This window comes from Pelophylax lessonae (genome assembly GCF_965119305.1).
Source record: "Pelophylax lessonae genome assembly, chromosome: 2".
In the NCBI taxonomy this organism is placed as follows: Eukaryota; Metazoa; Chordata; class Amphibia; order Anura; family Ranidae; genus Pelophylax; species Pelophylax lessonae.
The window spans coordinates 45,251,871-45,323,959 of record NC_138769.1 but is presented as its reverse complement, the minus strand read 5'-3'; the positions used below and the strand labels follow the sequence as shown (position 1 = coordinate 45,323,959).

General features: G+C 41.0%; 1 protein-coding gene across 1 annotated transcript; it reads right to left on the bottom strand.

The window, feature by feature from the left end:
• Positions 1–12,243: 12,243 nt before the first annotated feature.
• Positions 12,244–50,631, bottom strand: LOC309547407 (uncharacterized protein). The gene is made up of 5 exons (XM_082247249.1): positions 50,599–50,631; positions 18,664–18,741; positions 16,210–16,359; positions 14,656–14,739; positions 12,244–12,393 (listed from the first exon to the last, which is right to left on the bottom strand). Exons 1-5 carry the CDS (start codon positions 50,620–50,622, stop codon positions 12,286–12,288), a joined length of 444 nt encoding a protein of 147 aa, XP_082103375.1. The 5' UTR covers positions 50,623–50,631; the 3' UTR covers positions 12,244–12,285.
• Positions 50,632–72,089: the final 21,458 nt, after the last annotated feature.

Genomic DNA, 72,089 nt, shown 5'->3' with positions numbered 1-72,089 from the left:
TTTCCACAAGGCGAGAACATTTCGGTAGCTGACTCTTGCTGCCTGTCGGTGTGTTACTGCATAACAATGTAACAGTTGTAGACAGTGGCGGCTGGTGCTCAAAATTTTTGGGGGGGCGCAAAAAGAAAAATGTAATAGGTATTGCTTCGCGTCAAAAAACGCAGTAAAAAATTGCGTGACTTTGAAGTCATGGTACAGGCAAGGCACATGTGATGGTATAGGCATGGCATAGGTGATGGTACAGGCATGGCACAGGTGATGGTACAGGTGATGGTATAGGCATGGCACAGATATGGTATAGGCATGTCACAGGTCATGGTACAGGAGATGGTATATGCCCCCTTTCAATGCAGAGACCAGCGTGCGTGCCCCCTTCAATGCAGAGTTCAGCGTGCGTGCCCCCTTCAATGCAATGAACATTGACCTGTGCCCCCTTCAATGCAATGAACACAGTGCTATGCCCCCTTCAATGCAATAAACACTGTGCTGTGCCCCCACAATGCAGAGTTCAGCGTGCATGCCCCCTTCAATGCAACTGTGCTGTGCCCCCTTCAATGCAATGAACAATGTGCTGTGCCCCCTTCAATGCAATAAACACTGTGCTGTGCCCCCTTCAATGCAATGAACACTGTGCTGTGCCCCCACAATGCAGAGTTCAGCGTGGGTGCCCCCTTCAATGCATCTGTGCTGTGCCCCCTTCAATGCAATAAACACTGTGCTGTGCCCCCTTCAATGCAATAAACACTGTTCTGTGCCCCCTTCAATGCAATGAACACTGTGCTGTGCCCCCTTCAATGCAATAAACAATGTTCTGTGCCCCCTTCAATGCAATGAACACTGTGCTGTGCCCCAACAATGCAGAGTTCAGCGTGCATGCCCCCTTCAATGCAATAAACACTGTGCTGTGCCCCCTTCAATGCAATAAACACTGTGCTGTGCCCCCTTCAATGCAATAAACACTGTGCTGTGCCCCCTTCAATGCAATAAACACTGTTCTGTGCCCCCTTCAATGCAATGAACACTGTGCTGTGCCCCCTTCAATGCAATGAACACTGTGCTATGCCCCCTTCAATGCAATAAACACTGTGCTGTGCCCCCTTCAATGCAATAAACACTGTGCTGTACCCCCTTCAATGCAATGAACACTGTGCTATGCCCCCTTCAATGCAATAAACACTGTGCTGTGCCCCCTTCAATGCAATAAACACTGTGCTGTGCCCCCTTCAATGCAATGAACACTGTGCTGTGCCCCCCACAATGCAATGAACACTGTGCTATGCCCCCTTCAATGCAATAAACACTGTGCTGTGCCCCCTTCAATGCAATGAACACTGTGCTGTGCCCCAACAATGCAGAGTTCAGCGTGCATGCCCCCTTCAATGCAACTGTGCTGTGCCCCCTACAATGCAATGAACACTGTGCTGTGCCCCCACAATGCTGAGTTCAGCGTGCATGCCCCCTTCAATGCAACTGTGCTGTGCCCCCTTCAATGCAATAAACACTGTGCTGTGCCCCCTTCAATGCAATAAACACTGTGCTGTGCCCCCTTCAATGCAATGAACACTGTGCTGTGCCCCCACAATGCAGAGTTCAGCGTGCATGCCCCCTTCAATGCAACTGTGCTGTGCCCCCTTCAATGCAATGAACAATGTGCTGTGCCCCCTTCAATGCAATAAACTCTGTGCTGTGCCCCCTTCAATGCAATGAACACTGTGCTGTGCCCCCACAATGCAATGAACACTGTGCTATGCCCCCTTCAATGCAATAAACACTGTGCTGTGCCCCCTTCAATGCAATAAACACTGTGCTGTGCCCCCTTCAATGCAATAAACACTGTGCTGTGCCCCCTTCAATGCAATGAACACTGTGCTGTGCCCCAACAATGCAGAGTTCAGCGTGCATGCCCCCTTCAATGCAACTGTGCTGTGCCCCCTTCAATGCAATGAACACTGTGCGGTGCCCCCACAATGCAGAGTTCAGCGTGCGTGCCCCCTTCAATGCAACTGTGCTGTGCCTCCTTCAATGCAATAAACACTGTGCTGTGCCCCCTTCAATGCAATAAACACTGTGCTGTGCCCCCTTCAATGCAATAAACACTGTGCTGTGCCCCCTTCAATGCAACTGTGCTGTGCCCCCTTCAATGCAATAAACACTGTGATGTGCCCCCTTCAATGCAATAAACACTGTGCTGTGCCCCCTTCAATGCAATGAACACTGTGCTGTGCCCCCACAATGCAGAGTTCAGCGTGCATGCCCCCTTCAATGTAACTGTGCTGTGCCCCCTTCAATGCAATAAAAACTGTTCTGTGCCCCCACAATGCAGAGTTCAGCGTGCATGCCCCCTTCAATGCAACTGTTCCGTGCCCCCATCAATGCAGAGTTCAGCGTGCGAGCCCCTTTCAATGCAGAGCGCCACAGCATTGTCCCCAATCACTGCAGAGCGCCACAGCATTGTCCCCAATCACTGCAGAGCGCCACAGCATTGTCCCCAATGATTGCAGAGTGCGCCACAGCATTGTACCCCAATGATTGCAGAGTGCCACAGCATTGTACCCCAATGATTGCAGAGCGCCACAGCATTGTACCCCAATGATTGCAGAGCGCCACAGCATTGTCCCCCAATTATTGCAGAGTGCCACAGCATTGTCCCCCAATGATTGCAGAGCGCCACAGCATTGTCCCCCAATTATTGCAGAGCGCCACAGCATTGTACCAATTATTGCAGAGTGCCAGCATTGTCCCCCAATTATTGCAGAGTGCCACAGCATTGTTCCCCAATTATTGCAGAGCGCCACAGCATTGTCCCCCAATGATTGCAGAGTGCCACAGCATTGTCCCTCAATGATTGCAGAGCGCCACAGCATTGTACCCCAATGATTGCAGAGTGCCCACGGCATTGTCCCCCAATGATTTCAGAGTGCCCACAGCATTGTCCCCCAATTATTGCAGAGTGCCAGCATTGTCCCCCAATGATTGCAGAGCGCCACAGCTTTGTCCCCCAATTATTGCACAGCGCCACAGCATTGTCCCCCAATGATTGCAGAGTGCCACAGCATTGTCCCCCAATGATTGCAGAGCGCCACAGCATTGTCCCCCAATGATTGCAGAGCGCCACAGCATTGTCCCCCAATTATTGCAGAGTGCCAGCATTGTCCCCCAATTATTGCAGAGTGCCAGCATTGTCCCCCAATGATTGCAGAGCGCCACAGCTTTGTCCCCCAATTATTGCAGAGTGCCAGCATTGTCCCCCAATGATTGCAGAGCGCCACAGCTTTGTCCCCCAATTATTGCAGAGTGCCAGCATTGTACCCCAATGATTGCAGAGTGCCAGCATTGTCCTCCAATTATTGCAGAGCGCCACAGCTTTGTCCCCCAATTATTGCAGAGTGCCAGCATTGTACCCCAATGATTGCAGAGTGCCAACATTGTCCCCCAATTATTGCAGAGCGCCACAGCTTTGTCCCCCAATGATTGCAGAGTGCCAGCATTGTACCCCAATGATTGCAGAGCGCCACAGCTTTGTCCCCAAATTATTGCGACGTCAGCGATATCCTGGATGATGATTGGTCCAGGCTGGAGACTGGACCAATCACAGCCAGGATATCACGAAGGTGGGGGTGGCCAAGCGCTCTTTCCTGCACCCAGGTTACGCCCCCAGAAGGCAGCCAATCGGCGCCTCTTCTGGGTCGTAAACCCCACCCCCCCTTTAGCCACCACATTGGCCGGCGAACCGATTTTTTTTTTCGAACTTTATTGTTCTTTTTGTCTTTTTTTTTTTTTTCTTTTTTTTTAGGGGGGGGGGCGGCGCCCTGGCGCCCCCTATGCACGGGCCGCCACTGGTTGTAGATTTAACACTTATGGATTCGCATTTAGTAGAAATTGTATGTAAAGTCAATTGAAGAATGTTAACAAATTGTGAAATGCTCAAAACAGAAATTTGCAGGTTTATGGGACTTCCAATTAAAATTACACCTTTACCATATCAAGTCCTAGAATTTAAAGTGACCCTGTCTCTATACAACATTTTTTAAACTAAGCCCTACTTGTATATAAAAACATAATCACATTTCCTGCTGCTCGCACAATTTCTGTTCGCAGCAGTATGCAGGTATGTGTGGATACTTGCGTAAAGTGGCACATTCATACAGATGTAAATCTTTGAATGCAGTCTATCTTCATTGATAGACTTGCATCTGTACATATGGGCTTCTTTATGTATGGGCTTCTTTATGTAAGTAGCAGCACATACTTGTATACAGCTGCCTACAACCAATGTGTATGCTGTAATGAGAAATAAATCTTATAGATAAATCTGAGATTCATACTTCTTTCATAACTCCTGACCAACAGATCATTGTCTTAGTTTAGGTGACATTACTAACAAGTGGTTGTTGTTACCAAATACAGTATTAATAAATAGCTGTTAATCAATCACATTGCTTAAGCAGTTTATTACAGACATTGATATACAAAGAGAGCAGAAATTGTGTCTGCTCACATGCCTGTTCAGATGTAAAATGAACTGGGCATGCTCCAACTGCTGACACACCCCCAATAACCATTGGCTACTATTCTTCACTATACCTCTGATCAGCTGTTCTGGGTGGAGATTTTCCCTCTCCTATATAATGGACTGGAGCCCGTAGACAGAAGCTTCACATTTGTGGAGCTCTGAAGACTGTGAACACGGGAATACTGAACTAAACTCTACAGAAGAATCTACTGATAATTTTTAGGAGCGAGAAAACATTTCCTGTTCAGGACTGAAGTGACTCATTACTGCATCAAAGAACTCTGCGTTTGAAGGAGACACACCGAGTTCTGAAAGGAGATTGTATGCCACATTCAACTTACTACTCCTAGTGGGAGCCTCAGAGATCTTTGATTTTCTTCTCTGGATGTTTCATGTGTTTAGAATATGTTTAATGGTAATTATCCCTTATTATAGTACAAGAAGTACAGATATCTGCATTTATTATCAGCATTGTAAAAAATATAATCAGCAGTAGGGGTGTGTTTTTTATTAATATGATTGTATTTCGACTGATTTGATTATGTGATTGCATGGTGGAAACAGAGATATGATTGATAACTTGCAACAATATCGTCTAGCTATTGACTGAAATCCACTTCACCTTGGGTGTCTCATTGCATGAATATATTGTCAGCTATAGATTGATTTAATCCTATCAAGAGAAATGAATCAGAAAAGACTCAATCATTTATAAAGTGTGTATGGCCACCATTACATTGGATACAAACTGCCAGTTTTATCTTCTAAAGCAGGGTTTCTCAACCGGGGTTCCTTCTGAGGTTGCTAGGGGTTCCTTGAGCAATGGGCAATTTCTGCCTTTCAGATAAGTTTCCAATGACACCATTGTTCCTTTTAGCTATCTGTAAGGGGGTAATTCTTCCCAATGATGACAAGAGTAAGGAGCATTCTTCCCACTGACTGTCACACTAATGTGTCATGATGAGTTGTAATTTAATGTAATGAGATTTTTAATTTTTAGCAGGGGTTCCAGGGGACCAGAAATGTATTTCAAGGGTTCCTCTGTGTTGAAAGGTTGAGAAAGACTGTTCTAAAGAGTCAAATGTTTTCTACAAAGAAAATTGATCAGAAATATCCTTAAATGTATATTTATATGAAAAATCAACAATGGATAATGTTAGACACGGAAGTGTGTTTACAGAGGATGGATCACCGAATGTGTGCATTATGATGTATAATGTTAATATTAAAAAAAAGACATTAAACTACATTCAATTTAAAGGATTTTAAAACAGATCAAAAAGTGGCTTGGTCTTCTACAGAGACAAAGCTAAAGATGATTCCATTTGAAATTAATAATCATAGGACATTAAATGATTATCAGTAATACAATATATTTTGGTTTAAAATTATATACTTTGCTGAAAGAAGTTATTTGTTAAAAAAAAAAAAAAATATTGACTTGGATAAGTATCATGTGCTGGTCAAAAATAGAAAAAAAGTCACATACTTTTTAAAAAATGATGTACTTGAATAAAAACATGTACTTGTGAGGAATAAAGTCATGTACTTGGTTAACAATAATATGTTTCTTAGAAAATCCCAAATTTTAAAAAAAGAATCGCATACTCAGTTCAAAATGTTCTGTTCTTGGTAATGTGCAATTTTACAGGACAATGAGTAGCAAAATCATCCAAAGAGCTGGGTTAATTAATTTTCTAACATTTTTCATTTTGGACCAGGGCACATAAGAATCAGCTTGCTCAATTTTCTGATGGCTCTCCAGCCTCCCCATTGCTCTATGTTGTGTGCCTAAAGGTACACTCGGTAATGGTATAAATGGATTGGTTTTAGAGTTATAGTTGTTATGGCCTTAAAACAATTAAAATTCATATAATGTAAAAAATATATAAATAGTTTATAGGTGTTTATTATAATTTCTGTCTCATCAGTTCCCATATAAAACATGTACATTAACATGTTTTAAAAAATACATTCTTTTTTTTAAGCCCTTAAAATGTCAGCAAGACCATTTTGAGAGTTTTGCTCTGCTGGGTTCCATGAACATTTCCCAAGATGATAGCAAGCGCACAGAATGGAAACATCTCTAAAGCCAGGATCATTAACTCCTATGGACCATCTATGGTTCACAAATCTGGCCCTGTTCAACATTTTTCCTTTTCTTTATCCATTTTTAAATTGACACAAGTTGGGAGTCCCATGGGAAAGTACTAAAACAAGTAGTTTCAAAGTGATTTCAATATCATGTGCTCTGTTTAAAATCCCTCACTTGAATTAAAAAACAACTTGATCAAGTAATGTATTCAGAAACAAATTTTTACTTAATTAACACAAAGTAACTTAGTAATATGGACGTATACGGTGCGCAAAATGTCCTGCTCAACTTTTGAATGGTTCCCTAATTTATTCATCCATTTCAAGCACTGGGTTTACTTTTTTAAAGCTGTAAAAAAAGATGAATAGCAACAGAGTTATTACAAATACAATAAAAAGAAAAATGTCAGCGCCTAATCCACAAAAAATAGCACCTTGCAAAACAGTGTGAACATACAAACACCAGTGAAATAAATAGATAAAAGGTTGCAGCGCTAAACAATGTTATGAAATGTGTCTGAAAAATCAAGTCCATCAATGGAACATAAGTCCAAACAACTCATAAATCCAAGTGCAAGACGATATTCTGTGTCAATGTAAATTCAATACCGACATCAGCTAGTGTTTCTCCACCAAAGTAAAAAGTGAACACTCACCAGACCCATATGCTGTCTTATCAGGACAGCTGAAAGCGTGTGAGATGAAGCCAGAGGAATAAAGTGGGGAATGATCTTCTTATCCCTTCACCGGACATGCTTTCCTCAGATGTTAAATCCAGAATGGCAAATTAACAGGCAGGAGAGAAAAGAGATCTCCTCATGGTGTAGTATTTATTAAAACTTCCACAATGATTAAAAACAATGTACAAAACACAAATGGAGATCTATAAAGTGCAACAACATATATGGCACTTACATATAAAGCCACCAGACTAAAACGACTGGTGGCTTATGGACCTCTGGCATTTAACCCTGCTCGCAGCACTGATGGGGAGGGCACTGGCGGGCTCCCTGAGCCCTGATTGCCATCCCTGGTGGCCATAGTGGGCATCCCTGGGGTCATGGGTGGGCATCCCTGGTGGTTCTAGGGGCACCCCCCCCCCGAGGGTCTGCACTGGTAATCAATGATCTGATTACCAGTGCAGACCCCCCTGTCAGGAGAGCCGCATCAACATCCCCTCAAGTTATTGACTTTACTTCACTTTTAAGCGCTGCATTTATTTTTTTATTGTTGATACTGTTTTCTCCAGGAAACTGTGCTAGCTGCTTTCTTACTTTATTTGTTTTCCCATTTTATTGTTTATAACGAGCGCAGGTATTTCTGAGATTTATAATGTATCATTTGTAGTACACAGAATTTGGAAATTGTTTCAGGCCTAAAAGTTATATGGTGTAAAGCACTTCTGTTTTTTTCCAAGATGGCTGCCTCTTTTTTTACCCTTAATTTAAAAAGAGAAAAGGATTCTGGGAGAAAACACAGATTCTTTTTAAAACACAGAGGACACTTCTAGTATGCTGAAAACAAAATTGTCAACTCAAGCACAAAGCAGAAAAAATGTTAGTTTTCCTTAACAAGTGTCATGTTTTGTACAGTGAAACAAGAAATCGATTGTCAGTTCTTGGGCTGAAACAACAACTTATTTTGTGAAAACACCCATCTATTTTTTTTTCCAAATAAGCAAAGCATTTAGTTGGCTTTGATAATTATTTATCAGCTCCGAGGACAAAAGTAGAGCATGTGTTTGTGATCAGCCATTTTCCTACCTAATACACCCCACCATCTCACACCCTCTCTGTTCCTATATTACACATGGAATGTACTTGTAGGGTGGTGACTGGTGGGAGTGTTCATATTCTTCTCCCCTGCTGCAGGAGGTGTTGCTCGAGGTTATGTGAAGGCCCACTAATCTCAGAACAAACACACATGAACTTCCAAAAGGTTTCACATTGCAGCATTACTAGTTGAGGCTTGGAAAGGGAAATAATATTTTGACAAGCTGGAAAACCTTGACCAGTGTCTACTTTTTTTCTTGTGCTTCCTGCCCTCTGCATTAGACATATAGACACACTAAGGCACCCTGGCATTCATATCTAAGCATTCCAGGAAAGCAGGCTGCCTGTGTTACTGGAAATGCGTGAAAAATGCACCAAAACATGCATCGTGACGTTATTTTATTTAATTTTTTTCAAATTCTTTATGTAATGAACAAAGTGTCCCATAGACCGCATATAAACATGGCCAATAACGAGATTAAATTACAGAAGGCAATCAAGTAGAAAAGAGATACAATACTATACTCTGCAGCAAAATATTCTTTTAGATGCCAAATAAATACAAATCATCTAAAGAGAGAGAGGTGTCGGGAAGCCTGCGTCAAAAGGAACCCTTCCATGTGGGCAGAGGGCCATGAAATAAAACATTTCTCCCTCAAGACAAGCCAATGGTAACAAGGAACTTCTGGAGAGAGACCTGCAGGAATCCATGAATGTAATAGGGATGTTTTCCATCCTCTCCCCCTTGCACAGTTGAGACTGCAGCGTGGTCAGGACACAACATTTTTACTTTATACAGAGAGCAAGAGGGGGTCGGGGATAGTAAGTGAGAGTAAGAAGAGTAGGGAGGAAGGGAGGGGAGGGAGACAAAAAAAAGGGGGTGGGAAAAGGGGGAAGTTGCTGGGCCAGTAAGAGTAGAGCCAGTTAAAGGCCAATAGGAGGTCAGTCTCCAGAACAGTTACACATTAGAGCCCTGCCTTCATCAGAGAACACAAACATGTTCCAATGGAGCCATGTGTTGGAGTACCATTCTAGTTTATTCTGGGCAGTCAGCATCAGGTCCTCCATCCTTTTGACGTCCTCCACTCTATTGAGCCATAACGAGATGGAGGGAGGGTTTGGGTCCCTCCATCGCTGTGCAATTCAGGCTTTGGCAGCATTGAGTAGATGACGAAGGATAGACTTCTTATAAACTTTGACAGGGATATCCAAACAGTGGAGAAGAAAGAAGGCAGGGTCGTTTTGAACCAGATAGTCCGTAAACATTTTGGCAAATCTTTCCAGAGATTGTCCAATTTTTGAACAAGGCCAGAAAGTTAGAAGAATCGTCCCCCATATGCCATTATTATTATTATTTTTTTATGGCACACTAAATATGGGAAGCAGTCTGCAGATTTGTCACATGCTTGTTGTGCAACAAAATGTGCAATGCAAAACGCGCTTGGCTTGGTGTAATAAAAAAAGAAAACAAGCTACTTTGGTGCATTTGCCAAATGTAGGGCAGCCCATTCAAGTGAAGGTGTTGCTCTTTGCTGTTGTAACTAATGCGGCAATAAAACGTAGCATGATGCTTAGGTGTGAAAGCAGCATGAAAGGCTCAGTAATGCCGAGCCTGTACTTTTAACCAGTGTTACTGGGTTGCACTGAGGATGGAGTTCTCCATGGACATTCCGGCCACAGTGCTGCTCCCTACAGCAGCTTGAGGTATTCCTACACTGGCAAAGCAATGTGTTCTACAAATGTGCTCTGCCAACATCGGAATCCAGAGCACAGTAAAAATAAATAAGGACCTTAAAAAAAAAAATAGAAGAAATAAGGAGTAGAGCTACACACACCATGGCCCAATTTTTACCAAGAAAAATTACCAAACTGTAATTGGAGCTCCCAAACCCAACGGGTCCAATTTAACATGGTGTAGAAAGATGATCCGCACACCAATAGTTGCAACTACCGGTGTGCGGATCACCTTTCTACATATGTACTCAGTTAAACGGCTGTGGATCGGGCAACCGGGAGCTCGTTTATTAGTGAGCTGTATGGGTAGTAGCACTGCTCCTTCTGTTTGCATCTTGCACTTTAATATGGTACAGTTTATTATTAGATTACTATATTTTAGTTTCATAGGTTAATTTATTTCTTTTTTTTTTCATTTTGTAGATATAGAAAAGTACATAGATACAACTATGTTACAAAACATCTCAAAATGTTTGAGTAGCCACATTAGATTACTATATGTTATATTTCTTCACATTTCACAAAAAAATAATTCTGTGCAATAAAATGGCAAGCAATGGGTGGAGAAATACATTTTACTGCTTTATTCAAAAAAAGTTCAAGTAAAAAAAGACATCCATCTTAAAGTGCTATGTCTACAGATACAGTGTAACAATTAATTAGATTGGATGTTAGAGCATAGACAGAGGCAAGTAGGTAATTTCAAAACAGTAGACTGGATATATATATACATATATATATATATTTACAGTATTTATTTTTTATATTTTTCCCCTATTTTTTTTTTTTTTTTAAAGCCCGTAGCGTGTGCAACACACTCAAAAGACTCCACCCGGTGCATAAAAAAGTGCACACACACAAAGTGAGTAACACAAAAAAGCACAGGGTGTGCGACAACGTATGGTCTTCCCTCCGAAGAGGTAGGACCCAAAACCTCAATCCCCCGGGGCGCAAGGCTCCTGACAGGGACATAAGGTACTCATGGTCTGTCTGGCCAAAACCAGACAGACCCCGTTCTTCAGGGGGACTGCCGAAACAGCCCCCACCGAGTACTAAGTAGGGCTCCCCCGAAGGGAGACCCCATGGGAGAGGGCGAACTAAGCCAAAAGGCCATATCCACCCCCTCCCAAGACTTAAGGCAGGGCCCGAGGACCCACACACTCCAGTCTGTGCAAATAAAGAAAACAAAGGTGATAGTGCAGGTGACGGACTCCAAAGAAAAAGACAAACAAAACATAAAGGTGGGGAAGGGGAAGTGGGGAAAGTGCTATGGTGCCATGTGAGGAACCAAGGCAGGCCTTCCAGCCGGAATAAAAAATTCCTCTGGTGCAAGCCAAAAGGCCTGTCCCAAGAGGCAGGTGTGAAAAAGGTGTGCATAGTGCAGTGACCAAGGTGCCAAAAGAACTCACAGCGAGCTGCCCCTCACCATTGAGAAATTAAGGCACCCCTGGGCTGCCACCCCAGGGGCACTTACACTACGGGCTTTTTCTATCTCAGCCCCCGGCCAGACCGAGCGTAGCCTATCCCCACCAGCAGACCTCAGAACCTGGACAGCTTAGAGAGAGCTTACCTACAACTGGGGACAGGCCCACAAGCAAGCCAGATCAAAACCCAGGAGAGAAAGCCCTCCCCTCGCCATCCTGTTCCTCAGCCCATTACATCCAGGAGCAGTTCCACCGGGCTCACCCTCCAGACCGGCTTTCCTGCTCCCTTCAAACTGGTTAGGACAGTTCAACCCATTCGAATCAGAAGGCGGCGGGCCCCACATGCTTTCCCAGATGACCTACTTCCCATACCTCAATTTTTTCCCCTATTCCCCCAATCCATTTTAATATTTTTCTTACATTTGCCATATCAACCCTGTTTCCCAATTATACCACTGGCACATTGTCCACTGACAAGTGAATTATTGCAATTTAGTGGTTACGATCCACACAACCAGTAAATATTTTATGCTAAACATTTAACATAATTTTAATGAGACGATAGCAGCATGAATGAAAAATGTCGTATCTTCTGTACTAATAGGAACCTTTGGCAAATCTGTAAAAAAAAAAAGTGCCATTTGCTCATGGAATTGAAATAGTTCAAAGTAGAAGTAGGTCTAAAAACCGGTGAAAAGACATACAATTATTTTAAAAGGTAAATGCGTAAAATTCTTCTGTTTCCTGATCAGATGGTGCTTGTGTTTGCCCGTATACATGAGTTCAGAACTGAAATCAAATCAAGAATTTCCTGCATCCCAACTGTACTCTTCCATTTGGTGCACTCAGTATAATTCTACAAAAGAAGCAGAGAATGAGATTACCTGAGATAAGAAAGAAAATACTAACAGAGATATGTGTCACTGACCTAAGATATAACTGACCCCAGGGAGAACTCTATAAAGGTAAAAATGTAATCAAAGAAAGTGAATAAAAAAAGCAAATGCTGAACCCTCAAGGTTATCCTACAGCCTTGCTATTTTGAAGCATTGATGTTGATATTATTAACCTGGTTCTTGGTCTGGCGGCTTCTACACCCCAGAGGATCTCCATGTCACCTTGCAATATAATGTAATAAAAATGAAATGGAAGCACTACACCACTGCTAAAAGGTCCAGATATAATTTTACTACAATGAAAGTCAGGAGAACCATCCAAAGGGTACCCAATGCATATCAGGGTTTAATTGAAAACAATGTATATGGACTAGGAGTAATCTGAACCTTGACTGTTATTTCTTCTATTGTGATTCCAAGCACTGGCCTTGTCAGCAGTTGGTTTGGCAGCCAAGCCCTGATGAAAGGGGCAATTTTGAACCTCCAAAACATGATCTGTGGATTGTCCCCCTGACCCTATTGGAATAAAGTTGTATCTAAACCTCTTAGCAGTGATGTAGTGCTTCAGCTTCCATTTAGGTAAAAATGTGAGGGAACTTTTGAAAGGCAGGAAAAACACCCCCATGGATATAGGCTTGTAGGGTTCTTAATTGGTGTCTATTTCACAATGCTCGAAAATAATGATGGTGCAGTAAGTAGCTGGGAACAAACTCACAGAAGTCAAATAGCATACTTTCTACCCAATACCCAGGGCCAGATTAACGTAGGGGAAATTGGAGCTGCAGCTCCAGGCCCCCACCTTAATATAGGCCCAGTAGGGGCAGATTGACTATTCGGCTCAGAGCCAGTAGGGGGCCACATGAGAGGCACCTGGCACCTCTGGGGGTTTATTGGTATGGTGGTGGGGGTAATTACAAGCACCATTCTCCCTCTTTGCCTCTACATGAAGCACCTAAAAGCTGCTTCTCCTTCTCTCCCTCCCGCGGGTTTCAGCTGCTTCCTTTGTGAGCCAGAGGGAGATCAATATTTATAATTGCCCCCCCCCCCGCACTGTTCACCCCAGACTGTTCATCAGATTCCCCCTACTCTCTGGGTACTGATCCTTTCCAATTACTGTCTGTGTTCATTCATACCTGAAGCCCTGAACCATCAAAATCCTCATCACCAGGCCCATGATGTTCTTAATCCAGCCCTGCCAATACCAGAGCCTCTTCTCAAGAGTCTGATACTGCCAAGACTATATTCAAATAGCTGAATTGTGACTAAATTCTGTTACATTGAAGTAAGGATGGGTTGGGGATTGAACATTCATGTATTTGACTGTAAGCAAAGGCTGTTGGACAAGACTAAACTTTATATATGTAGCACTTTTAGTTTTAGTGAGTCTTTTTTAGGACCCATTTTAAAAAAAAGTCCTGCATGCTGCAACTTTAATGTACTTTCATCAATACGCATGTTCTATAGAGTTCAATATTATTGCATCTAAAATGTTCGAATATGCGCCAAAATGAAATGCCCAAAATTGCACCGCACAGACGTAAACCGGTCCTATAGGTCAGCATTCTTTATGATGTTCAAAGTAGTTGAGCACAGATTTTTAAACAGGAAAAAAGTCACACAACTGATCAAAATCTATTGTAGGACCCGGCATTCCCGGGGAAGAGGGAAACAGGAAGGAATAAAGAGGGAAAGGAGAGGTTTAGGAAATGTGGGCTGGAGAGGGGACTAGGAGGGGGTATTGATTTAGTTTTGTCTTTGTTAAGATTTATGTTCCCAGGCTGGGAAACATTGAAGGTAAGTATAGGAAGAAAGTAAGAAGTATGAGTTTTTGTGGGGACCTATGGTCCATACAAATCTAAAGACAGGAGCGAACTGGAACTGAAAGGAAGGGGAAATAAAAATGCTGGAGGGAAACGATTGGTAGGTGGGTGAGGAAAAAAAGGAGTGGGTGGGGAGAAACTTGGTAGAAGGGTTTCTAGGTTCACATGATTAATTCCTCAAGCTATCAAGTTCTCTGTAGAGAGCGTTGAATGGCGATATTTAACCCATGGGTCTCATACCTTAAGAAATTTGACATGTGTATTTGTGAGGATACTAGTCAGCGTTTCATTGACAAAGAAGACATTGATGTAATTTCCAACTTCATAAAAAATTGTGAATTGTTTTTCCCAGGCCCAAGCTTTTGTCAATTCACAACTCACTGTTACACATATGGAAATTACCTCTTTGCCCACCATGGTCTCCAACTTTTTGAAGTGATCTGCGATGGGTTTTCGAAGGGGGTGGTTGTAACTCTCTGCTGGTACCTAACAACACAAAATTAAAAAAGAATAAATGACCAGCTTGATAAGCAAATAAATAAATAAATAAATAAATAAATAAATAAATAACTTAAAAAAGAAGGCTCACAAACAATGGGATAAATTTATGGAATTGTTGGGGGTTTTTTTCACTAGCAATGGCGGCAATCAGCGATTTTTACCGGGATTGCAACATTGCGGCAGACAAATCTTACACTAAGTGACACTTTTTGGGGACCAGTGACACCAAAACAGTGATCAGTGCAAAAAAAAAATGAATTGTCACTATACTAATGACACTGGCAAGGACGTGGTTAACATCAGGGATAATCAAAGGGTTAAATGTGCTCTAAGGAAGTGCTTTCTAACTGTGGGGGGGGGGGTGCTTTGGCTGTGAGAAAACAAAGATCCGTGTTCCTGCTTAGCAGAAACACAGGATCTCTGTCTCCCCTAGTAGAAGAACAGCGATTTCCCTTGTTTACATGGGCAGACCACCATTCTGCCTTTCTTTGGAACGATCAGTGGGTCCCAGCAGACATCGGGTCCATTGGACCTGGTGAAAGGCTCCCGCTGTGTCCAATCACAGCGGAAGCCAGTTACTGGCAGTGCGCATGCGTGCTGCAGACCCGGAAGAGTGAAATCACGTACTTGTACATAATTGTGTGCAGGAGAGCTGCCGCCCCGCAGTATATATATGTGGGGTGGTTGGCAAGTGGTTATTATGCATTCACTTTTTATTTATTTATTTAATTTATTTTTTCATATTTTCAGCATATTGACCTCTTATTACACATCTCATACTCGCTCATCTAGATCAACATTGAAAGCATAGAAACGATCTGCTTATTAGGCACTTGGTTCTTTAAAACCTTTAGATCATTTGTTTCAACCAACTAGATATATTTGTATTCATCAACCTGACTAGACGTGCCTTCATTTTATATAAATACCCCTATATGTATAGGCACCTGTGCTGATTAGAGATGAGGGATAAAAAAAAAAATCTCTTCTTGGTATTTCGGGGGGGGGGGCGAACCCCATAATTTACCCCACCGGGCAAAATTCAACTTACTTAATAGTTCACTATGTACAAGGTGTTCAGTGCCCTGTCTACCTCAAAAAGCAAGCCCTGCTCATTGAGAATGACCTTTCTCCTAATGTTGAAGGGGTTGTAGGAGGAGAATTTCCACCACTTGTGATGTGTCTAATAGGAAAGTACTACATGTATTCATTAGGTGTTATCCTAACACCAGTGGGCAGCAATAGTACAAAAGGGACGGTCTGACTGATGGGCCCACCAAGCATTCTGTAGCTACTAGAAGGGAACCATTAAGTAGTCCTTTGGACCTAATTAAGTAAATCAGATTCTCCAGATGAGCCATTCACCATTTCCTTAGAGAACCTAAACTTAGGCCAAACCAATAAGAAGGACTACAGTTTAAATTCAGTTAAGAAGTGCAATGTTGGTAGACTTACACATCCAGCCATTATGTTGGTGTAGTCATCTAAAATTCCCACCATTCTCCTCCATTTCTCCTCTTCATAGCCGAGTCCTCGGTGATGTAAAAGAATAAACTTCATCATTTGATAACCGGCTTCTTCAATAACGATAGCTGCATCCTCCACCTGAAATCAGAGGACACAGCAATATGAATGGATTACATTTTTGCTACGTGAGATGGAGAAATATGTCTCCTGTTTACTAAAAGAAAACCTAAGGGGAATATTTATATCTGTTTCCGACGTGTCAGAATCTTGTTGGGGTTGATTAACTATACAAAAAAGTTCACTTTGCAATGTGAATCTTCGCTTAGTGAATAAGGTATCTCAGTGCCCACTTTGAATACCCAATCATGTGCACAGGAATTTGAAGGGTAACTCCACTTCGTAGGATAAAAAAATTGCAAATAAAATAAAAAATAATACAGCGTATACAATAGTGACACAAGTCATATTGTAATTGAATGTTATTAAAAATGACCTTTCCTTTTCAATCTGCACTGCTGTAAAAATGCAATGCAATATGGCCGCCTGGAGCTGTTCTGTACACAGAATGTATACTGACCACACCCCCAGAAACATTTCCTGCTGACTGATAATTATGAAACCACTCCCATTAGATGCACTTTCCACATGGACACAGACAAACACACATATTTCTTCAGAATAACAAAAGGTAGGAATCTGCAACAATGTTTGTTAAAATCCTTGCAATGTACAAAGATCACCCAGTGGGGAATGTTTTTTTCTCAACAAAAGTGGAGTTACTATTTAAATACATAAGATTTTTACTTGCACGTTATTAGACAGTTGAAGTGAACGCAGCATTTCATTTCAAAACACAAGCAAGACACTGTGTTGCTCCAGGACAAAAAGCCTCCGTTCAAAGTTCAGCCTCAGAAATTAAATTCAGGTGCACACCCTGGTTGCAACAGAAGCATATGGAAGAAATGGACTATATGGCAAAAAAATGAGTCCTTTATTGAAGAAAACAAATGCAGAAATACATGAAGGATGATCATACCACAGCGGAGATGATGACACTGGCAGCTATGAAACGCGTTATCTGCCAGTGTCATCATCTCCGCTGTGGTATGATCATCCTTTATGTATTTCTGCATTTTTGTTTTCTTCAATAAAGGACTCATTTTTTGGAGTGCTGCCATCCAGTCCATTTCTTCCACAGCTTTTCATTTATTCACATATTATTTATTAATTAATTCGACCCCAACGTCTTATTTCATAAAGAGATGTGTACCGTTGCCCTATAGTAGCTTTCAGACAAAGAAGTAGAGCATGTTGACTTTCAAAATGATTTTTGCGCTTAGCAGGAGACTTTTCACTTAGTGGATGCGGTGAATATTCACTTTGCAAAGAAATACCCAATCACAAGGACGGGGATTCAAGGAAAAACAGACCCCATAGCAACACCTGAAAAATCCTTCTCCTCAAAGCTCCCAACACCAAGTGCTTTGAGTCCCCCAGGGAAAAAATCTCTACAGAAATATTAATAATAATAATAATTATTATTAAGAAAATTGAAGAAATAGGGTTTTGCTTGCACATGATTGGATAAATAAAGTCTGCAGAGCTTCACCTCATTTAGGCTAAGTTCACACTATATTCTCTGAAAAGTGATCTGCAGTGGAATGCTTTTCAGAATGCGGCTAAGCAGCCACTGTCAGGCATTCAGGGAGTGATCCTGCTGCATCTTGATTGCTTGTTTATTTATTTATTTTTTCTGAATGGCAATTTTTTTCAATGTAGGTCTAGTATGTATCTCTAGAGGAAATCCCACACCCTTTTCCTTTTTTTTTTTTGAATGGGGTCCCCCTTTATCATTTGTACCAGACCCTCATTTTGGATAAGCGTCTGGTACAGATGAAGGAATCACTGGCTGCTTTGTTTACAAAAAAAGAAAAAACTAAATAAAAAAACGAAGTAGCCATAAGCTGCCATATAAATGCAATTTATACAACAATTTTTCCTCTTTGCAAATGTCAGTGTTGCTTTAGTGGGTTGTATACGTTGTACAGATGCACCACTTCACAGGCGGGTTAAAGGCATCCCCAAGACGTGTTATTTAATGGAGTAACATGCCTCACCTCCCTTTCTATTCCCCTTGTAAGTGTTTGCCTAGGCCTAGGGTGAGTGCTGGGAATCAGAGTCAGGACCTACAAAGCAAAGCAGCTTTCTCCTTACTAGTTGGGTGTCAGGCAGCTGTGCACCAGGGGGCGCCCTTTCTGTTATCGCAGCTCATGCTACAGCGTACTTAAGGACATGGGACATACTACTACATGTACTTTATCTTTTGGGAATACAGTAAAAAAAAAAAAGATAATTTTTCTTTAGTGAACTAAGCCCAGTGCAGACTATAAGACACTCTATATTGTAGTTTATAAATATAACTCTTAATGAAACAGAACTCACTGGGATATTGTACATTGCATCATCTAGGAATTCTGGGATGCCACAGCTGTCAATTGGTGGATTTCTGTCATAAGGACTCTAAAAATAAATGAAAGCAAAATTACTGTTTAATGCTAACCATTCACTCAATGATAGACACGTGCAGGAGAACAAATAAAATAAAGCACAATTCCTGGGAAAGAACACGCTTGTGAAAACTTCAGAGATCAATAAAAACTTTTTTAGAAGAAAGATAAACCTATAGCATATACAGAACAGATGGAAAGACTAAGCTGCCTGCAGCATTGAGAGCAACCAATCTCATGAAAATATACACGCTACATGTACGCTGTTTAATCTTTATCTATTATGTTGTATGACTTTTGAAAATAATTACATTTTATTCTGAAAAAATGTATAAAAAGAGTGTTTTTTTTTTCATAAACTAACATATAGGAGAAATTTAGAATCCTTGTCAACTAATTTTTGCTGTCTATGTCTCTGTTGAAGATTTTCCCTCCCTTCCTATTTGATGAAATTGTTGTCACCCAGATAATCTACTCTAGACACTCTAATGGAGTAGTGAAAAGCAGTAAAAACCCTGACAGAGGTTCCAACTTCCAACTTTAAACTCTATGTCCAGCCATTTGTTTTTAGTTATGGATAGAGTCAGGAAGAGTTCCAACTCTTCCCGACTCTATCCATAACTAAAAACAAATGGCTGGACATAGAGTTTAAAGTTTCACATATTCAGTAGAAATGTAATTTATACCAAAAAAAAGCAAGAAATTTCTACATATGGCAATACATTCTGAAACCTGTGCATGATAAAATAAATGTTACAGCAATTTTTTAAACAAAGTGTTAATCTGTGATTGATGATATTGGATTATCCTGATTACCTATGTTATTTTTACACTTCAATACTTTCATACCTTTCATCAAATACATTTGTGTCGGAATATAATCTATAACCTTGAAAAAAAATAAACAAAATTATTATATTATTCTTTTTTTTTTTTTTTTGTTAAGTCGGCTTCTCCTTTATCCCATTTTTCCCAAAACTGGATGGGGAGACAGGTTATATGGCCACCATTGGAGTTTGGTGTGACACTATTAGCAAGCAATTGTTACCAAACACAAATAATTATAAACTGGTGTCAGTGCATGATGATGATTTTTGGTTATCCTGATTACCTATGTAATTTTTACACTTTAAAATTGTACTAATTTTCATATCTTTCATCAAATACATTTGTATAAGAATATAATCCATAGCCTTGAAAAAACTAAGCCAAATCATTAAATTATTAATTTTTTTTGTTCTTAAGTCGGTTTTTCCATCATCACATTTTGCCCAAAACCGGATAAAGCGACAAGTTGTATGGCCACCATTGGAGTTTGGTGTGACACTATTAACAAGCAAAACCGATGTCAGTGCATTTCATACCACAAGCAATTTCTTACACTCAGACATAGAGAGAGCTGTGTAAATGTCTGCTCACATGCCTCTACCAATGTGAAATGAACTGGGCATGCTCCACAAATTGTGTGGTTTGCTTCTTACTAGAGCTGACTAATCTGCCCTCTACATTCTACATAAAAGACGGAGCCCGTAGACTGAAGCTTCACACTTGTGGAGCTCTGAAGGCTGTGAGCACGAGCAGCTGAACTAAACTCCACAGAAGAAAGAACTCTGCTGGAACGTGAGAAAATATTTTAACTGCAGATGAAGTGACTCATTACTGCAGAAAAGAACGCTGTGCTTGAAGGAGAATATAGAACACAACTTACTACCCGTACTGGGAGCCTCGGAGATCTCTGACATCTCCTCACTGGATGACTCATTGTTCAGAATTTGTTCGATAGTAAAAAAAAAACTTTAAAATACATTGGAAAGAAACTGATTTCTAAACAGTCAAAAAATATCTACAACTGAAAATATGAAATATCTTGCATTAATTCTTCCTGTGTAAATCCCGCAAGGATCAGTATTACCAGAGATATATGATTACACAGGATACAAAACCTAAAGAAGCATAATGATCACTTGCTCATTATAAGAATGGGAAAGTATGATGGCCATCTGCTCAATAAAATGAGAAGAAGAAGCAAGAGAGATGCTCACTCGAGAAGACTGAAGTGGCATAATGGCCTTCTACCTAAACAAAGGGGTCTGAGGCAATGTGATGATCACTTGCACAAAGAAAGAAACCTGAAGTTAAAAGATGCAAGAAATCGATGTACATGACTGTGGTCTTGAATTAACGACTAACATACTCACCCGACGTACACAACTGATATACAAGCCAGAATGTACGGGGTTGATGTATGTGACCATCATACGAAAGAAAGAGGTCGGAAGCGGTGTGATGATAACTTGCACTGCACAAACATGAAGCCTGAAGTGTTGTTAGAAGTTGCAAAAAAAAACAACGTCACCAAGGTCCTGACCAACATACACAACCCACGTACAAGTCCAATGTAAACAACTGAAGAAGCATAATGATCATCTGCTCAATGAAATGAATGAAGCAGCATGATGGACACTCGCTCAAAAAGGAGACAGAAGTGGCATAATGGCCATGTGCTCAGACAGCAGTCTGAAGTGGTGTGCCAGTTACTTGCACAAAGAAAGAAGCCTGAAGTGGTGTAAAAAGTACAGTTGCAACTGTCATACCCAACCAACGTACAAGACCAATGTATGGGACTGACATACACCACTGAAAAAGAGTAATAGCCACTTGCTCAATGAAAAACTGGTGAAGAATGATGGCAATCTGCTCAATTAAATGACACGAAGTAGCATGATAATTGCTTTCTCGTCAAAAGGAGACAGAAGTGGCATGACATCCATGTGCTCAAAGAAAGGAGTCAAGTGGTGTGACGATCACTTGCACAAAGAAAGAAGCCTGAAGTGGTGTAAAAATCTGCAAGAAACCGACTAACACAACCACGGTCGAAGCTGACATACACAACCGAAGAAGCATAATGAGCACTTGCTCAATGAAAGACTGGGAAAGCAGGATGGCCATCTGCCCAATAAAGTTAGACGAAGCAGTGTGGTGGCCACTTACTCAACAAATGGAGCCACTAGTGGCATAACTGCCATGTGCTGGAATAAGGTAGTCCGAATCGGTGTGACAATCACTTGCACAAAGAAAGAAGCCTGAAGCAGTGTGAAAAGCTGCAAGAAGCCACAATGGAACTTACCATATTTTCAAAAGTGTTGAGGACCTCCTTGAAGTCAGGCAAGGGTAATACGCGTTTTTTGGTTTCCAAGCAGCTTGGTAGGCTCATCAAGAGCGTAGGGATCACAAGTTGGGCTATGTTTACATGCATAAAGTATATGTTCTGCTCACTCTTCTCCTGAGTTCTCTAGATCTTGAATGAATGTTTTCATTTATATATTTGTGTCTTAAGCTCCACTCATAGTAGCCCAGTTTGAAGACATAAGCCTGAAGTGGTGTAAGCTGCAAGAAACCAACAAACGTGATTGCGGTCCCGACTGAAATTTGCAACCTCCGAACTCACCCAATGTACACAACTGACGTACAAGATGGATGAACAAGACTGATACAAGCGACCAACTGGAGAAGAACGATGGCCATCTGCTCAATAAAATGAGATGAAGCAACAGGAGAGCCATCTGCTCAATGAAGTGAGACAAAGCAGCGTGATGGCCGCTCAATCAACAAAAGGAGCCAGTGGTGGCATAACAGCCATGTGCCGGAAGAAGGAAATCCAAAGCGGTGTGAAAATCCCATGCAAAAAGAAAGAAGCCTGAAGTGGTGTGAAAAGTTGCAAGAAACCACAATAGAACTTACCATATTTTCAAAAGTGTTGAGGGCCTCTTTCAAAACAGGCAACGATAATGCAAATTTTTTGGTTTCCAAGCAGCTTGGTAGGTTCATCAAAACCGTAAGGATCACAAGTTGGGCCATGTTTGCGTGCATAACGTATATGTTCTGGTCACCCTTCTCTTGAGTTCTCTAGATCTTGAACCAATGTTTTCATCTATATATACAGTACATTTCTTAAGCTCCACCCATAGAAGCCCAGTTTTACATAGCCCAGTTTGAAGAAATAAGCCTGAAGTGGTGTAAGCTGCAAGAAACCAACAAACTCGCTTGTGGCCTGGACTCATATACACAACTACTGTATAAGATGGATGTACAAGACTGATGCAAGCGACCAACTGGAGAAGAATAATGGCCATCTGCTCAATGAAATGAGAGGAAGCAGCATGACGGCCGCTTGCTCGACAAAAGTAGACGCAAAGAAAGAAGCCTGAAGTGGTGTAAAAATCTCAAAAAAACTAACGCAACCACAGTCGCAACTGATGTACAGGACAAATGTAAGCAGACCAACGTACACAACCGAAGAGGCATAATGACTCCTTGCTCAATTAAAGACTGGGGAAGCAGGATGGCCATCTGCAGAATGAAGTGAGATGAAACAGCGTGATGGCCGGCGCCGCACACTTGACAAAAGGAGCCAGTTGTGGCATAAGGGCCATGTGCTGGAAGAAAGGAGTCCGAAGAGGTGAGATGATCATTTGCACAAAGAAAGAAACTTGAAGTGATGTAAAAATCTCCAAAAAACTGACTAACACAACCACAGTCACAACTGACGTTCAAGACAAATGTAAGTGGACCGACATATACAACCAAAGAGGCATAATGACCACTTGCTCTATGAAAAACTGGGGAACTAGGATGACCATCTGCAGAATGGAGTGAGACAAAACAGCGTGATGCCCGCTCAGTTGACAAAAGGAGCCAGTTGTGGCATAAGGGCCATGTGCTGGAAGAAAGGAGTCCGAAGCGATGTGGCGATCACTTGCACAAAGAAAGAAGCCTGAAGTGGTATAAAAATCTCCAAAAAACTGACTAACGCAACCACAGTCGCAACTGACGTTCAGGACCGACATACACAACCGAAGAGGCATAATGACCACTTGCTCCATGAAAAACTGGGGAAGAAGGATGGCCATCTGCAGAATGAAGTGAGTCGAAACAGCGTGATGGCTGCACACTTGACAAAAGGACCAGTTGTGGCATAAGGGCCATGTGCTGCAAGAAAGGAGTTCAAAGCGGTGTGACAATCACTTGCACAAAGAAAGAAGCCTGAAGTGGTGTAAAAAGTACAGTTGCAACTGTCATACCCAACCAACGTACAAGACCAATGTATGGGACTGACATACACCACTGAAAAAGAGTAATAGCCACTTGCTCAATGAAAAACTGTTGAAGAATGATGGCAATCTGCTCAATTAAATGACACGAAGTAGCATGATAATTGCTTGCTCGTCAAAAGGAGACAGAAGTGGCATGACAGCCATGTGCTCAAAGAAAGGAGTCAAGTGGTGTGACGATCATTTGCACAAAGAAAGAAGCCTGAAGTGGGGTAAAAATCTGCAAGAAACTGACTAACACAACCACGGTCGAAGCTGACATACACAACCGAAGAAGCATAATGAGCACTTGCTCAATGAAAGACTGGGGAAGCAGGATGGCCATCTGCTCAATAAAGTTAGACGAAGCAGTGTGGTGGCCACTCACTCAACAAATGGAGCCACTAGTGGCATAACTGCCATGTGCTGGAATAAGGTAGTCCGAATCGGTGTGACAATCACTTGCACAAAGAAAGAAGCCTGAAGCGGTGTGAAAAGCTGCAAGAAGCCACAATGGAACTTACCATATTTTCAAAAGTGTTGAGGACCTCCTTGAAGTCAGGCAAGGGTAATACGCGTTTTTTGGTTTCCAAGCAGCTTGGTAGGCTCATCAAGAGCGTAGGGATCACAAGTTGGGCTATGTTTACATGCATAAAATATATGTTCTGCTCACTCTTCTCCTGAGTTCTCTAGATCTTGAACGAATGTTTTCATTTATATATTTGTGTCTTAAGCTCCACTCATAGTAGCCCAGTTTGAAGACATAAGCCTGAAGTGGTGTAAGCTGCAAGAAACCAACAAACGTGATTGCGGTCCCGACTGAAATTTGCAACCTCCGAACTCACCCAATATACACAACTGACGTACAAGATGGATGAACAAGACTGATACAAGCGACCAACTGGAGAAGAACGATGGCTATCTGCTCAATAAAATGAGATGAAGCAACAGGAGAGCCATCTGCTCAATGAAGTGAGACAAAGCAGCGTGATGGCCGCTCAATCAACAAAAGGAGCCAGTGGTGGCATAACAGCCATGTGCCGGAAGAAGGAAATAAAAAGCGGTGTGACAATCCCATGCAAAAAGAAAGAAGCCTGAAGTGGTGTGAAATGTTGCAAGAAACCACAATAGAACTTACCATATTTTCAAAAGTGTTGAGGGCCTCTTTCAAAACAGGCAATGATAATGCAAATTTTTTGGTTTCCAAGCAGCTTGGTAGGCTCATCAAAACCGTAAGGATCACAAGTTGGGCCATGTTTGCGTGCATAACGTATATTACATCTATATATACAGTACATTTCTTAAGCTCCACCCATAGAAGCCCAGTTTTACATAGCCCAGTTTGAAGAAATAAGCCTGAAGTGGTGTAAGCTGCAAGAAACCAACAAACTCACTTGTGGCCTGGACTCATATACACAACTACTGTATAAGATGGATGTACAAGACTGATGCAAGCGACCAACTGGAGAAGAATAATGGCCATCTGCTCAATGAAATGAGAGGAAGCAGCATGACGGCCGCTTGCTCGACAAAAGTAGACGCAAAGAAAGAAGCCTGAAGTGGTGTAAAAATCTCAAAAAAACTAACGCAACCACAGTCGCAAAATGACGTACAGGACAAATGTAAGCAGACCGACGTACACAACCGAAGAGGCATAATGACTCCTTGCTCAATTAAAGACTGGGGAAGCAGGATGGCCATCTGCAGAACAAAGTGAGATGAAACAGCGTGATGGCCGCACACTTGACAAAAGGAGCCAGTTGTGGCATAAGGGCCATGTGCTGAAAGAAAGGAGTCCGAAGAGGTGAGATGATCATTTGCACAAAGAAAGAAACTTTAAGTGGTGTAAAAATCTCCAAAAAACTGACTAACACAACCACAGTCACAACTGACGTTCAAGACAAATGTAAGTGGACCGACATATACAACCAAAGAGGCATAATGACCACTTGCTCTATGAAAAACTGGGGAACTAGGATGACCATCTGCAGAATGGAGTGAGACAAAACAGCGTGATGCCCGCTCAGTTGACAAAAGGAGCCAGTTGTGGCATAAGGGCCATGTGCTGGAAGAAAGGAGTCTGAAGCAATGTGGCGATCACTTGCACAAAGAAAGAAGCCTGAAGTGGTGTAAAAATCTCAAAAAAACTGACTAACGCAACCACAGTCGCAACTGACGTTCAGGACAAATGTAAGTGGACCGACATACACAACCGAAGAGGCATAATGACCACTTGCTCCATGAAAAACTGGGGAAGAAGGATGGCCATCTGCAGAATGAAGTGAGTCGAAACAGCGTGATGGCTGCACACTTGACAAAAGGACCAGTTGTGGCATAAGGGCCATGTCCTGCAAGAAAGGAGTTCACGGAGAATTGCGGTGTGACAATCACTTGCACAAAGAAAGAAGCCTGAAGTGGTGTAAAAATCTCACAAAACTGACTAACGCAACCACAGTCGCAACTGACGTTCAAGAAAAATGTGAGTGGAACGATATACACAACCAAAAGGGGCATAATGACCTGAGACGAAACAGCGTGATGGCCGCTCAGTTGACTAAAGGAGCCAGTTGTGGCATGAGGACCATGTACTGGAAGAAAGGAGTCCAAAGCGGTGTGATGATCACTTGCACAAGGAAAGACGCCTGAAGTAGTGTAAAAATCTCAAAAAAACTGACTAACGCAACCACACTAACGCAACTGATGTTCAAGACAAATGTAAGTGGACCGACATACACAACCGAAGAGGTATAATGACCCATTGCTCAATGAAAATCTGGGGAAGAAGGATGGCCATCTGCAGAATTAAATCAGACAAAACAGCGTGATGGCCGCTCACTTGACAAATTGAGCCAGTTTTGGCATAAGGGCCATGTGCTAGAAGAAAGGAGTCTGAAGTGGTTTGACGATCACTTGTACAAAGAAAAAGCCTGAAGTGGTGTAAAAATCTCCAAAAAACTGACTAACGCAACCACAGTCACAACTGACGTTCAAGACAGATGTAAGTGGAACGACATACACAACCGAAGAGGCATAATGACCACTTGCTCGATGAAAAACTGGGGAAGAAGGATGGCCATCTGCAGAATGAAGTGAGACACAAAAACAGTGTGATGGCGCTCACTTGACAAAAGGAGCCAGTTGTGGCATAAGGACCATGTGCTGGAAGAAAGGAGTCCGATGCGGTGTGACGATCACTTGCACAAAGAAAGAAGACAAAAGTGGTGTACTTACAGAAAGAGTCATCCACCTACACATTAGTACAGTGCACAGCTCCTCCACCTTGTAAACACTGACATTTTTGTGTTGTGTTGTGTTGTGTTGACTTTCTTTCCACTCAGTGAGAACACTTCTGTATCTGACTCTTTCTGGTTGCCGAAGTGTGACGGTATACCAGTGTGAGCTGCACCATGGTGGAACTGTGACATTACATTATTATTATGCAGAATTTATATAGCAGCAACAGTTTGCGCAGCGCTTTGAGAACATTTCTGTATCTGATTCTTTCTGACCACAGGAGTGTGGTGGTATAACTGTGACATTAAAGGCACTATATAAAATAACGTTTATTTTTAAAGTTATTACTAGTGTTGAGCGAACACGGACTGTATTATTCGTGTTCGTACCGAATAATTGGATTTTTTGTACCCGAACACGGACACGGACACTTTACTGTATGTTCGGGTAAAAATCCGTGTTCGGTCGTTTTATTTCCGGGTTTTGCATGCTTTGGCGCTCTTTTCATGGCGGGCTTTCAACAGCCAATCAACAATCGTTTAACTGGTGTGCCTTAAGCCATCCCAGCCATGCCTGCAAATGTCTCAGTAGCTGTGATTGGCCATCTGAAGCATGTGACCAAGTCTTTATAAGTTCGAGGCAGCCGCAGCGGCGTCATTATGCTGCTTAGATTCAGGGACAGAGCACACATCAACGTGCTGGCTGCTGATTAGGGAAAGATAGGCAGGAAAAAACCATTTGTGTCCGGATAGAATTGAGGGACAGGTCGGAGTGTTTAGGCAGGGCGAGTTGTAGGCATTTTAGGGATAGAGTCTGCTGAATTATATAGGGTCAGTGTCTTCTACAAACTACAATCGATATTGCTGTGTGGGGGGTGGGGTCTGCACTCAATCCTGATCTACGATCTCTTCTCAATCCTGTTAGGGACAGAGTCTGCTGAATTTTAGGGAAACTGTGTTCTACAAACTACAATCGATATTGCTGTGTGGTGTGGGATTGGAGATAGGCAGGTGTCAGTGATCCACATCCATTTTTCTGTGTGTGAGCTGCAGTGAACACAATCTTTTTGGGCTGCAGTGAACACAATCTTTTTGGGCTGCAGTGAACACAATCTTTTTGGGCTGCAGTGAACACAATCTTTTTGGGCTGCAGTGAACACAATCTTTTTGGGCTGCAGTGAACACAATCTTTTTGGGGTGCAGTGAACAAAATCTTTTTGGGGTGCAGTGAACACAATCCTTTTTGGTGTGCAGTGAACACAATCTTTGTGGGGTGCAGTGAACAAAATCCTTTGTGGGGTGCAGTGAACACAATCTTTTTGGGGTGCAGTGAACAAAATCCTTTTTGGGGTGCAGTGAACAACATCCTTTTTGGGGTGCAGTGAACACAATCTTTTTCGGGTGCAGTGAACAAAATCCTTTGTGGGGTGCAGTGAACACAATCTTTTTGGGGTGCAGTGAACACAATCTTTTTGGGGTGGAGTGAACAACATCCTTTTTGGGGTGCAGTGAACAAAATCCTTTTTGGGGTGCAGTGAACAAAATCATTTTTGGGGTGCAGTGAACACAATCTTTTTGGGGTGCAGTGAACACAATCTTTGTGGGGTGCAGTGAACACAATCTTTTTGGGGTGGAGTGAACAACATCCTTTTTGGGGTGCAGTGAACAACATCCTTTTTGGGGTGCAGTGAACACAATCTTTTTGGGGTGCAGTGAACACAATCTTTGTGGGGTACAGTGAACAGAATCTTTGTGGGGTGCAGTGAACACAATCTTTGGGGGGTACAGTGAACACAATCTTTGTGAGGTGCAGTGAACACAATCTTTGTGGGGTGCAGTGAACACAATCATTGTGGGGTGCAGTGAACTCAATCTTTGTGGGGTACAGTGAACACAATCTCATACTTCTGAAGGTTTGAGGGTGCTGCCTGTTCCATACTCCCCCTACTCCTCATCTAGCCTTTTAGGGGTACAAACAATAGTAATTGGGGCCTAGTGTGGTTGTGTACGTGTGATATACATACACTTTTTTGGGATCATATTTTCTATTCCGCTATTTAATCAAAAACCTTTGGGGATCAGTTAAATTGGGGGATAGTCTGTGTTGGTACGTGTGAGAGAGATCCACCTTTCCAAGTTGTTGGGGTTCATCTCATACTTCTGAAGGTTTGAGGGTGCTGCCTGTTCCATACTCCCCCTACTCCTAGCCTTTTAGGGGTACAAACAATAGTAATTGGGGCCTAGTGTGGTTGTGTACGTGTGATATACATACACTTTTTTGGGATCATATTTTCTATTCCGCTATTTAATCAAAAACCTTTGGGGATCAGTTAAATTGGGGGATAGTCTGTGTTGGTACGTGTGAGAGAGATCCACCTTTCCAAGTTGTTGGGGTTCATCTCATACTTCTGAAGGTTTGAGGGTGCTGCCTGTTCCATACTCCCCCTACTCCTAGCCTTTTAGGGGTACAAACAATAGTAATTGGGGCCTAGTGTGGTTGTGTACGTGTGATATACATACACTTTTTTGGGATCATATTTTCTATTCCGCTATTTAATCAAAAACCTTTGGGGATCAGTTAAATTGGGGGATAGTCTGTGTTGGTACGTGTGAGAGAGATCCACCTTTCCAAGTTGTTGGGGTTCATCTCATACTTCTGAAGGTTTGAGGGTGCTGCCTGTTCCATACTCCCCCTACTCCTAGCCTTTTAGGGGTACAAACAATAGTAATTGGGGCCTAGTGTGGTTGTGTACGTGTGATATACATACACTTTTTTGGGATCATATTTTCTATTCCGCTATTTAATCAAAAACCTTTGGGGATCAGTTAAATTGGGGGATAGTCTGTGTTGGTACGTGTGAGAGAGATCCACCTTTCCAAGTTGTTGGGGTTCATCTCATACTTCTGAAGGTTTGAGGGTGCTGCCTGTTCCATACTCCCCCTACTCCTAGCCTTTTAGGGGTACAAACAATAGTAATTGGGGCCTAGTGTGGTTGTGTACGTGTGATATACATACACTTTTTTGGGATCATATTTTCTATTCCGCTATTTAATCAAAAACCTTTGGGGATCAGTTAAATTGGGGGATAGTCTGTGTTGGTACGTGTGAGAGAGATCCACCTTTCCAAGTTGTTGGGGTTCATCTCATACTTCTGAAGGTTTGAGGGTGCTGCCTGTTCCATACTCCCCCTACTCCTAGCCTTTTAGGGGTACAAACAATAGTAATTGGGGCCTAGTGTGGTTGTGTACGTGTGATATACATACACTTTTTTGGGATCATATTTTCTATTCCGCTATTTAATCAAAAACCTTTGGGGATCAGTTAAATTGGGGGATAGTCTGTGTTGGTACGTGTGAGAGAGATCCACCTTTCCAAGTTGTTGGGGTTCATCTCATACTTCTGAAGGTTTGAGGGTGCTGCCTGTTCCATACTCCCCCTACTCCTAGCCTTTTAGGGGTACAAACAATAGTAATTGGGGCCTAGTGTGGTTGTGTACGTGTGATATACATACACTTTTTTGGGATCATATTTTCTATTCCGCTATTTAATCAAAAACCTTTGGGGATCAGTTAAATTGGGGGATAGTCTGTGTTGGTACGTGTGAGAGAGATCCACCTTTCCAAGTTGTTGGGGTTCATCTCATACTTCTGAAGGTTTGAGGGTGCTGCCTGTTCCATACTCCCCCTACTCCTAGCCTTTTAGGGGTACAAACAATAGTAATTGGGGCCTAGTGTGGTTGTGTACGTGTGATATACATACACTTTTTTGGGATCATATTTTCTATTCCGCTATTTAATCAAAAACCTTTGGGGATCAGTTAAATTGGGGGATAGTCTGTGTTGGTACGTGTGAGAGAGATCCACCTTTCCAAGTTGTTGGGGTTCATCTCATACTTCTGAAGGTTTGAGGGTGCTGCCTGTTCCATACTCCCCCTACTCCTAGCCTTTTAGGGGTACAAACAATAGTAATTGGGGCCTAGTGTGGTTGTGTACGTGTGATATACATACACTTTTTTGGGATCATATTTTCTATTCCGCTATTTAATCAAAAACCTTTGGGGATCAGTTAAATTGGGGGATAGTCTGTGTTGGTACGTGTGAGAGAGATCCACCTTTCCAAGTTGTTGGGGTTCATCTCATACTTCTGAAGGTTTGAGGGTGCTGCCTGTTCCATACTCCCCCTACTCCTAGCCTTTTAGGGGTACAAACAATAGTAATTGGGGCCTAGTGTGGTTGTGTACGTGTGATATACATACACTTTTTTGGGATCATATTTTCTATTCCGCTATTTAATCAAAAACCTTTGGGGATCAGTTAAATTGGGGGATAGTCTGTGTTGGTACGTGTGAGAGAGATCCACCTTTCCAAGTTGTTGGGGTTCATCTCATACTTCTGAAGGTTTGAGGGTGCTGCCTGTTCCATACTCCCCCTACTCCTAGCCTTTTAGGGGTACAAACAATAGTAATTGGGGCCTAGTGTGGTTGTGTACGTGTGATATACATACACTTTTTTGGGATCATATTTTCTATTCCGCTATTTAATCAAAAACCTTTGGGGATCAGTTAAATTGGGGGATAGTCTGTGTTGGTACGTGTGAGAGAGATCCACCTTTCCAAGTTGTTGGGGTTCATCTCATACTTCTGAAGGTTTGAGGGTGCTGCCTGTTCCATACTCCCCCTACTCCTAGCCTTTTAGGGGTACAAACAATAGTAATTGGGGCCTAGTGTGGTTGTGTACGTGTGATATACATACACTTTTTTGGGATCATATTTTCTATTCCGCTATTTAATCAAAAACCTTTGGGGATCAGTTAAATTGGGGGATAGTCTGTGTTGGTACGTGTGAGAGAGATCCACCTTTCCAAGTTGTTGGGGTTCATCTCATACTTCTGAAGGTTTGAGGGTGCTGCCTGTTCCATACTCCCCCTACTCCTAGCCTTTTAGGGGTACAAACAATAGTAATTGGGGCCTAGTGTGGTTGTGTACGTGTGATATACATACACTTTTTTGGGATCATATTTTCTATTCCGCTATTTAATCAAAAACCTTTGGGGATCAGTTAAATTGGGGGATAGTCTGTGTTGGTACGTGTGAGAGAGATCCACCTTTCCAAGTTGTTGGGGTTCATCTCATACTTCTGAAGGTTTGAGGGTGCTGCCTGTTCCATACTCCCCCTACTCCTAGCCTTTTAGGGGTACAAACAATAGTAATTGGGGCCTAGTGTGGTTGTGTACGTGTGATATACATACACTTTTTTGGGATCATATTTTCTATTCCGCTATTTAATCAAAAACCTTTGGGGATCAGTTAAATTGGGGGATAGTCTGTGTTGGTACGTGTGAGAGAGATCCACCTTTCCAAGTTGTTGGGGTTCATCTCATACTTCTGAAGGTTTGAGGGTGCTGCCTGTTCCATACTCCCCCTACTCCTAGCCTTTTAGGGGTACAAACAATAGTAATTGGGGCCTAGTGTGGTTGTGTACGTGTGATATACATACACTTTTTTGGGATCATATTTTCTATTCCGCTATTTAATCAAAAACCTTTGGGGATCAGTTAAATTGGGGGATAGTCTGTGTTGGTACGTGTGAGAGAGATCCACCTTTCCAAGTTGTTGGGGTTCATCTCATACTTCTGAAGGTTTGAGGGTGCTGCCTGTTCCATACCCCCCCTACTCCTCATCTAGCCTTTTAGGGGTACAAACAATAGTAATTGGGGCCTAGTGTGGTTGTGTACGTGCGAGATACATACACTTTTTTTGATCATATTTCCTATTCCGCTATTCAATAAAAACCTTTGAGGATCAATTGAATTGCGGGATAGTCTGTGTCGGTACGTGTGAGAGAGATCCACCTTTCCAAGTTGTTGGGGTTCATCTCATACTTCTGAAGGTTTGAGGGTGCTGCCTGTTCCATACTCCCCCTACTCCTCATCTAGCCTTTTAGGGGTACAAACAATAGTAATTGGGGCCTAGTGTGGTTGTGTACGTGCGAGATACATACACTTTTTTTGATCATATTTCCTATTCCGCTATTCAATAAAAACCTTTGAGGATCAATTGAATTGCGGGATAGTCTGTGTCGGTACGTGTGAGAGAGATCCACCTTTCCAAGTTGTTGGGGTTCATCTCATACTTCTGAAGGTTTGAGGGTGCTGCCTGTTCCATACTCCCCCTACTCCTCATCTAGCCTTTTAGGGGTACAAACAATAGTAATTGGGGCCTAGTGTGGTTGTGTACGTGCGAGATACATACACTTTTTTTGATCATATTTCCTATTCCGCTATTCAATAAAAACCTTTGAGGATCAATTGAATTGCGGGATAGTCTGTGTCGGTACGTGTGAGAGAGATCCACCTTTCCAAGTTGTTGGGGTTCATCTCATACTTCTGAAGGTTTGAGGGTGCTGCCTGTTCCATACCCCCCCTACTCCTCATCTAGCCTTTTAGGGGTACAAACAATAGTAATTGGGGCCTAGTGTGGTTGTGTACGTGCGAGATACATACACTTTTTTTGATCATATTTCCTATTCCGCTATTCAATAAAAACCTTTGAGGATCAATTGAATTGCGGGATAGTCTGTGTCGGTACGTGTGAGAGAGATCCACCTTTCCAAGTTGTTGGGGTTCATCTCATACTTCTGAAGGTTTGAGGGTGCTGCCTGTTCCATACTCCCCCTACTCCTCATCTAGCCTTTTAGGGGTACAAACAATAGTAATTGGAGCCTAGTGTGGTTGTGTACGTGTGATATACATACACTTTTTTTGGATCATATTTTCTATTCCGCTATTTAATCAAAAACCTTTGGGGATCAGTTAAATTGGGGGATAGTCTGTGTTGGTACGTGTGAGAGAGATCCACCTTTCCAAGTTGTTGGGGTTCATCTCATACTTCTGAAGGTTTGAGGGTGCTGCCTGTTCCATACCCCCCCTACTCCTCATCTAGCCTTTTAGGGGTACAAACAATAGTAATTGGGGCCTAGTGTGGTTGTGTACGTGCGAGATACATACACTTTTTTTGATCATATTTCCTATTCCGCTATTCAATAAAAACCTTTGAGGATCAATTGAATTGCGGGATAGTCTGTGTCGGTACGTGTGAGAGAGATCCACCTTTCCAAGTTGTTGGGGTTCATCTCATACTTCTGAAGGTTTGAGGGTGCTGCCTGTTCCATACTCCCCCTACTCCTCATCTAGCCTTTTAGGGGTACAAACAATAGTAATTGGGGCCTAGTGTGGTTGTGTACGTGCGAGATACATACACTTTTTTTGATCATATTTCCTATTCCGCTATTCAATAAAAACCTTTGAGGATCAATTGAATTGCGGGATAGTCTGTGTCGGTACGTGTGAGAGAGATCCACCTTTCCAAGTTGTTGGGGTTCATCTCATACTTCTGAAGGTTTGAGGGTGCTGCCTGTTCCATACCCCCCCCTACTCCTCATCTAGCCTTTTAGGGGTACAAACAATAGTAATTGGGGCCTAGTGTGGTTGTGTACGTGCGAGATACATACACTTTTTTTGATCATATTTCCTATTCCGCTATTCAATAAAAACCTTTGAGGATCAATTGAATTGCGGGATAGTCTGTGTCGGTACGTGTGAGAGAGATCCACCTTTCCAAGTTGTTGGGGTTCATCTCATACTTCTGAAGGTTTGAGGGTGCTGCCTGTTCCATACTCCCCCTACTCCTCATCTAGCCTTTTAGGGGTACAAACAATAGTAATTGGGGCCTAGTGTGGTTGTGTACGTGTGATATACATACACTTTTTTTGGATCATATTTTCTATTCCGCTATTCAATAAAAACCTTTCTAGGGCAAGATCTTAAATTACAGAAATATGAGGAGACCGTCAAATAAGGGCCGTGGCCTGGGTCGTGGTGCTGCTGGTAGAGCTCCTGTTGCAAGGAGAGGACATGGTCGATCTGTGCCAGCTACACGCACAAGTGAAACACCTTCCTCAAGTGTGAGTAGGCGACAGAACCTGCATCAGTATTTGGTAGGGCATCAAACGCCCCTAGAAGTGATGAGGCCAGAACAAGTTGAGGTGATAGTAGATTGGTTTGCTGCTGACAGTGCCTCCAGTTCCTTCACATTGTCTCCCACCCAGTCTACTGCAGAAAGGTCAGAGTTGGCACCTGCAGCCAATGTCCAACCGTCTTTCACCTCACCCCCTTGCAAATCAGGCCAGCAGTCTGAGCCCCAAGCCATACAGCAGTCTCTTATTCTTTTTGAGGACTCTGTCAGCAGGGTTTCCCAGGGCCATCCACCTAGCCCTGCCCCAGAAGTGGAAGAGATTGAGTGCAGCGATGCCCAACCACTTATTTCTCAAGATGAGTACATGCAAGGATCATCGCAGCACGTCTCCGATGATGACGAAACGCAGGTGCCAACTGCTGCGGCGTTCAGCATTGTGGAGACCGACAAGGAGGGCAGGGGTGAAGACTGGGTGGAAGATGATGTGGAGGACGATGAGGTCCTCGACCCCACATGGAATGAACGTCATGCAGGTGACCTGAGTAGTTTGGAGGAAGAGGCGGTGGTCGCACAGAGCCACCAGCACAGCAGAAGAGGGAGCAGGGTGCAGAAGCGGAGCGGCCGTGCCCTAGACACTACGCCCGCTACTGCCCAACGCAGCAAGGGAACGAGCGCACCAAAGTCAGCTCAAAGGAGTTCTCTAGCGTGGAAGTTCTTTAGAAAATGTGCTGATGACAGGACACGAGTGGTTTGCACCCTGTGCAATCAGAGCTTGAAGCGAGGCATGAACCTTCTCAACCTGAGCACAACCTGCATGATCAGGCATCTAAGTGCAAAGCACGAGCTGCAGTGGAGTACACACCTTCAAAACCAAGAAACGTCTCTGGCTCATCCTGCTTCCTCTTCTGCTGCAGTCTCGGCCGCTCCAGCCACATCTGTAGTGATACCGGCACCTGCCACCCCGCAAACAGACGATCTGTCAGCAACACCACCACCTGGGTCACCAACAACCATCTCCACAATGTCCCGTGGAAGCGTTCAGCTTTCCATCTCCCAAACACTTGAGAGGAAGAGGAAGTACCCCCCTACCCACCCGCGATCCCTGGCCCTGAATGCCAGCATTTCAAAATTATTGGCCTTTGAAATGCTGTCATTCCGTCTGGTGGAGACGCACAGTTTTAAAAACCTTATGTCGGTGGCTGTCCCACAGTACGTCGTGCCCAGCCGCCACTACTTTTCCAGGCAAGCCATCCCTTCCCTGCACAACCAAGTGGGGGAAAATATCAGGTGTGCACTGCGCAACGCCATCTGTGCCAAGGTCCACCTAACTACGGATACGTGGACCAGTAAGCACGGTCAGGGGCGTTATATCTCCCTAACGGCACACTGGGTAAATGCAGTGGCGGATGGGCCTGAGGCGGATAGCAATTTGGCGCATGTCCTTCCACCACCGAGGATTGCAGGGCGCTTCAGTTTGCCTCCTGTTCGTAACTCCTCCTACTCCGCTTCCTCATCCTCTACCGCCTCCTCATCCGGACAGCGTAACACCTTCACCACCAACTTCAGCACGGCCAGGGGTAAACGACAGCAGGCAGTTTTACAACTTGCCTGTTTGGGGGACAAACCACACACCGCGCAGGAGTTGTGGAGGAGCATGGAACAGCAGACAAATGAGTGGTTGCTGCCAGCGAGCCTCAAGCCCGGCCTGGTGGTGTGTGATAACGGGCGAAATCTCATAGCAGCTCTGGGCCTAGCCGGTTTGACGCACATCCCTTGCCTGGCGCATGTGCTGAATTTGGTGGTGCAGAGGTTCCTTAAAAACTACCCCGATATGTCAGAGCTGCTGCAGAAAGTGCGGGCCGTTTGTGCGCACTTTCGGCGTTCTCACCCTGCTGCTGCTCGCCTGGCAGCGCTGCAGCGTAACTTCGGCCTTCCCGCTCACCGCCTCATATGTGACGTGCCCACAAGGTGGAACTCCACCTTGCACATGCTGGAAAGACTGTGCGAGCAGCAGCAGGCCATAGTGGAGTTTCAGCTGCAGCACGCACGCGTGAGTCGCTCTGCGGAACAGCACCACTCCACCACCAATAACTGGGCCTCCATGCGAGACCTGTGTGCCTTGTTGCGCTGTTTTGAGTACTCCACCAACATGGCCAGTGGCAATGACGCCGTTCTCAGCTTAACTATCCCACTTCTATGCCTCCTTGAAAAAACAATTCGGGCGATGATGGAAGAGGATGTGGCACAGGATGAGGAGGAGGAGGAGGATGAAGAGGTAACATTTCCAAGGCTTTCAGGGCAGTCATTCGCAAGGGGCTCCGAGGGTGGGTTCCTGCACACGCAAACGCCAGGGACGCAATTGTCCAGCAGGGGCACAGTTCTGGAGGATGAGGAGGATGAGGAGGAGGAGGAGCTGGAGGAGGAGATGGAACCATGTTCACAGCAGGGTGGCACCCAGGCCAGCTCATGGCCATCACTGGTGCGTGGCTGGGGGGATACAGAGGACACGGACGATACACCTCCCACAGAGGACAGCCTTTCGTCGCCTCTGGGCAGCCTGGCACACATGAGCGATTACATGCTGCAGTGTCTCCACAACGACCGCCGAGTTGCCCACATTCTAACTTGTGCTGATTACTGGGTGGCCACGCTGCTGGATCCCCGTTACAAGGACAACGTACCGTCCTTAATTCACTCACTGGAGCGCGATCGCAAGATGCGCGAGTACAAGCGCACGCTGGTAGACGCCATGCTGCTGGCATTCCCATCTGACAGCGGGGCCACAGTGGAAGCACAAGGCAGAGGAGGAGGAGGAGGAGGTCGCCAACGCAACCAGGGCACCGCCAGCACCTCAGAAGGCAGGGTTAGCATGGCCGAAATGTGGAAAAGCTTTGTCAGCACGCCACAACAAACAGCAGCACCAGCAGCTCAGATGGAACGTCTTAGCAGGAGGCAGCATTTTACCAACATGGTGGAGCAGTATGTGTGCACACGCCTACATGTAGTGAATGACGGGTCTGCCCCCTTCAACTTCTGGGTCTCCAAATTGGGCACATGGCCTGAGCTTGCCCTTTACGCCTTGGAGGTGCTGGCGTGCCCTGCAGCCAGTGTATTATCTGAACGGGTATTTAGCACGGCTGGGGGCGTTATAACAGACAAGCGCAGCCACCTGTCCAGAGACAATGTGGACAAGCTCACGTTCATTAAAATGAACCAGGCATGGATCCCACGGGACTTTTCCGTACCTTATGCAGAATAGCAATGGATACCGACCTTACCCACCCATTGTTCCATTTTTGCTCTTTCTCACTCTTTTGGGGTGTACCCTCATTTAAAATTTTTGAAAAGAAGCAGTGTTGGCTACCTCGTCCTCCTCCTCAGGGCCAGATTAATGTAGGGGCTATTGGAGCTGCAGCTCCAGGCCCCTACCTTTTATATAGGCCCCGGGTTGGCCATATTCACTGTTACCGCTCTTCTGTCACTTGTAAACACAGAAGTCTGGCTTCTATGCTCGCTTCCCCAGGCAGCACCCTCAGAACCTCCCCACACAGCGTGAAGGCCGGACAAGGAGGGACAGTTGGCGATGCATGGATGTGTTTATGGGCTTCAGAGACAGCATCCCATGTTGAATTAGGCATGCATGGCTGCACCCTTCCTCCTCTGGGTGCATGGCAAGGCACGGCCCTTAAGGCCCTTCAAAATCCTCAGCACCAAGCCCATGATGCTGTTAATCCGGCCCTGGTCCTCCTCCACCGCCGCTTCCACCTACACCGCCCATAGGTGTGCGCAGCCTATTGCATTAAGGTGTGCACCCCAAAGTTGAAATACACATGCATGTGTTTGCCAGCAGGGAGAGTAATGTATCGGAGCCATGTACCTGTAGGCAAGGAGAAATAGAGCAGAGCAGGTCCCAGGGAGATCTTTCCCATCTCCTCACTGGCAATGCTATGTGCCCTAGGTGATTAGGGTGTGCCCAGGCACACCCAGCACACCCTGTGCGCACGCCTATGTCACCGCCACATCCACCACCACCTCAACCTCCCTCCTACTCCATATGGGCCTCGTCCTTCAGAGATGAAGAAGAACATTGTTTTATTTTTCTGTTTTTTTTTTGTTGTTTTAAGTTATTTCCCTATCCACATTTGTTTGCAGAGCACTTGCCATGCTCTTAATTACGTTTTGCTGCCATTTGCAGCACTCTAGCCCTTTCCTTTGGTGTTTTAGAGCCATTTTAGTGCCTTAAAGTTCGGGTCCCCATTGACTTCAATGGGGTTCGGTGTCCGGGAAAAGTTCGGTAAAAGTCCGGGACACGGACCCGGACTTTTTTTTAAAGTTCGGCCGAACCCGTCGAACACGGACATCTAGGTGTTCGCTCAACCCTAGTTATTACCTGACATTCACATAGCTTTACTCTGAAGGATTCCACATTCAGCATAACTCCGTAGGCAATAAGAGAACGTTGAGATGTGTCCTTCCTCAACTCAACATTTCACTCTGTGAATCAGCTCAGACCAGATAAGATTTCCCCAAAACTGCATTCAGTTTCTCATTCATATTGGTGTAATAGAAACCTTCTCTGCCTTGTAAAAAACCAAGATCTCACTACTGAGTTCTGTTTCCCTCCACTTGGCGACAAACTTTCTGTATCTCACGCTTGTTGCCTGACGGTGTGATCACCAAACAATGCAACTGTTGTAGAACTCTGACTTAGTATATCCCTGAAAATTTCAATAAAGATTTCTTATTTACAAAAAACTATAAGTAAGGTTAATTGTAGCACATTAATAAATTGTGAAAAATGCCTAAAACAGAAAAATACACTGCTGCTTGTGTAAGGTGGCCTATGCATACTGTCTCCATTCAGAGACTAACGTTATACTTTGCTATACATGCATATAGCTTCCTACAAACATTCATGTCTATGGCAGCCGAGCACATCACCAGGAGCTACCGGGCATCAAAATACACCAATGTGTCATAGTTTATGTGACATTGCTGACAAGCAGCTGTTAGAAAATAACAATATTACCAAATAACTCTCAGTGGATCATATTGTTGTTTATTACAGACAGAAAGTATGTATATCTACATATAGAGTGGAGAAAATGTGTCTGCTCACATGCCTGTACAGACATGAAATGAACTGAGCATGCTCTAACTCCGGAGACTCCCTTTGCTGCCTTCACTCTCTCATTCATTTGCTGTGAGTGAAGATTGCTCTGCCACTGTATAAAGGACTAAAGCCTGTTCATCGTATAAAACAACTTGCTACCAGTAATGGGAGGCTTAGGGATTTCTCACTTTTTCATTTCATTGGCCCATAGAGAGTAGAGAGTCTGAGAATGTTGAGCTTTCTCTTTCCTCATTGTAAGGAGAAGTGAGTCAGATCAGTTCATATGAACCTGCTGTAGAGCTGTGTTCAGCCGCTCACACATTAGTACAGTGCACAGCTCCTCCACCTTGTAAGCACTAAGGTCTTTGTGTTGTGTTGACTTTCCTTCCACTCGGTGAGAACATTTCTGTATCTGACTCTTTCTGGCTGCCGAAGTGTGACGGTATACCAGTGTGAGCTGCACAGTGGTAGAACTGTGGCATTACATTATTATTATACAGGATTTATATAGCGGCAACAGTTTGTGCAGCGCTTTACAACATGAGGGCAGAAAGTACAGTTCAATACAATTCAATACAGGACAAATCAGAGGGCCCTGCTCATTAGAGCTTACAAGCTACAAGGGAGGGTCAAGTGAAACAAAAGGCAATAACTGTGGGGGATCAGCTGATGGAGAAAATTAAAATACAGTTGCTAGATGTGGGTAGGCTTCTCTGAAGAGGAGGGTTTTCAGGGATCGTCTAAAAGCTAATAGAGTAGGAGATAATCGTACATATTGGGGTAAGGAGTTCTATATCATTGGAGAGGCTCTGGTAAAGTCCTGGAGGCAAGCATGGGAGAAGGTGACAAGGGAGCTAGAGAGAAGGAGGTCTTGAGAGGAATGAAGAGAACAATTAGGTTGGTATTTTAAGACAAGGTTAGTGATGTAGCTGGGGGATAAGTTGTGGATGGCTTTATAAGTTGCTAGCATTTTGATTTTAACTTATTTACATGACATACATATAGGTTTACAGATAGACTTTACATTCAGCATGACTTTGTAAGCAACAGGAGAAAGCCTTAAGATGTGTCTTTTCTCAACCCAACATGTCACTCTGTGACTTGGCTCAGAGCAGATAATCCTTCTACAAACCTGTAGTCAGCTTCTCAGACATGTTGATGTGATACAAACCTTCTCTGCCTCTGAGATCTCAGCACTGACTTCTGTTTCCTTCCAGAACATTTTAGGTTTAATAATTTTATGAATGGTTTATTTCTTAATTCCAGAACATTGTCTGTATCTGATGCTTTCTGACTGCCGGAGTGTGATGATATAAAAGAGCAAGCTGCACAGTGGTAGAACTGTGACATTACATTAACCTAGCTTTACCTTAAAGGATCCACATTTAACATAACTCATGACTATCTCTGACTTGTAAATACTGGGATCTTAGCATTGAGTTCTTTTTCTTTCCACTGTGCGAGAACATTTCAGCATCTGAAATGAGTCTTTTTGACTGCATGAGTGTAATGGTATAGCTGCACCGTGGTAGAGCTGTGACATTACTCTACATTCACATAGCTTTATCCTGAAGAATTCTACTTTTAGTTAAAAAAAATTTAAGTAAAGTCAATTGTAGCATGTTGCTAAATTGTGAAATGCCTGCTATTTGTGAAATTTGTAGCTTTATTTTGCTGGGTTTATGCTGTTTGGTTTATTTTGCCACACTCAGTCATGGGCTGGAAAAGTAAAGTAAGGGTTCCTTCAAATCATAGGACTTGATAAGGAAAATTTTACATTTTAATTTTAGTTTGTATGAATCTGTGTCCATTTCAAGCATCAAATATTTGTTTTATTTCCCAGTTCAATACTGAGTGTGCCAACTGAAAATTACTGAAAAACAGCAAACTCAATAAACCTGCAAATCAACGCTAAAAATTTCTGATTTGGACATTTCACAACTGGCCTTACCTACAATTTTTAGTAAATGTGAAATCCTTCAGTGTAAATTCTTTGTAAATGCACTAAATATAGCAGTTCTACAACAGTTGCATTGTTTGGCGATCGTACAGTGTCAGGCCCCAAGAGTCATTATCATAGTTTAGGTGACATTACTAACAAGTAGTTTGTGAATACAGTATTATTGTGTAATTGTCAAATGATCAGATTCCGTAAGCCCTTCATAACAGACTTAGATATAAAAGGGAGCAGAAAATGTGTCTGCTCACATGCCTGTACAGACGTGAAATGAACAGGGCATGCTCCAACTGCTGACACACCCCTAGTAACAATTGGCTGGTTTGCTTTACACTATATCTGATTTACTAACTATCATTGGTTAGTTGTTCTGAGTGGAGATATCCCCGCCCCTAGATAAAAGCCACTGTTGTAGAACTACCACACTTGGTACATTCCCGAAAATTCAATGCTAGATTTCACATTTAGTAAAAACTTTAAGTAAAGTCAATTGTCGCATGTCAATACATTTTTGAAAATGCCCAAACTAGAAATTGACACCTCTACTTGTGTAAAGGGGTGTATGCATACAAATGTAAGTCTCGGAATGCATACTGTCTGCATTCAGAAACCGATGGCTGTACACATGTTTTACTTTGCAATACCAGCATAAAGATGCCTACACCCAATCATGTTTATGGCAGCTGAGCACAGCACCAGGAGCTCCCGAGCATCAAAATACACCATTGTGTTTATTCTATAAGGTGAAATGATCCCTTATACATAGATCTGAGATTTAAACTTCTTTCATTACCCCTGACCAACACATCATTGTCATAGTTTAGGTGGCATTGCTGACAGGTAGCTGTTAGAAAATAAAAATATTAATAAATAACCGTCATGGGTCTTATTTCTTAAGCAGTTAATTACAGATGTAGATATACAGAGCACAGAAAATGTGTCTGCTCACATGCCTGTACAGACATGAAATGACATGAAATGAACTGAGCATGCTCTACCTCCAAAGACACCCCCGGCTGCCTGCGAGATGCCCTGGCTGCCTTCCTTCACTCCACCGTCACATTCCGAAAACTATTACTCAATTGTTGTGAGTGAAGATTACTGCAGAATTAACTTCTGCAGAATTGTATTTATTTTCTCATACATGTTGGAGAGATAGAAACCTTCTCTGCTTTGTATTTTTGCAATGTTGAGTTTCTTCATTCCTTATAATGAGAAGTGAGTCAGATCAGATGAACCTTCTGCAGAGCTGTATTCAGCCGCTCACAGATTAGTACGGTGCACAGCAACTCTGATCAGACCAGATGAGACTTCTGCAAAACTCTATTCAGTTTCTTATACATGTTGGTGTGATAGAAACCTTCTCTGCCTTCTCAACCTTGGTGAGAACATTTCTGTATCTGACTCTTGAAGCCTGACTGTGTGCTATCGCCAAACAAATAGAACTGTTGTAGAACTGCCATATTTAGTACATTTACAAAGATTTGACACTGAAGGATTTCACATTCACTAAAAACTTTAAGTAAAGTAAATTGTAGCATGGTAATAAATTGTGAAATGCCCAAAACAGCAATTAGTAGCTTTGATTTGCAGGTTTATGGAATTGGTAATTTACAGTTGTGGCACTCAGTCATGGGCTGGGAAATTAAAAAAATTATTTGATGCTTGAAGTGGACACAGATTCACTCAAACTGGAATGAAAATGTCAGTTTTACCTTATCAACGCCTATAATTTGAAGCGACCCTTATTTTATTTTCTTAGCCTATGATTGAGTGTGACAAGTGAAAACTATTCAAAATAAACCAAACAGCATAAATCCAGCAAATTAAAGCTGCAAATTCCACACATTACATTTCAGGCATTTCACAATTTATCAAAATGCTACAATTGACTTTACTTAATTTGTTTTTTACTAAATGTAGAATTCTTCAGGATAAAGCAATGTGAATGTCACAATTCTACCACGGTGCAGCTCGCTTTGTTATACCGTCACACTCTGGCAGTGATAGAGTCAGGCACAGAAATGTTCTCAACGAATGGAAGAAAAGTCAACACAACACAAAGAGCTCTGTGTTTACAAGGTGGAGGAGCTGTGCACTGTACTAATGTGTGAGCAGTTGAACACGGCTCATCTGATCTGATCTGACTCACTTCTCATTACAATGAGAACAATACAAGCTCTGCATTCTCGTTTTCTCGATTCTTCATCTCGTTGAAAGATTGTATTAGCATGCCTTATTATATTTCATATATATTTCAGCTTATGCCCACTTATCAATGGAATGTGGTCCCTTGCAATTACATAGTAACCAGCCAGACTAACACTCATTCATACACCCTGGACAGCAGACAGCTGTATTTTGCATTTAGACGACAAGACATTGATAGGAGTTTACATGTTAAACACTTTTCCATTCATTCATTTGGACACTTGACAAAGTTAAGTCTGCGTATAGAGATTACTGACACCACCTAAACACATTTCACAATTGCTTACATTAACACATGACAGCTGAACACAGACAGAGCGGCTCTCCCCTAAACGCAATCTCCAACACACGACACCCCACACTTACACAGGTGTATAGGGAAAACAAAAGCCTTTTCATGTAACTGTTTCTGTGAGATATGTCCTATTGTTAAATTGACTCATGAACTGTAACCAGTTTCAAGCAGTTTTTGCCACCCAAATATCCTTTAAATGTGTGAGAGAGACTTGAAATAAACAGTTGTGTCTGCACTAAGCTTGAGTGCTATGTGTCGTCACTACTCCTGGCCAGACGAGAGAAAATTCACTATCTAGGAAGGGAGATTGGGACTGAAGGGCCGTATATCATCTTGTAAATTGCCTCCTGACGAGATTTTAGCTAACAATCTCATCTTCTACTTCTGAGCTAATGAAATGAAAAAGTGAGAAATCCCAGAGACTCCCATTTCAAGTTGTGTTATACCATCTACGGGCTTTAGTCTTTTATGCAATGGCAGATTAATTTTGAGTAATTTTCACTTGTTGCGCTCAGTCATGGGCTGAGAAAATAAAATAATTATTTGATCCTTGAAGGAAAAAAAGGTTCACTCAAACTGGAATTAAAATAACACCTTTACCATATCAACTCCTATAATTTGAAGTAAACATATTCTAAAGTGCTGTGTAAACTGTTGGCGCTATATAAATCCTGCTGTGTAAACTGTTGGCGCTATATAAATCCTGTGTAATAATAATAATAACCTGTCTCTATACAAAAAGTTAATAAATTACGCCATACTTGTATAAGAAGACAGGACATTATCACATTTCCTGCTGCCCAACCCTGCACAAATCTTGTGCAATCCTTTAGAAGCTTGCATAGAAACTGCCAATTCTTTGAGTATTTTGGTGTTCAGGAGTTCCTGGTGCTGCATACAGTAGCCAATAGACATGAATGGATGTTGGCAGCTGTATGAAGGTAAGCTTTGCTGCTACTTGTGTAAAGTGGTGTATGCATACTAATATAATCTCCAATTGCTTACTGTCTGTATTTAGAAACTTACGGCTGTACACATGCTCTACTTTGCTATACCTGCGTACAGATGCCTACAACCATTCATGTCTAAGGCAGCTGAGCACATCACCAGGAGCTCCCGAGCATCAAAATACACCAATGTGTTTACACCATAAGGAGAAAAAGGTGCTCATACATAGATCTGAGATTTATAACTCTGTCATTACATGCTGACCAACAGATCATTGTCATAGTTAAGTGGCAACGCAGACAAAAAAGGAATATTAATAAATGTTAAATAGATCAAATTGCTTAAGCAGTTCGTTACAAATGTAGATATTCAGAGTGCAGAAAATGTGTCTGCTCACATGCCTGTACAGATATGAAATTAACTGAGCATGCTCTAACTCCAAAGACGCACCCGGCTGTCTTCCTTCATTCGACCGTCACATTCCGAAAATCACCACTCAATTGTTGAGTGAAAGTTACTCTGGCACTGCTAAAGACTAAAGCCTGTCGATAACACACTTAAGTTATTAGCCATAATGGGAGTCTCTGGGATTTCTCACTTTTTCATTTCATTCACTCAAAAGTAGAAGTAGAGAATGTTGAGCTTCTTTTTTTCCCATTGTAATGAGAAGTGAGTCAGATCAGATGAACCTTCTGCAGAGCTGTGTTCAACCGCTCACACATTTGTACAGTCCACAGCTCCTACACCTTGCAAACACCGAGATCTTTGTGTTGTGTTGTTGTGTTGACTTTCCTTCCACTCAGTGAGAACATTTTTGTATCTGACTCTTTCTGACTGCCGGTGTGTGACGGTATAACAGAGCGAGCTTGACCGTGGTAGAACTGTAACATTAAATGACATTCACATTGCTTTATCCCAAAGAATTCTACATTTAGTAAAAGAACTTTAGGTAAAGTCAATTTTAACATGTTGATAAATTGTGAAATACCATCTCTGACTTGTAAATACCGAGATCTTAGCATTGAGTTTTTTTTCCTTCCAGAGAACATTTCAGTATTTGACTTATTTTGACTGCCGGAGTAAAATGGTATAGCTGCAACGTGTTAGAACTTTGACATTACTCTACATTCACATAGCTTTTTCCTAAAGAATTCTACTTTTAGTAAAAAAAATGTAAGTAAAGTCAATTGTAGCATGTTGATAAATTGTGAAATGCCTGCAATTTGGGGAAATTTGCAGCTTTAATTTGCAGAGTTTTAGCTGTTTGGTTTATTTTGAATAGTTCTCACTTGTCACACTCAGTAATTTGCTGGGAGAGTAAAATAAGGGTTGCTTCAAATTATAGAGGTTGATAAGGTAAAAGTAAAATTTTAATTCCAGTTTGAGTGAATCTGTGTCTTCTTCAAGCATTGAATATGTATTTTATTTCCCAGCTCATGACTGAGTACAACGACTGAAAATGACCAAATCCATAAAGCTACTAATTTATGTTTTGAGCTTTTCTTAACTGGCTAGAATTGACTTTACCTAAAGTTTTCAGAAAATGTGAAAACCTTCAGTGTCAAATCTTTGTAAATGTACTAAATATGGCAGTTCTACAACAGTTGCATTGTTTGGCGATAGCACACAGTCAGGCTGCAAGAGTCAGATACAGAAATGTTCTCACCAAGGCAGAGAAGGTTTCTATCACAGAAACATGTATAAGAAACTGAATAGAGTTTTGCAGAAGTCTCATCTGGTCTGATCAGAGTTGCTGTGCACCGTACTAATGTGTGAGCGGCTGAACACAGCTCGGCAGAAGGTTCATCTGAACTGAACTGACTCACTTCTCATTACAAGGAAAGAAGAAACTCAACATTGCAAAAACAGATCTCAGTGCTGAGCTCTTTGTGTTTACAATACAAGCAGAGAAGGTTTCTATCTCTCCAACATGTATGAGAAAACAAATACAATTCTGCAGATGTTGGATCAGGTCTGAGCAAAAAAAAAGTGAAAAATCCCCCAGCCCCCTATTATGGGTAGTAAGTTGTGTTATACAATCGTCAGGCTGTAGTCCTTTATGCAGTGGCAGAGTAATCTTTACTCACAACAATTAATTAATAGTTTTCGGAATGTGATGGTGGAGTGAAGGAAGGCAGCCAGGGCATCTCGGAGGCAGCTGGGGGTGTCTTTGGAGGTAGAGCATGCTCAGTTCATTTCATGTCTGTACAGGCATGTGAGCAGACACATTTTCTGTGCTCTGCATATCTACATCTGTAATTAACTGCTTAAGAAATAAGACCCATGACGGTTATTTATTAATATTTTTATTTTCTAACAGCTACCTGTCAGCAATGCCACCTAAACTATGACAATAATGTGTTGGTCAGGGGTAATGAAAGAAGTTTAAATCTCAGATCTATGTATAAGGGATCATTTCACCTTATAGAATAAACACAATGGTGTATTTTGATGCTCGGGAGCTCCTGGTGCTGTGCTCAGCTGCCATAAACATCTGTATGCAGGTATTGCAAAGTAAAACATGTGTACAGCCATCGGTTTCTGAATGCAGACAGTATGCATTCCGAGACTTACATTTGTATGCATACACCACTTTACACAAGTAAAGGTGTCAATTTCTAGTTTGGGCATTTTCAAAAATGTATTGACATGCGACAATTGACTTTACTTAAAGTTTTTACTAAATGTGAAATCTTGCATTGAATTTTTGGGAATGTAGCAAGTGTGGTAGTTCTACAACAGTTGCTTTTATCTAGGGGCGGGGATATCTCCACTCAGAACTACTAACCAATGATAGTTAGTAAATCAGATATAGTGTAAAGCAAACCAGCCAATTGTTACTAGGGGTGTGTCAGCAGTTGGAGCATGCCCTGTTCATTTCAAGTCTGTACAGGCATGTGAGCAGACACATTTTCTGCTTTCTTTTATATCTACGTCTGTTATGATCGGCTTAAGCAATCTGATCATTTGACAGTTACACAATAATACTGTATTTACAAACTACTTGTTAGTAATGTCACCTAAACTATGATAATGAGTTGCTGGTCAGGGGTAATGAAAGAAGTATAAATCTCAGATTTATGTATAAGTGCTTATTCCTCGTTACACACTGGTGTATTTAATATGTTTGGAAGCCCTTAGTGCCTCCTACAACTGTCCATAGACTGGAATGGTTGTAGGCAGCTGTATATAGGGATGCGCCGTTTGGGTAAAGAGGTCCATACATACAGGCGTAAGTCTCTGAATGCACCACTTTACTGAAGTATCTATGGGCTACTGTACACAGCACCAGGAGCTCCCACATTTCAAAATACTCAAAAAAGTGTCTGTGCAAACATTAAAGAATTTATCAGGATCAGAGCGGCAGTTGGTGCTGGCACAGGTAGCAGGAAATGGGATTATGTCTTCTTATACAAGTATGGCTTAGTTTAAAACTTTTTGTATAGAGACACAGTCTATTTAAATTATCATTTTGAACAAATTACAGAATTGCTGTAAATTGCTTTAAATTATAGGAGTTAATATAAAAAAGGTATCATTTTAATCGCTTTTTAAGTGAACCTGTATTTGTTTTAAATATTTATTTTAACTTCCCAGCCCAAGATTGAGTGTGAAGTGAAAATTGCTCAAAATAAACTGAACCCATAAACCAGCAAATTTTTGCTTTGGGTATTTATCACTTTTGTTAATATGCTGCAATTGACTTTACGTATAGTATTTACTAAATGTGAAGTTTTTCATTGTAATTTTTTTGTAAATGTACTAAGTGTGGTATTTATTGACATGCTATGCTACAACTGACTTTACCTAAAGAATTTTCAGGAATGCAATAAGTTTGGTAGATCTACAATAGTTGCTTTGTTTGGTGATCAGACACCGTCAGGCAGCAAGAGTCAGATGCAAATATGTTCTCGCCAAGTGGAAGGAAACATAACTGAAGCTAAGATCTCGGTATTTACAAGTCAGAGATTGTCATGAGTTATGTTGAATGTGGAATCCTTCAGGGTAAAGTTATGTGAATGTAAAGTAATGTCACAGTTCTACCACAATGCAGCTCACACTGGTATACAATCACACTCCGGCAGTCAGAAAGAGTTAGATACAGAAATGTTCTCACCAAGTGGAAGAAAAGTCAACAAAACACAATGAGCTCGGTGTTTACAAGGCTGACTCTTTCTGACTGGCGGAGTGTGACGGTGTAACTGTGCAAGCTGCACTGTGGTAGAACCATGGCATTCACATTCAGCATGCTTTTGTAGGCAATAAGAGAACGTAGAGATGTGTCCTTCCTCAGCTCAGCATGTCACTCTATGAATCAGCTCAGATCAAATGCAACTTCTACAGAACTGTATTCAGTTCTTCATATATGTTGGTGTGATAGAAACCCCCTCTGCCTTGTAAACTCCGAGAGCTCGGCACTGAGTTCTGTTTCTTTCCACTTGGCGAGAACATTTTTGTATCTGACTCTTGCTGCCTGATGGTGTATTATTACCAGACAATGCAACTGATGTAGACCTGCCACATTTAGTAAAGTCACAAAAAAAAAATACAATGAAAAACTTCACATTTATTAAAGTCAATTGCAGCATATTAATAAAACTGTTAAATACCCAAAAGAGAAATTTGCATTTGGGTTCGGTTTATTTTGAGCATTTTTCACTTGTCACACTCACAATCTTGGGCTGAGAAATTAAAATAAATATTTGATATTTAAAACAAAGACAGGTTCGCTTAAACAGCAATTAAAATTATACCTTTTTCATATCAACTCCTATAATTTAAAGCAATTTACAGCAATTCTGTATTTGGTTCAAAATTATCATTTAAAGAGACTGTTGGGTTGATTTACTAAAACTGGAGAGTGCAAAATCTGGTGCCACTCTGCATAGACGCCAATCAACTTTCAGGTTTTATTGTCAAAGCCTAATTGACCAAGTTAAATTTAGAAGCTGATTGGCTGCCATTCACAGCTGCATCAGATTTTGCACTCTCCAGTTTTAGTAAATCAAATCATGTGTCTCTATACAAAAAGTTTTAAACTAAGCCATACTTGTATAAGAAGACATAATCCCATTTCCTGCCACCTGTGCCAGCAGCTGCCACCCGGATCCTGAGAAATTCTACTTTAATGTTTGCACAGACATTTTTTTGAGTATTTTAAGATGTGGAAACTCCTGGCGCTGTATACAGCAGCCCATAGACATGAATGGTTGTTGGTTGCTGTACGCAGGTATGCGCTGCTACTTGCATAAAATGGCAAAAATAAGTGTAAAAGAAGACAAGACATAAATACATTTTCTGCCCCCTGCACTGCCAAGTGCCACTCAAATCCCAAGAAATCCTTCTCTAAAGTTTGAATAGAAACTGACCCAATTTTGAGATTTTATGCTCTGGAGATCCTGGTGCTGTGTACAGCTTCTCATAGACAAGAATGGTTGTTGGCAGTTGCTGAAACTTCAGTAAAGTGGTGCATTCAGAGACTTACACCTGTATGTGTGGACCTCTTTACACAAACGGCACATCCTCTATATACAGCTGCCTACAACCATTCCAGTCTATGGACAGTTGTAAGAGGCACTAAGGGCTTCCAAACATCAAAAATACATCAGTGTGTAAGGGGGAATAAGCACTTATACATAAATCTGAGATTTATACTTCTTTCCTTACCCCTGACCACTATTATCATAGTTTAGGTGACATTACTAACAATTAGTTTGTAAATACAGTATTATTGTGTAACTGTCAAATGATCAGATTGCTTAAGCCGCTCATAACAGACGTAGATATAAAAGAGAGCAGAAAATGTGTCTGCTCAAATGCCTGTACAGACGTGAAATGAACAGGGCATGCTCCAACTGCTGACACACCCCCAGTACCAATTGGCTGGTTTGCTTTACACTATATCTGATTTACTAACTATCATTGGTTAGTTGTTCTGAGTGGAGATATCCCCGCCCCTAGATAAAAGCAACTGTTGTAGAACTACCACACTTGGTACATTCCCAAAAATTCAATGCAAGATTTCACTTTTAGTTAAAACTTTAAGTAAAGTCAAGTTGAGAATTTCCCGCCCCTATATAAGAGACTGGAGCCCGTAGATTGAAGCCTCCCTTTTGTGGAGCGCTGAAGAGTGAAATACGTTTTGCTGATAATTATTATGAACAAAAGAACATTTTCTGAAGAATTTCTAGGAATGATACAACTCAGTCATTACAGCAGCAAAGAATGCTATGTTAAAAGAAAACACATTGAGGACATGAAAGAGAAATTATAATACAGCTTACTACCCATATTGGGAGCTTCAGAGATCTCTAATTTACCTCGCTAGATGATTTATGTGTGCAGAATGTGTTTTATTTTATGTTTAATTATTCTCAGTGTTGTGGAGCACTGAAGACCATGAACACGGAAATGAAGAACTAAACTCTAAAGAATAATTTACAAGAAAAACAAAAAGTTTTTTGGCTCAGACTGAGATGACTCATTACTGCAGCAAAGAATGTTATGTTCGAAAGAGTCACATCAAGTGCTCGAAGGTGAATGTATAAGACAACTTACTATCCATTGGAAACCTAGCTATCTCAAGCCAGAGAAAGGTGACTGAGCTCACTTACCATTTTTCAAAAAGTGTTGTGAATCTCCTTGTCAGGGTAGATGAAATACAGCCAGTCCAACATGCCGGTTGCTTGACGATAGTTGATAAAACCAATAAGTCAGTTGGGTTTACGAAAGAATTTTAAACTGACATGCCGGTAGCTTGATGAAAGATGACTGTACTGACACATTGGTCATGAAAAGCGATTTTTCATCATTGTAGAAATTTTAAATCCAGCAAATGCAATTGCATGAAAAATTTATTACACCAATCTTAAGATCAGCGAAGAGATAATTTATATTTCAATTACAAGCGTCGCTTATTTTAATACATTCTTTCAGGAAAAGATTACTCATTGAACAATACGTGGCAAGAAGGCCAGCAAAGTATTCAGTATTGTCTGCCAAACAACATTACATTTCTGATGGTTGCATCTCTCAAACAAACCACACTTGTTGCATCAAGCAGTGTTTAACCGAGGCTGGTTGAAGACAACAAGACATTTGGATAGTATTAGCAATATATGTATGCAATTTCTACCTCATACTTTGCACAAAAGCAGCAAGAAACCAAATTATGGACCTTATAATTTTTTCAAAAAGCACTGTGGATCTCATTGTCAAGAAAGATGAAAGCCAACAAGTCCAACTCGCCGGTTGCTTGACAACTTGTGATCAAACCAATAAGCCAGTCGCTTGACAAACGGTATCAAAACTGACATGCTTGGCATTAAACAAAGTTGGGGAAAGCAATGTGTCATTCAGGGATGGCGATATGATGCAATGGTTGGGACATGTCAATGAAGGGAAGGCAAAGTGAAAGGAACGCAGTGTGTCCGTATAGGCCAGTGTCTAGGAAGATATTCCAATATCTGTGATTTCTACATTTTCTCAGTACAAAAGCAACAAGAAATCACATGATAGAACTTACCATTTTTCGAAAAGTGTTATGAATCTCCTTGTACGCAGACATCGGTAATTTGCAGTTTTTGGTTTCCAAATAGCCTGGCAGAATGGTTATGAGCAAAAACATCAAAGGAGACTTTTTCAAAAATTTTGCAAATGACGCCATGTTTAGGTACCCAAAAAATGACTTTCTCTGGTGTTCTCCATATCTTCAACAAAAAACTTACATCTATATATATTTATCTCTAGCTCCACCCACAAGTGACTGTTTCGGGTTGGGGCATCTCAATAAAGGAAGGATGTCGGGGAAACATGACTATGGAGGCAAATTGTTGGAGAATATGTGCCAATGTCTGTGATTTCTTTATCTTCTCGGTACAAAGAGAATAAATAACCGTGCTCGTTATAAATGCATGGATAGTGAAAAAAATTAAATGCAATGCCACGTCGCATATGTGGCGACAGAGGTGAATATTCCGAAGGTATACAAAAAATTTATAAAATAGCAATGTTTGGAATCGGCACTGAATGAATATTTGCACTGAAGCACCTTATTTTGTCAGTTGGACTAACAAACCATTATTAACTGCACCTAGCTATAACCCTGCACTTAAGCACTTTTTTGTGCCTGGGACTATTACCAGTACATATTCTTTTTGAGGATTTCACTTCACTTTATTATTGCTATTTTCTTAATTTTTTTGTATTTCAATTTTTTCACTATCCATTCATTTCTAACGAGCACAGTTATTTATTCTCTTTGGGTATTCACCTCAGATACCCTTATCTTTGCACTGATAATTAATTTTTTGGGTATTGCGTTCTATATACCCCCACTTATGCGATTTGGTATTGCATTTCGTTTTCTTACTAATTTATATTCAGCACTGTTACACATTTTCCTTGTGTATTTATTTTATTTTATATACCCACACTTGCCCCTGCACCGCTATTTATTCTCTTTTGATCTTTATATACCCACACCTGCTCTTTTGTGTGGTTTTGCTCTTCACAGATCTTATGCACATATTGTCACTACAGCACTTTAGAATTACACGTTTTGTTCCACTTTTTACAGTACCCCAATTAGATTGGGTTTAATAATTATTTTATCATTGAGATTTCTAGTCACCTTTATGCGCTTTATATCATCAGTATAATTGTTTTCTATCAGTTATTTATTCTGCATATTATGTACTGACTATTGGATTATGTATGCCACCTGAAGGTCTATGCAATATTTGTATTTGGAATTGGTTCTCTACAATGTGGATGCTTTAGTACTTCTTTCTTCCCTGTTGTTTAGTTAGTTTTGGCAGCGCCACTTACCTCCTTGTTTTACCCATAAACAAAAACATCACAGGAGCCCTTTTCAATAGTTTCGTATGTGACGCCATGTTTGTGTGCATAAAGTATGACCTTCTCTGCAGTTCTCCATATCATTGTTCATTCTTTTCCTGCCTTCACCTGGTCAACATATATTGCGTTTCTCTGCTGTGTTCCTGTGAAAGACTTTGCCCGGCCGACGTCCCTTGTGGTTCCCGATCCTGTTTCTCTGCCTCCAACTACGCTGATTTCTGGTTTCCTCATCATTGGCTTGTCTGACTTCTCATTTTGGCTTCCAACCCCTGCCTTATGTTTTGACTACGTTTTCTGTTCTGTACCATTTTTTACCATTACAATAAAGGTGTGATTTTTACTGCATTTTCAGTCTCAGTCTGATTTATGATTCCTGACAACCAGCCACTAGACAAAAGGTAACTGAACTGAAGCATCAGTCAGGGGAGGGCAATGTGTCATTCAGGGAAGGCGACACTTTGCATTGGTGGAGATGGGTCCATGATGGGAAGGGAAGGCAAAGTGTGGGGGAAAGTATTCTGATGTTTGTGTTTTCTACATCTTATCAGTAGAAAAGCAGCAAGAAACCACATAATGGAACTTGCAAATTTTTCAAAAAGTGTTCAGGATCTCCTTGTACACAGACAATGGTAATTTGAAGTTTATGGTTTCAGAAATAATTTGGCAGAATCATCATTCACAAAAACATCACAGTTGTTTTCAATAATTTAGCAAGTGGTGCCATGTTTGTGTGCATAAAGTATGACCTTCTCTGGAGTTCTCCATATCATTGCCAAATATTCACATCTATATACAGTATATATTTGTCTTAAGCTTCACTCACAATTTACTGCTTACATGAAGAACCGCAGTATGATGTGTCAGCCAGGGAAGATGAAAGGCAACCAGTACAACATGCCGATCACTTAAAGAAAGGTGACTGAATCGACAAGCCTGTCACTGAAAAGCAAGTAAATCGATATGCTGATCACTAGGCGAAAGGTGACTGAACTGACACATTGCTTGAGGTAGGCAATGTGTCAATCAAGGAAGGCAGTATGTCTCTGAAGGAAAAGCTTTGGGGAAGATATTTGCATGCAATTTCTATATCTTCTTAGTACAAAACCAGCAAAAATCACATGAAAAAAAGGGGTGCAGATCTCCTTGTATACAGACAATGGTAATTTGCAGCTTTTGGTTTCAAAACACGTTGGCAGAACCTCCAAGAACAAAAACATCACCAGAGTTTTTTTTCACTAATTTAGCAAGTGGCACCTTGTTTGTTGGCATAATGTATGACCTTCTCTGGAGTTCTACATATCATAATCAAATATTCACATTTATATATATTTGTCCTTAGCTTCACTCACAAGCGACTACTTACATAAAGGAAAGCAGTATCAATCAGGGAAGATGAAAAGCGACCAGTCCAACATCACCAAACTGAAAAGCCAGTCACTCAACGAAAGGCAACTAAACCAATATATGGGTCACTTGATGAAAGGTGACTGAACTGACCCATTGATTGTGCGATGTTACAGTCAGGGAAGGACACAAGACGTTGGTTAAAATGTGTCAGTGAAGGCAAGATATTGGGGAAGGCAATGTGTCTGTGAGGGCAAAATATTGCTGAAGTTATTCTCATGGGACAATTGCGGTGAGGTTGGCACGCCGCTCCAACCTAAGCGTTTCGTCATACGGTGACGTCTTCCAGGGTCCTAAGGTTCTAAGTTGTAAACCGTGTAAGTGCAATTTTATATATATATATATATATATATATATATATATATATACAGTATCGCACAAAAGTGAGTACACCCTTCACATTTCTGTACATATTTTATTATATCTTTTCATGTGACAACACTGAAGGAGTGAGTGTACATTTTGTATAACTGTGTAAATGTGCTGTCCCCTCAAAATAACTCAACCCACAGCTATTAATGTCTAAACCCTAAACCCTAGGGTTCCACCTGAGGTTGCTAGGGGTTCCTTGAGCAATGAGCAATTTCTGCCTTTCAGATAAGTTCCCAATGACGCAATTGCTCCTTTTAGCTACCTGTAAGGGGGTAATTCTTCCCAATGATGATAAGAGTAAGGAGCATTCTTCCCACTGACTGTTACACTAATGTGTCATAAGTTGTAGATTTTTTAATTTTTAGACCAGAAATCTATTTCAAGGGTTCCTCTGTGTTGAAAGGTTGAGAAAGATTGTTCTAAAGAGTCAAATATTTTCTACAAAGAACATTGATCAGAAATATCCTTACATTTATATGAAAAATCAACAATGGATAATGTTAGACATGGAAGTGTGTTTACACAGGATGGATCACCGAATGTGTGCAATTATGATGTATAATATTAATATTAAAAAAAAGCATTAAACTACATTCAATTTGAAGGATTTTAAAACAGATCAAAAAGTGTCTTGGTCTTTTACAGAGACAAAGCTAAAGATGATTCCATTTGAAATGAATAATCATAGGACATTAAATGATTATCAATCATATGGTACATTTTGGTTTAAAATTATATACTTTGCTGAAAAAAAGTTATTTGTTAAAAAAAAAAAAACATTGACTTGGATAAGTATCATGTGCTGGTCAAAGATAGAAAAAAAGTCACATAATTTTTAAAAAATTATGTACTTGAATAAAAATATGTACTTGGGAGGAATAAAGTCATGTACTTGGTTAACAATAATATGTTTTTTAAAAAATCCAAAATTTGAAAAAAAAATCATATACTCAGTTCAAAATGTTCTGTTCTTGGTATTGTGCAATTTTAACAGGACAATGAGTAGCAAAATCATCCAAAGAGCCGGGTTAATGAATTTACTAACATTTTTCATTTTGGACCAGGGCACATAAGAATCAGCTTGCTCAATATTCTGATGGCTCTCCACCCTCCCCATTGCTCTATGTTGTGTGCCTAAAGGTACATTCAGTAATGGTGTAAAGGGATTGGTTTTAGATTTATAGTTGGTATGGCCTTAAAACAATTTAAATTCATACAATGTAAAAAATGATATAAATAGTTTATAGGTATTTATTATAATTTATGTCTCATCAGTTCCCATATATAACATTTTATGTAATAACATTACATTCACATGTTTAAAAAAAATGCATTTTTTTTAAAGCCCTTACAATGTCAGTAAGATCATTTTGGGAGTTTTGCTCTGCTGGGTTCCATGAACATTTCCCAAGATGATAGCAAGCGCACAGAATGGAAACATCTCTAAAGCCAGGATCATGAACTCATATGGACCATCTATGGTTAACAAATCTGGCCCTGTTCAACCTTTTTAGTTTCCCTTTTCTTTATCCATTTTTAAATTAACACAAGTTGTGAGCCCCATGGGAGAGTACTAAAAAGTAGTTTCAAAGTGATTTCAATATCATGTGCTCTGTTTAAAATCACTCACTTGAATTTAAAAAAAAAACTTGATCAAGTAATGTATTCAGAAGTAAATTTTTACTTAATTAACTCAAAGTAACTTAGTGATATGGACGTGTACGGTGCGCAAAATGTCCTTCTCAACTTCTGAATGGTTCCCTAATTTATTCCTCCATTTTAAGCACTGGGTTTATTTTTTTAAAGCTGTAAAAAAGACAAATACCAACAGAGTTATTACAAATACAAACATGGAATATATATTTTTCAAAGAATTAATGTTAAGTGATATGCAATATGCACAATTCACAAACTATTTTTTCATCTCTTTAGTTCCTTGATACCACACTTTATTTGCCTTGTGTGTCTTTAATCTCAATACAAAAAAATGCATACCAAGCTTTATTTATCCTGTATGTCTTGTATGTAGCAGTTGGCAGCATTATTAAAGCAGTAGTAAAGGCTGGTGATAAAAAAAAAGTTTTCTCCTGCAAGGCAATATCATAATGTGCTAGTATGCATCACATACTAGAACATTATGAGAAACCTGAAATGTAAATAGAAAATTTGCGCTAGTCATGAAAGAATACAAATCACTAAAAAAGCTGCCAGCATTAATCTGTTGATGGCAGATAAATAAAATAAGAGTCCTAATGCAGCGCTTGTGAAAGGCAATCTTATGCCCAATGTCCATACAGATGAGATCCCGTCACCAACTTTCATGTGAGATGATGGCACACAACACCAAAAGTTCCCTATAGAGGCTGCTTACCAGACCTCCATAAGTATCCATCAGGGGCTTACTTAGTCTTCCACAAGAGAAGTGTTAAGTACTGAGTTTAAAAATAAACTGTATAAAGCAGCAAAGAACTTGCAGTTTTTTATTTAACTGTATGTAGAAAGAGATTGTCAGCTCTTGAACCTAATTGGTTGACACTAATTTGTACACTAAGGCTGGCCATACATGGGTCCAATCTTAGAAATAATTTTTTTTCAAAAATCAGAAATTTTGTGCGTTTTGTGATTTGATGATGCCACCATTGATTTTGAAATTCGTCCAACCAAGTTTTCAATTTCACCTCAGATTGCTACAGAAAATAATTTTCGTAGCTTCCTTTTTTTCCGGGAATTTTCTTTTCTCTCACTCATGCAAATTCCTTTTTGGATTATTTTTCTCTCACGATTCTCCCATCATTAACCACTCCTGGACCGGAAGATTTTCCCCTTAATGACCAGGCTATTTTTTTGTGATTCGGCACTGCATTATTTTAATGGACAATTGCGTGGTCGTGCGATAATGTACCCAAATAAAATTGATGTCCTTTTTTCCCACACATAGAGCTTTCTTTTGGTGGTATTTAATCACCTGTGCAATTTTTATTGTTTGCGTTATAAGCAAAAAAAGAGCGACAATTCTAAGAATAAAACAATATTTTCCACTTTCTGCTACATGATATTCGCCCCCCCCCCCCCCCAAAAAAAATTAAAAAATGTAATGTTTCCTTAATTTTAGGCCAATTTGTATTCTGCTACATATTTTTGGTAAAAAAAAAAAATCCCAATAAGCGTATTTTGATTGGTTTGTGCAAGAGTTATCGTGTCTACAAACTAGGGGAAATATTTCTGTCATTTTTATTTATTTATTTTTTCTTTACTAGTAATAGTGATAATCAGCGATTTTTAGCTGGACTGCCACATTGCAGCGGACAAATCGGACCTCTAACTGACATTTTTGACACTTTTGGGGGGATCAGTGACATTACTACAGTAATCAGTGCTAAAAATATGCACTGTTACTGTAATAATGACACTGGCAGGGAAGGGGTTAACCCAGGGGCGATCAAAGGTTTAAGTGTGAACCTAGGGGTGTTTTCTAAATGTGGGGGATGGGCTTGTGAAATCAACACAGAGACCTGTGATCCTAAATATCAGGAACACAGGGGATGTGTGTTGATAGCAGACCGTCGTTCTCTCTATACCGGGAGCGATCACGGGTGCCCGGCGACAATTGCGGCCGTTGGCCCTGTAGATCGGCTTCCCCGCTGGCAAGTGATAGCAATTTGCTGGAACCTGCCAACCTCCTGCTGTATAACTGTGACAGCTGGTCGCCTAGTGGTTAAGTTAGAAAATTGTTTGTTTTTAACCACTTGCCGACTGCCGCACGACTATTTACGGCGGCAGTCAGCCCCTACCAGGCAAAGTGACGTAGGGCTACGTCGCTAGCCTTTGAGCGTCTAGGGGGCGAGCACGCGCCGCCGGAGGCGCGCTCCCGCCCCCGCTTGCTCCCTAACATGTTCGCGCGTGTGATTGGCGAACCCGAAGTCCGCCGGTCACTCGCGATCGTCCGGTACAGAGGGAAAAAGGCAGGCGGCTAATGTAAACAAAGCCGCCTGTCATTCTCCCTTGTGTAAGTGCAGAGATCATACGGTCCTGCTATGTAGGATCGTATGTCTCTGTTGTTACACAAACAGCCACATCCCTTTACAGTTAGAATCACGCCCCTAGGGACACACTTAACCCCTCCTTCTCCAATAAAGTTAACCCCTTCCCTGCCAGTGTAATTTTTATAGTAACAGTGCATTTGTATAGCACTGATTACTGTAGTAATGTCACTGGTACCCCCAAAAGTGTCAAAAATGTCAGTCAGGGGTCCGATCTGTCCGCCGCAATGTCGCAGTCCTGCAAACAAAATTGCAGATTGGCGCTATTACTCTTTAAAAAAAACAATAAAAATGACAAAAATCTTTCCCTTAGTTAGTAAACGCAATAACTTTAGCGCAAACCAATTTACCAAAAATATGTAGCAAAAAACAAATTGGCCTAAAATGTTAAAAAATTTAGATTTTTACATTTTTTGGGGGGAATTTCATATTAAAAAATTTGAAAAATATTGTTATTTTTGCAAAATTGTTGCTCTTTTTTTGTTTATAGCGCATGATCAAAAAATCGCACAGGTGATCAAATACCACCAAAAGAAAGCTCTGTTTGTGGGAAAAAAAGGACGTCAATTTAATTTGGGTACAGCGTCGCACGGCCGTGCAATTGTCCGTTAAAGTCACGCAGTGCTGAATCGCAAAATAGTCCCTGGTCAGGAAGGGGGTAAAATCTTCCGGGGCTTAAGTGGTTAAAAAAAATTCAAAAATGTCCGATCACTCAAATTTGATGACCGCACGAAAATCCACCATTGCTGTGGCCCACAAATAGTGCAAAATTCAAACAAAAATTATTAGATACGATTTTTGAAAGAAAACTCTTTTGAAATTGGACCCATATAGGGCCCAAAAAACACTGTTTGTGTTTTGAGGCTAAATCAGCAAAGTAGCTTATTTAAAAAACAACACCTCTTTTTCTTTCTAAGTATAATTTGTGAAGTAAAGTTCATAACTTGAGGGGATGAAAAGACAATAAATAGGGACCCTTAACCCAAATGATGAATGAAGGGTCAGTGTGTGTCCCCTCTATCGGTGGCAGCTTTATTAACACCTGTCATGTGTGACTACAGTCACTAGATCCCTATTTATCATCTTTTCATCCCCTCAAGTTATTGACTTTACTTCACTTTTAAGCATTGCATTTATTTTTTATTGTTGATACTGTTTTCTCCAGGAAACTGTGCTAGTTGCTTTCTTACTTTATTTATTTTCCCATTTTATTATTTATAACGAGAGCAGGTATTTCTGAGTTTTGTAATGTATTATTTGTAGTTCACAGAATTTGGAAAATGTTTCAGGCCTAAAAGTTATATGGTGAAAAGCACTTCTGTGTCTTCCAAGTTGGCTGCCTCTTTTTGTACCCTTAATTTAGAAAGAGAAAAGGATTCTGGGAGAAAACACAGATTCTTTTTAAAACACAGAGGACACTTCTAGTATGCTGAAACAAAATTGTCAACTCAAGCACAAAGCAGAAAAAAATTTAGTTTTCCTTAAGAAGTGTCATTTTTTGTACAGTGAAACAAGAAATCGATTGTCAGTTCTTGGGCTGAAACAACAACATATTTTGTAAAAACATACATCAATTTTTTTTCCAAATAAGCAAAGCATTTAGTTGACTTTGGTAATTATTTATCAGCTCTGAGGATAAAAGTAGAGCATGTGTTTGTGATCAGCTATTTTCCTACCCCCGACCATCTCACACCCTCTTTGTTCCTATATTACATGGAATGTACTTGTAGGGTGGTGACTGGAGGGAGTGTTCCTATTCTTCTCCCCTGCTGCCGGAGGTGATGCTCGAGGCTATGTGAAGGCCCACTAATCTCAGAACAAACACACATGAACTTCCAAAAGGTTTCACATTGCAGCATTACTAGTTAAGTTAATTTTTTTCAATTTATTTATGTAACGAACAAAGTGTCCCATAGACCGCATATAAACATGGTCAACATCAAGATTAAATTACAGAAGGCGATCAAGTAGAAAAGAAATACAATACTCAGCAAATATAATCTTTTAGATGTCAAATAAGTACAAATCATCTAAAGGGAGAGAGGTATCGGGAAGCCTGGGTCAAAAGTAACTCCTCCATGAGAGCAGAGGGCCAGGAAATAAAACATTTCTCCCTCAAGGCAAGCCAATGGTAACATGGAACTTCTGGAGATAGACCTGCAGGAATCCATGAAATGTTATAGGGAGGTTTCCCAACCTGCACCTCTCCCCCTTGCACAGTTGAGACAGCAGTGCGGTCAGGACACAACATTTTTACTTTATACAGAGAGCAAGAGGGGTGGGGGATAGTAAGTGAGAGTAAAAAGAGAAGGGAGGAAGGGAGGGGAGGGAATAAAAAAAAAATGGGTGGGAAAAGGGGGAAGTTTCTGGGCAAGTAAGAGCAGAACCAGTTAAAGGCCAATGGGAGTTCAGTCTCCAGAACAGTTATCCATTAGAGCCCTGCCTTCTTTAGAGAACACTAACATGTTCCAGTGGAGCCAATTTTGGAAACCATTCTAGTTTATTCTGGGCAGTCAGCATCAGGTCCTCCATCCTGTTGATGTCCTTCACTCTATTGAGCCATAACGAGATGGAGGGAGGGTTTGGGTCCTTCCATCGCTGTGCAATACAGGCTTTGGCGGCATTAAGTAGATGACGAAGGACAGACTTCTTATAAACTTTGACAGGGATATCCTAACAGTGGATAGAAGGCAGGGTCGTTTGGAACCAGATAGTCCATAAACATTTGGGCAAATCTTTCCTGAAAATTGTCCGATTTTTGAACAAGGCCAGGAAGTATGAAGAATTGTCCCCTATATGCCATCTTTTTTTTTTTTATGGCCCACTAAATATGGGAAGCAGTCTCCAGTTTTGTCACGCGTTTGTTGTGCAACAAAATCTCCAATGCAAAACGCGCTTGGCTTGGTGCCAAAAAAAGAAAACAAGCTACTTTGGTGCATTTGCAGCCCATTTGTAAACGTGTTGCTCTTTGCTGTTGTAACGAATGCAGCAATAAAACGTAGCATGGCGCTTAGGTGTGAAAGCAGCATGAAAGGCTCAGTAATGCCGAACCTTTACTTTTAACCAGTGTCACTGGGTTGCATTGAGAATGGACTTTTCCATGGACATAATGTCCACAGTGCTGCTCCCTACAGCAGCTTGAGATATTTCTACACTGGCAAAGCAATGTGTTTTACAAATGTGCTCTGCCAACATCGGAATCCAGAGCAAAGTAAAAATAAATGAAGACCTAAAAAAGAAAAAAAATAGAAGAAACCAGGAGTAGCGCTACACACACCATGGCCCATTTTTAAATGACTGGATAGGACATGGTATGCATGGCAAAGCACAGTTTGACTTTGCACAGAACGGGCTTAGTGATGGCAAACCAAACTGTAATTGGAGCTCCCAAATACAACAGGTCCAATTTAACATGGTGGAGAAAGATGATCGGCACCCAATAGTTGCAACTGGTGTGCTGATCATCTTTCTACATATGTACTCAGTTAAACGGCTGTGGATTGGGCAGCCAGGAGCTCATTTATTGGTGAGCTGTATGGGTAGTAGCACTGCTCCTTCTGTTTGCATTTTGCACTTCAACATGGTACAGTTTATTATTAGATTACTACATTTTAGTTTCATAGGTTTATTTATTTCTTTTTTTTTTTTTCATTTTGTAGATATAGAAAAGTATATAGATACAACTATGTTACAAAACATCTCAAAATGTTTGAGTAGCCACATTAGATTACTATATTACTATATTTTATATTTCTTCACATTTCACAAAAATAATTCTGTGCAATAAAATGGTAAGGAATGGGTGGAAGAATACATTTTACTGGTTTATTCAATAAAAGTTCAAGTTAAAAATGACATCTGTGTTAAAGTGCTATGTCTACAGATACAGTGTAACAATTCATTGGATTGGATGTGAAGAGCACAGACAGAGGCAAATATGTAGTTTCAATACAGTATATATATATATATATATATATATATATATATATATATATATATATATATATATATATATTATGTCAATCAATTTTAATATTTCTCTTACATTTGCCATATTGATTCCCAATTATACCCGATTATACCACTGGCACATTGTCCACTGACAAGTGAATTATTGCAATTTAGTGGTTAAGATCCACACAACCAATAATTATTCTATGCTAAACATTTAACATAATTATAATTAGAAGATAGCAGCATGAACGAAAAATGTTGTATCTTCTGTACTAATAGGAACCTTTGGCAAATCTGTAAAAAAAAAAAAAAAAAAGTGCCATTTGCTCATGGAATTGAAATAGTTCAAAGTAGAAGAAGGTCTAAAAACCGGTGAAAAGACATACAATTATTTTGAAAGGTAAATGCGTAAAATTCTTCTGTTTCTTGATCAGACGGTGCTTGTGTTTGCCCGTATACGTGAGTTCAGATCTGAAATCAAATCAAGAATTTCCTGCATCCCAACTGTACTCTTCCATTGGGCGCACTCAGTATAATTCTACAAAAGAAGCAGAGAATGAGATTACCTGAGATAAGAAAGAAAACACTAACAGAGATATGTGTCACTGACCCAAGATTTAACTGACCCCAGGGAGGACTCTATAAAGGTAAACATTTAATCAAAGACAGTGAAAAAAAAAAAGCAAATGCTGAACCCATAAGGTTATCCTATACCCTTGCTATTTTGAAGCATTGATGTTGATATAAATAACCTGGTTCCTGGTCTGGCGGCTTCTACACCCCAGAGGATCTCCATGTCACCTTGCAATGTAATATAATAGAAATGAAATGGAAGCACTACACCACTACTGAAAGGTCCCGATATAATTTTACTACAATGAAAGTCAAGAGAACAATCCAAAGGGTACCCAATGCATTTCAGGGGTCCAAAAAAAACATCCCCTTCATCAGGGTTTAACCTCCTTAGCGGTAATCCCGAGCATGACTCGGGGTTGGTTTTTCATATCAGGAGCGGTAACCCCGAGTCACGCTCGGGGTGGATTGCAGAGAGCGCAGCGGTGTTCTCTTACCTTATCCTGGCGATCCAGCGATGATCTCTCATTGCTGTGACCGCCAGCCGAGAGTCCCGCAGCTCCTCCGTCGGTCTCCGTCGCTCTGATCACTTCCTAGTTCCGTTCCCTGCAGCAGCAATGCTGCATGGGAGCGGAACTAGGGAGGGAAATTAAAAAAAAAAAAAAAAAACGTAACACAAAACACATTTTATATTATATATATATATATATATATATATGCATATATATATATGCATATATATATATATGCATATATATATATATATGCGCATATATATATATATATAAATATATATATATATATATATATATATATATGCACACACACATATATCTATATATAATATATAATGCATGAATTATAATCTAATCAATAATATAATTTTATTATATATATTATATATTAAATAATAAAATAATATTATTGATTCGATTATAATTCACGTGTTTGTGTTTTAAATTTATCACATCTGGGATGTCAGGTTTAAGTCAGTAATTACTAAGAATTGTAGGCCTATAATACATAACGCCAAATTTCCAGGAAAAGAATTGTACCGCTTTTGGTTTGTAATTCCTGACATAATCATACCGCCAGGGAGGTTAATTGAAAACAATGTATAATGAATAGTAGTAAACTGAACCTTGATTGTTATTTCTTCCATTGTGATTCCAAGCGCTGGCCTTGTCAGCAGTTGGTTTGGCAGCCAAGCCCTGATGAAAGGGGAAATTTGAACCTCCAAAAGATGATCTGTGGATTGTCCCCCTGACCCTATTGGAATAAAGTTGTATCTGAACCTCTTAGCAGGGGTGTGGTGCTTCAGTTTCCATTTAGGTAAAAAACGTGAGGGAGCTTTTGAAAGGCAGGAAAACATCCCCATGGATATAGGCTTGTAGGGTTCTTAATTAGTGTCTATTTCACAATGCTCGAAAAGAATGATGGTGCAGTCAGTAGCTGGGAACAGACTTCAAATAGCAAACTTTCTACCCAACACCGGAGCCTCTTCTCAAGAGTCTGATGGGGGGGGGGGGGTATTGATTTAGTTTTGTCTTTGTTAAGGCTGGGAAACATTTAAGGTAAGTATAGGAAGAAAGTAAGAAGTAGGGATTTTTGTGGGGACCTATGGTCCATACAAATATAAAGACAGGAGGGAACTGGAACTGAAAGGAAGGGAAAATAAAAATGCTGGAGGGAAACAATTGATAGCTGGGTGGGGAAAAAAGGAGTAGGTGGGGAGAAACTTAGTAGAAGGGTTTCTAGGTTCCCATGATTCATTCCTCAAGCCGCCAAGTTCTCTGTAGAGAGCGTTGTATGGCGATATTTAACCCATGGGTCTCATACCTTAAGAAATTTGACATGTGTATTTGTGAGGATGCTAGTCAGCGTTTCATTGACAAAGAAGACATTGATGCAATTTCCAACTTCATAAAAAATTGTGAATTGTTTTTCCCAGGCCCAAGCTTTTGTCAATCCACAACTTACAAATTTCAAAACAAGCACCCAATCACTCTGTTACACATATGGAAATTACCTCTTTGCCCACCATGGTCTCCAACTTTTTGAAGTGATTTGCGATGGGTTTTCGAAGGGGGTGGTTGTAACTCTCTGCGGGTACCTAACAACACAAAATTAAAAAAGAATAAATGACCAGCTTGATAAGTAAAAAAATAAAAGGCACACAAACTATGGGATAGATTTATAGAATATTTGTTTTTTTTACTAGTAATGGCGGCAATCAGCGATTTTTAGCGGGATTGCAACATTGCGGCAGACAAATCTTACACTAAGTGACACTTTTTGGGGACCAGTGCCACAAAAACAATGATCATTGCTAAAAAAATGAACTGTCACTATACTATTGACACTGGCAGGGAAGTGGTTAACATCAGGGACAATCAAAGGGTTAAATGTGCTCTGAGGAAAGGCTTTCTAACTGTGGGGGTGGGGGGGGGGGGCTTTGGCTGTGAGAAAACATAGATCCGTGTTCCTGCTTAGCAGAAACACAGGATCTCTGTCTCCCCTAGTAGCAGAACAGCGATCTGCCTTGTTTACATGGGCAGACCACCATTCTGCCTTTATTGGGAATGATCGGTGGGTCCCAGCAGATATTGGCTCCCACTGTGTCCAATCACAGCGGAAGCCATTTGCTGGTGGTGCGCATGCTTGCTGCAGACCCAGAAGAGTGAAATCACGTACAGGAGATTTGCCACCCTGCAGTATATATATATATGTGGGGTGGTTGGCAAGTGGTTATTATACATTCAGTTTATTTATTTATTTATTTATTTATTAGTAGGGCTAATTTTATTCATTTTTTTCATATTTTCAGCATATTGACCTGTTATTACACATCTCATACTCAATCTGCTAATTAGGCACTTGGTTCTTTAAAACCTTTTGATCATTTGTTACAACCAACTAGATATATTTGTATTCATCAACCCGACTAGATGTGCCTTCATTTTATATAAATAACCCTATATGTATAGGCACCTGTGCTGAATAGAGATATGGGATAAAAAAAAAATCTCCTCTTGGTATTTCAGCAAGGCGAACCCCATAATTTACCACACTGGGCAAAATTCAACTCACTTAACAGTTCACTATGTACAAGGTGTGCAGTGCCCCCTCTACCTCAAAAAGCAAGCCCTGCTGATTGAGAAGGACCCTTCTCCTAATGTTGAAGGGGTTGTAGGAGGATAATTTCCACCACTTGTGATGTGTCTAATACTCATTAGCCTCATGCGTCTAATACTAGTACTACATGTATTCATTAGGTGTTATCCTAATACCTTAATGTAAATCAAAAATAATCAGCGCAAGCCCACATTAAAGCGGAGTTCCGGGCACAAAATCTACCTTTTTTTTTGTGCCCATCCGCTTGGTCTCCTTCACCTGAAAAGGAATTGGATAGTTAGGCATTTTTTTTTTTTTTTTTCCCCACTCACCTTGTAATTGTAGATTGAAAATACTCACCTATTCTCTACTTGTCTTGCGATGATTCCTGGGGGCTGAACGTCATCGCTCCCAGGAATCAATGCGATGGCACCGGCCCTGCTCGTCACTTCCAGTGCGACGCCGCATTCCCAGAAGCTGTGGCATGCCCAGAAGCTGTGGAGGAATGCGGTGCCGCACCGGAAGTGACGAGAGGGGCCAGTGCAGGTGCATTCTGGGAGAAGAAGACGCGGAAGAGGACGCAGAAGAGGATCGCGCTGGCTTCAGCTGCCCACAACAGAGATGGCAACGCTGGAGAAGAAATTTTAAAAGTGAGTATTTCTTCTTGTAGGTAAGTGCGAACCGGGACAGATCAGAGGCTAGCCATTGTGGAATGTACTAGCCCTGACTGTCCCGGGGGTATGTTCACTGAAAAAAAGTTTTCGTGCCCTGAACTCCGCTTTAAACAAAAAAAAAGAATCAATCAAAATTCTTGTGCACAAGGCTGCAAACAATCAGTGCCAAACACAAAAACACCTGTGAAAACTTAAAGAAAATAATATTGCTGCGCCAAGTCTTTCATTGGAGATAAATAAATAAATAAATATGTTTGGTGTACAAAATGTTATCACAATACCTCTAAATCAGTCCATCAACTGTGATACTAAAGTGATAAATCAATGTCTGAGCCGTGATTATAAAATCAATAATATTAATAGTCCCAATCCTCAGTGAAAATAGTGACTGAAAGAAAATCAAAAAATCTTCATCCACAAACGTGATCAAAAGTGCTGCATGCTTCATTCCACGTGCTCCTAGTGACTAGTGACAGATTAGCAGCTCACCTTAGGAACAGACTCCTGAGAGTCAATACACACTCTGGGATAATCACTGCAGTCTGGTTTGCCTTCCTATCACTGCCTCCTGATAGTCCCTCCAGGTTTATATGACATTGGTGTAGAAAAATAAAAGCAAGATCTAGTGCTCTCTGATTTTAAGGCTATTTATTAAATCATAAATGGTGAAATCGCACTTACATTTCAAAGCACTTCAGCAGTGCGGACTTATCATAGCATCAAACGCTGCCTGTGGTCTCCGGGAATCGACGTGATGACGTGCAGGCTCCTAATACCAGTGGGTAGCAATAGTACAAAAGGGACGGTCTGACTGATGGGCCCACCAAGCATTCTGTAGCTACTAGAAGGGAACCAGTAAGTAGTCCTTTGGACTTAATTAGTTAATCAGATTCTCCAGATGAGCCATTCACCATTTCCTTAGAGAACCTCAACTTAGGCCAAACCAGTAGGAAGGACTACAGTTTAAATCCAGTTAAGAAGTGTAGTGTTGGTAGACTTACACATACAGCCATTATGTTGGTGTAGTCATCTAAAATTCCCATCATTCTCCTCCATTTCTCCTCTTCATACCTGAGTCATTGGTGGTGTAAAAGAAGAAACTTAATAATTTGATAACCGGCTTCTTCAATAACGATAGCTGCATCCCCCACCTGAAATCAGAGGACACAGCAATATGAATGGATTACATTTTTGCTACGTGAGATGGAGAAATATGTTTTCACCTCTGTCTCCTGTTTACTAAAAGAAACCCTAAGGGGAATATTTATATCTGTTTCTGGCATGTCATAATCTTGTTGGGGTTGATTAACTAAAGGCACAAAAAAGTTAACTTTGCAATGTGAATCTTCGCTTAGTGAATAAGGTATCTCAGTGCCCACTTTGAATACCCAATCATGTGCACAGGAATTTGAAGTGTAACACCACTTCGTAGGATAAAAAAAATTGCAAATAAAATAAAAAATAATACAGCGTATACAATAGTGACACAAGTCATATTGTAATTGAATGTTATTAAAAATGACCTTTCCTTTTCAATCTGCACTGCTGTAAAAATGCAATGCAATATGGCCGCCTGGAGCTGTTCTGTAAACAGAATGTATACTGACCACATCCCAGAAACATCGTTTCCTGCTGACTGATAATTATGAAACATAATATAGAATACAATTTATTGTAATAAAAAATCTTGGCATGAACACTTGTCAACAAGATGTATTTCCAAATGGTTGGCGGTACCTGTGGTGGGAGTCAGGAAGACAAGGTGGAAGCATCTTATTGATCTCCCATGGATGTGTGGGAACAGCCCAGGGAGTGACCTCACACAAAGAGAGAGGGGTAAGAGAGGATCCGTGGCCTGGGAGTGGAAAGGAAGGCAGCCATCCAGTTGAATTAGCCAGCCACAGAACCGCAGCGGACCAGCGTCTCCTCTCCTCAGCTGTCTCGAGCGGCGCCGGCAGATGACATCATCCAGCAAGCGGCAAGCGGCTCACAGGAATCCGCACCAGACGGCCGGAAGAGATGAGAAGGCAGCTCCACACTGCATCACATGCTGCAAACGCCAGCAGGCATATCCAAGTGTTAAGGCCAAGCGGAAAGCAAAAGGATTAAACGCCACAAGGGGGAGAATGAGGAGATTACATGTTTCGGGACAAGCCCTTCGTCAGATCTCCAGTGACGTTGTACAAGGGGGATTAAATAAAAGAGGAGGATAACTCATGACTATCTCTGACTTGTAAATGCCGAGATCCTTCCACTTTGCGAGAACATTTCAGTATCTGAAATTAGTCTTTTTGACTGCCAGAGTGTAATGGTATAGCTGCACCGTGGTAGAACTGTGACATTACTCTACATTCACATAGCTTTATCGTGAAGAATTCTACTTTTAGTTAAAAAAAATTAAGTAAAGTCAATTGTAACATGTTGATAAATTGTGAAATTTGCAGCTTTATTTTGCTGGGTTTATGCTGTTTGGTTTATTTTGTCACACTCTGTTTTTGTCTGGGAAAGTAAAGTAAGGGTTCCTTCAAATTATGGGAATTGATAAGAAAAAAGTAAAATTTTAATTTTAGTTTGTATGACTCTGCATCCATTTAAAGCATCAAATATTTAATTTGCCAGCCCAATACCGAGTGTGCCAACTGAAAATTACTGAAAAAAGCAAACTCCATAAACCTGCAAATCAAAGCTAAAAATTTCTGATTTTGACGTTTCACAATTTATTAACATGCTACAACTGGCCTTACTTAAAATTTTTAGTAAATGCAAAATCCTTCAGTGTAAATTCTTTGTAAATACTCTAAATGTGGCAGTTCTACAACAGTTGCATTGTTTGATGATCGTACAGTGTCAGGCCGCAAGAGTCAGATACAGAAATGTTCTCACCAACTGCCACATTTAGTACATTTACAAAGATTTTACACTGAAGGATTTCACATTTTCTAAAAAGTTTAGGTAAAGTCAATTGTAGCAGGTTAAGAAAAGCCCAAAACAGAAATTAGTAGCTTTATGGATTTGGTCATTTTCAGTCGTCGTACTCAGTCATGAGCTGGGAAATAAAATAAATATTTGATGATTGAAGTGAACACAGATCCAACCAAAGTGGAATTAAAATTTTACTTTTACCTTATCAATGTCTATAATTTGAAGCAACCCTTATTTTACTTTCCCAGCACACCACTGAGCGTGATAAGTGAAAACTATTCAAAATAAACCAAGCAGCTAAAACTCAGCAAATTAAAGCTGCAAATTTCCCAAATTGCAGGCATTTCACAATTTGTCAACATGCTACAATTAACTTCACTTACAGTTTGTTTTTTTTTTTTACTAAAAGTAGAATTCTTTAAGATAAAGCTATGTCAATGTAGAGTAATGTCAAAGTTCTACCACTGTGTAGCGATACCATTATACTCCAGCAGTCAAAAAAAGTCAGATATTGAAATGTTCAAGTCAGAGATGGTATTTCACAGTTTATCAACATGCTAAAATTGACTTTACCTAAAGTTTTTTTTACTAAATGTAGGATTCTTCGGGATAAAGCAATGTGAATGTGA

Bases quoted from the DNA above. Each gene is read 5' to 3' on its own strand.
- LOC309547407 (XM_082247249.1), bottom strand. From the start codon at position 50,622: ATGGGATTATGTCTTCTTATACAA. The intron at 16,360-18,663 runs GTGAGTTCTGTT...CTCTGATTTCAG, and splicing joins ATGCAATGTACAATATCCCA to GTGGAGGATGCAGCTATCGT. The intron at 14,740-16,209 runs GTAAGTCTACCA...TTGTGTTGTTAG, and splicing joins CCAACATAATGGCTGGATGT to GTACCAGCAGAGAGTTACAA.